Source organism: Ranitomeya variabilis, chromosome 1 (assembly GCF_051348905.1).
Source record: "Ranitomeya variabilis isolate aRanVar5 chromosome 1, aRanVar5.hap1, whole genome shotgun sequence".
NCBI classification, from domain to species: Eukaryota; Metazoa; Chordata; class Amphibia; order Anura; family Dendrobatidae; genus Ranitomeya; species Ranitomeya variabilis.
Window position 1 is genome coordinate 610,987,204 of NC_135232.1, and position 72,089 is coordinate 611,059,292.

The 72,089-nt window shown below is 43.2% G+C and overlaps 1 protein-coding gene across 1 annotated transcript; it reads right to left on the reverse strand.

Annotated features, from left to right (window-relative positions):
* Nucleotides 1-7,379: 7,379 nt before the first annotated feature.
* On the reverse strand, nt 7,380-33,571 carry LOC143810128 (nuclear receptor ROR-gamma-like). Its single transcript, XM_077293046.1, has 10 exons — nt 33,523-33,571; nt 20,027-20,112; nt 19,585-19,726; nt 18,151-18,591; nt 17,934-18,055; nt 17,729-17,861; nt 17,544-17,651; nt 17,357-17,467; nt 13,961-14,070; nt 7,380-7,948 (listed from the first exon to the last, which is right to left on the reverse strand). Exons 1-10 carry the CDS (start codon nt 33,563-33,565, stop codon nt 7,802-7,804), a joined length of 1,443 nt encoding a protein of 480 aa, XP_077149161.1. The 5' UTR covers nt 33,566-33,571; the 3' UTR covers nt 7,380-7,801.
* Between the last annotated feature and the right edge of the window lie 38,518 nt (nt 33,572-72,089).

Below are 72,089 nucleotides of genomic sequence, written 5' to 3' on the forward strand. Positions count from 1 at the left end.
TGCCAGGGTGCATTTCACCATTGACACCTGGACGAGCAAACATGGCCAGGGGAGTTACATCTCACTGACTGGGTACTGGGTGAGTCTGGTGACTGTGAGGGCAGGCAGTCAAGGGGCTGCTCCACAAGTCTTGAAATCCATCAAGGCTTACAAAACCTACAAGAAGCAGTGAGCAAAAACCCTGCTGTAACTAAATAAGTAACTACATTAGTAAAAACCTCTGTTTCTAACACTTCCTCTACTGCTTCTGCCTCCTTCAACTCCTCTAGGGTCTCCACCTGCACCCTTGGCCTCTCCCTAAAGCCCCTTTCACACATCAGTTTTTTGCCATCAGTCACAATCTGTGGGCTCAACAGATCTGTCGCAGATTGTGAAAAACTGATGCTACAGAACCGGTTTTTTGACAGATCCGACTAGCGGATCTGGCTAATTGGATCGGAGCATGCTCAGTTAAAAAAACGGAATCCGTCGCCGGATTCTGTCATTTGATGGATGCTGCAATGTACACAAAAAAAGTTAATTTGTCCGTTGTCTCCGGCCGCTGGACAAACAATTTTCGTCGGATCTGGCAAACGACGGATGAAATGTGCGCTAATACAAGTCTATGAGAAAAAAATGGATCCGGCGGCATCAGTCGCCGGATCTGTTTTTGTTTTTTTTTCAAAATTCTACGGATTGCGACTGATGGCAAAAAACTGATGCATGAAAGGGGCCTTAAAGAGACACGCATTCCAAAAGTGCAGAGAGGATCCCTCTTACCTCCGTACTGCACAGCCATGGCTCACTGCAATTATTCAGTGTTTCAATTAATATGCCTTGAAGATTGAAGTCACACAGCTCAAGAGTTGTGGACAGCTATCCAGGCCGAATCTGAGCAATGGCTGTCTCCACTGAACCTGGAGCTAGGGAAGGCCGTGAACGATAATGGTGCAAACCTGGTGGCCGCCCTACGCCATGGCAACCTCACATACGTGCCTTGCATGGCTCACATCCTCAACCTGGCGATACAGCAATTTCTTCACCCCTATCCCGGCCTGGAGGCGCTGCTGCAGAAAGCAGGGTCGCTGTGTGCTCACTTCCGCTGTTCACACCCTGCAGGTCATTGACTTGCATCGCTACAGAGATCTTTTGGCCTATTGGCTGTTTGATATACGATGTGCTGACACAGTGGAATTCCACTTTCCACATGTTGCAGTGACTGTGGCAGCAGCGACGAGCACTGGTGCATTATGTCCTTTTCCATAGCTTGTTGTACGGACGTGGTACAAATCATGCTTTTGGAGTGGGCACAGATGAAGGACCTCTGCATCCTTCTACACAATTTCGAAATGGCTACTAAGATAGTTAGCGCTGACAATGCGGTCATCAGCATGACTCTTCCAGTCATCTTCATGCTGGAGCACACTTTTAATAGTATGCGGGAGGAGCTGTTGGTCCCAGAGGAATAATTGGAAGCAGGGGAGGATGCGGAAGAGATAATAAAATCTCAAAGTTCTGGTCTGTTGTCTAACAGATACTATGGGAGGGTGGATTAACAGCTACACCAGTCCCTTACCCACCCGTCTTAATTTAAACTTAATTTAAATTCAAAGCTGTAAATGCTGCCCAGACCCTGATATCTCATGCATGGCCCATGGCTGACTTCTGCTGTGCCATTATCAAATTCTACTGTGGATCAATTGATGCCACTTTTCCTGTTGTCTGTCTCCCTAATTTTTGGAAATGTTTAGACTCCAAGTTGTATCTCCTTCATGTGTGTTGCTTGAATTTGGCAGGTCTTTCGGAGCACCAGGCCTTCACCTGTCACTCATCCACCTGTTACCGATCAATGTTTAAGCTAGTAACGCTGGTCCAAGCCCTGTATCATGCATCCATGCTGTGCAATTATACTATTTTGTACTCTGGGTCAATTGATGCCACTTTTCCTGATTTGGGCTGTTTTGGAAGCTTTTTGGCCTCCCTTAAGGTGTTGTCTATTCATTTGGTTTTGTCTCCCACTGAATACAGTGGGGTTCAGGTATGTTCCACGAACATGTTCGGCATCGGGACGTTTGCCGAACCGAACCTTGATCGGTTCACTCATCATGTGTGTGCCCATGCTTCTGAGTCATGCTTGTGTGTGTTTGTTGCTGTTTCTGAGTCGTGTGTGTGTGCTTCTGAATCGTGTGTGTGTCTGAGTCATGCTTGTGTGTGTGTTTGTCTGAGTTGTGTGAGTATGTTTGTCTGTCTGTGTGTGATCCTGGCTTTCACGCATTTCAGTGTGCACTGCTCTGGTGAAAGGCGTAATGAGAGCTTTAATTAATAACTGGAAGTGACGTCCGCTCTCGGCAGTGCTTCTTCTTATTACCATTTTCCAGGAAAATTCCCGTAGGGTATTCACTTTCAATGCAGACGCCAGGACAAGAGAGTTGACATCAGGGTAGTGCAGTCAGTTGATTGAAACCAAAGGAGATTATCTGCCTGTTCTGTGACAGTAGTGAAACGCGATCTTCAGCTGTATCGTTGGGTATAAGAGAAGTTGTACAAGTCATAGCTTTATGCCGCTGCTCAGAAGAGACTTGTTGTTTAGGCAGCCATGTACAATTTTTGAGCCTACAATCATAATATTTTTTTATATAGGCTAGTATCTTTAACGTTAAAAAATAAAATAATTACTGGTCCTCAACTAAAAGTAGTGCAGCAATGACTTGGGCCCCTCCTAGCTGTACACAGTCTATATGGTTCTGCATTACACAGCTGTAGGTGCTCTTAGTGACCACCACCGGTTCAGTTGTTCTCTTATAGAAGTGATTCTTCTTCTCACATGCCACATTTTTTTTATGAATCTCAGTCGAAAGCTGCTTCAAACATCTTTATTGTCATATAGAGCGACTGCAGACCTGAACCCCAAGACTGGACAACCCCCTTAAGAGAAGGAGTTCAAAACAGCAGTGCTTCTTGGGCTGTGACCTAGTGTGAAACACTGGGCTGACCTGGCCATGTTTCACGTTTAGTGATAGCTACCATGACTAAGCCTTTACAGCTGGAAGCATTACCATGTCAGACCCATGCTTTGTGCAGGTCTCTTCACACAAGGAATATCAGACACCAACAGTTTTGCAAGAAACATTGCTGTACTGAATGCGTTTCCTAGTACTTCTGGCTCTTATGATCCTACACTCTCTAAGCTCATCCTTGACTTGGCTGGTTTCTATCCTCACACTGTGGACTTGGTACAATCTTTTTTTACCATGTTTTGAAGAATTGACTTGCATCTTGTTATTCATATATCTCTGTCTCAAGTTGATCTATAATAAACCATAATTTCAATTGTAATATAATGGCGGCCATATCCGGAGCCTTCGGACATAACCACTGATGGAAGAGAGACCATAATGCTTCCACTAAGATTGTATGGACCATATAGACATAAGACTGGAAGTCTTAATGTGCTAAAATAAAGTTTTCCTGTGCAGCGAGGGGAACATTTAGCATTTAATATTTCTGCATATATTCTGATACACCCTTCTAGTCCTGTTGGGTGACCATACGCTCCCATACCTCATGCCATATGTTGAGGAGTGGAATTTCACACACACAGGCAACATCTGGGATGTTCCGATGGTCATATAATAAAACCATACAACACTGCGTGCATCAGTTTAAAGTTAGTTTTCCTCCATCTTCCACTAATCAATTTCCTAAACTGGCTCAAACATTATAATATCTGTTCTTTAACATCTTGATTCCCTTTCCAACTTGCCTAAGTCCTACGTGATGGTTTCAGGTCCAAAAGTGGTTTTTCAGACCATTATTTAATGAGGATAGGGATGTTTGGTTCACCATATTATCCAGGATGTATGTCTATGCCCCCACACTCGAATCTAGTACAGTCAACCTACACAAGAAAATCTGGGAGTGTGTGTCACCTCTTCTCATCACTTTGCCACCACACCATAGACAATCCACACTCCCCACTCTGTAGGATCTCTGTGTTGAAGTTGAAAATGTGTCCTCATTTCCTCCAACATTTGCCTTTGGGGGGAGATTCATGACATCGTCGTACATATTTGATAGTGAGGTGGTTTGTGGTGGAACCTTAAAACAAAGGTTTCTATGATGATCTTTCTTCTCCAGGACCCTTCTCACCAGTGATGGAACAATATATGGTTCCATGAGTTTAGTGCCATCATCCACTGTTTTAGTAGAGGTTTCTAGTCATTTCTTGGCCAATTATTGAAATATTGATTGACTACTTTTACGTAATTTTGGTAGCAGTTGAAAAGAACACCTTCTACAGATGGCGCAAGTGTCCTTGTTGGAGAGAACATGGATACTGCTGCGGACCCTCCTAAAATATGAGAAGTAAATGACTGGAATTGCTGGGTTCTCCAGGTCAAGACCTTTTTTAGCAGTTTTTTGGGATCATAAGCAGGAAACTTATGAAGAAAGGAATTTTTTTTAATTATCTCTATTTTATAGCTTAGGTATTTTCTTAATTCTTTTGATATTCCCAATTTCTTCATCATATTGTAATTTGAAAAGTTTTAAATTTGTGACCACATAAAACTGATCGTCTGTGGTTAATCCACCAACGCACTTGTCAACACTGTAGTTACGTCTGATATTTTGTTGTCCTCCAGTTCAGACTTGTAGAAGAAAAACTTCCCCCATTTGCTGATTTTTTGTGTAATTTTTACTGCTGTTTTTTTTCCAAGATTAAGGAAAGGTACTAAATTAAATGATACATTTATGAGTTTATAGAATTCTATTGAGATCACAAAATCAGCCAAAGATGATAAAGTTGTCGGAAACTGTCATTATCGAGACTTTACAGAGTAGGAAATCTGACTATTCTAGTTTTTAGTGATTTGTCCAAAAAGCTCTGAATGATGACGAAGTGATCACCTACCTGTAGCTCCCTCAGCCGTCCTGCTCCCGTCTCACTGATCAGCTTTATGCATTTACTGGATGTCGATTAGTGCCAGAAAGAGCTTGCCTGAGACATCTGGAAAGCAGGCTTCATACTGAGACAGACACGCTACACCTATAAAGCATTAATATTTAATAAACTCTGTCCTTACTGAATGGGGAAGAAATGCATAGGTAGTGCACCGAGATTCGGTGATGTGTGACCAAACACAGCATGTCCTCAGCCCCTACCGTCTGCTTCATCCCTTCAACCCGGTCTGGTCCCTGACCCAGCAACGTTCAAGTCATCAGTTCGGTTATTAGAAAACAGGATATCACATTCTCCATGACATACAGGTGGCATTCGTTCTCATGTTTTTGGTTCTTCTGCATTGCCCTACAATTTTAATTTGACAGATTAACCTAGTCCGACAATTCTTGATTGTGCTGTGACGTTTATTATCTTCCACTGTATATTTTCAGGTCACCTTTTAAAGCTGCATTGCCACAATCAGATAAAACCTTTTTTTACAGTTTCACCTCGTCCCACTCTTTCTGATGTGCAGTTGTGACTTTACATGTAGTTGGGTTGGCCCACAGGCAGGTAGCCTTGACTGGGTTTCAAAGAATTTATGCCTCTGATCAGTCAGAGAGAAAAACCTCTGCATCATGTTCAGAACAAATTATGAAAATTACTTAACTTACTTAATTTTTTTTGCACAACCCCTGGCAAAAATTATGGAATCACAAGCCTTGGAGGATGTTCATTCAATTGTTTAATTTTGCAGAAAAAAAGCAGATCACAGACATGGCACAAAACTAAAGTCATTTCAAATGGCAACTTTCTGGCTTTAAGAAACACTAAAAGAAATTAAGAACAATAATGTAGTAGTCAGTAATGGTTACTTTTTTTAACCAAGCATAGGGTAAAAATTATGGAGTCACTCAATTATGAGGGAAAAAATTATGGAATCATGAAAAACAAAAAACAAAAAAACACGACAAAACACACTAGTATTTTGTTGCACCTCCTCTGGCTTTTATAACAGCTTGCAGTCTCTGAGGCATGGACTTAATGAGTGTCAAACAGTACTCTTCATCAATCTGGCTCCAACTTTCTCTGATTGCTGTTGCCAGATCAGCTTTGCAGGTTGGAGCCTTGTCATGGACCATTTTCTTCAACTTCCACCAAAGATTTTCAATTGGATTGAGATCCGGACAATTTGCAGGACATGACATTGACCTTATGTGTCTTTTTTCAAGGAATGTTTACACAGTTTTTGCTCTATGGCAGGATGCATTATGATCTTGAAAAATGATTTCATCATCCCCAAACATCCTTTCAATTGATGGGATAAGAAAAGTGTCTAAAATATCAACATAAACTTGTGCATTTATTGAAGATGTAATGACAGCCATCTCCCCAGTGCCTTTACCAGACATGCAGCCCCATATCATTAATGACTGTGGAAATTTGTATGTTCTCTTCAGGCAGTCATCTTTATAAATCTCATTGGAATGGCTAAAAACAAAAGTTCCAGCATCATCACCTTGCCCAATGCAGATTCGCGATTCATCACTGAATATGACTTTCATCCAGTCATCCACAGTCCACGATTGCTTTTCCTTAGCCCATTGTAACCTTGTTTTTTTTCTGTTTAGGTGTTAATGATGGCTTTCGTTTAGCTTTTCTGTATGTAAATCCACTTTCCACCCATTCGTTCCTCATTTGTTTTGTTGTGCATTTCCTGTTTTGGAGACATATTGCTTTAAGTTTCCGGTGTTGTCGCTTTGCTGTCTTCCTTGGTCTACCAGTATGTTTGCCTTTAACAACCTTCCCATGTTGTTTGTATTTGGTCCAGATTTCAGACACAGCTGACTATGAACAACCAACATCTTTTGCAACATTGCGTGATGATTTACCCTCTTTTAAGAGTTTGATAATCCTCTCCTTTGTTTCAATTGACATCTCTCCTGTTGGAGCCATGATTCATGTCAGTCCACTTGGTGCAACAGCTCTCAAAGGTGTGATCACTCCTTTTTAGATGCAGACTAACGAGCAGATCTAATTTGATGCAGGTGTTAGTTTTGGGAATTAAAATTTACAGGGTGATTCCATAATTTTTTCCCTCAGAATTGAGTGACTCCATAATTTTTACCCTATACTTGGTTACAAAACGTAACCATTACTGACTACCACATTTTGTGTTCTAGATTTCTTTTACTGTTTCTTAAAGCCAGAAAGTTGCAATTTGAAAGTACTTTAGTTTTGTGCCATGTTTGTGATCTGCTTTTTTCTACAAAATTAAACAACTGAATGAACATCCTCCAAGGCCTGTGATTACATAATTTTTTCCAGGGGTTGTACGCTATTTTAGAGCACAGTCTTCTACTCAGTTGTCCAAATCATAGATGTTGAAAGAGACACGTGGTGAAGCATAACCTGTCTTTTGTTTATGATCCACCATATAGAAGATGCGGCTGCCATTGATACGGAAAATATTTTATTACAAAAAGATATAATAGGACATACAAATAGCTTATTGATGATCAGCCATGTAAAAGAAGCATAGATGTACAATAACATAAGCAAAAAAAGGAAGAACATTGGTCATCCTAACTCTTCTTTGCAAAGCTTTCGACATAGAGCTCATGGATCCCATGTCTTGAGTTAATGCTTAAAACAAGGTTGTATTATAATGCCCTCCTATTCTAGGATCTGCTCATAAACTTTTCATTACCCAACCCATTGATCCAAATAAAAGAGTTCTCTACTTCGTATGGACATATGGAGTAGAAGACATCGAGGCCCCTTCACGATTTTAGGATTGTTATTGTCCCAGGACTCAGTGTTAATTAGGGGAAAGAGGACACGGAGATAAGAGATATAAACTCATACGTCCAGCTCTGTTCATGAATGTTCAGTCTCGGAGATGAACAGCTCTTTATACAGAGGAGGGAATCTCTCCCATGCAATGGTTGGATACATCTGTCTGAAGATGTTCAGCTTTTCCAAGTGCAGCTGGCAAATGTTAGAGAGTTTCTCCTTTTCGGGAAGCTGAATAAAATAAAAAAATGATATTAGCTGAAAGACATTCGCACATGAAGAAGAAGGCACATGAGAAAAGGATTCCTGCTAGACCTCGAGGTAATACTGGGGTTATATATGTTAGGGTTTGCGGAACGCACCGAATATATTTATTGACGTGATTGGTGCGTTCGCAACCCGGGATCCACCGTGCAGGAAATAGTCTGCCGCTAAGTAAATGGCGGCACTATATGGCGGTATTAACCAGCTCTGTTAGCTTCACAGAGCGGCCGAGAAAGCAAAGCTCTGTGCCCTGTTAACTCTCACAGAGACACAGGCTAACTACCCAGAAGAGAGCAGTCAGTGGTCATGCATGCACACAACACTCCTCGCCGGAGGTGCCAGCATTCTAGGGGCTTATTTCAGCCGGGTCCCTGAATACTTTCATACACAATCTCCTCGCCGGAGGTGCCAGCATTCTAGGGGCTTATTTCAGCCAGGTCCCTGAATACATTCACGCATATGACCACAGTGGCTGGCGCAAAGCATGTAACTTTAGAAGATACTAGCGCATGGCCGTGCGGCCATGCGAGCCTTAAATAGCTGCAGCACATACAGGACCTTAAAGAAGAGGACCAATGAGAGATTGCTACAGAATCTGCGTACCTACAGGACCTTCCTAGAAAGACCAATAGACTTGGCTGCAGTACCTGAACATGTGACCCTTGATCTCCACTGAGAGATCTTACCCTGGGCATGCTCAGTGTTTGCAAAGCAGGACTTAAGGCCCCGTCTCACATAGCGATTTACCAACGATCACGACCAGCGATACGACCTGGCCGTGATCGTTGGTAAGTCGTTGTGTGGTCGCTGGGGAGCTGTCACACAGACCGCTCTCTCCAGCGACCAACGATCAGGGGAACGACTTCGGCATCGTTGAAACTGTCTTCAACGATGCCGAAGTCCCCCTGCAGCACCCGGGTAACCAGGGTAAACATCGGGTTACTAAGTGCAGGGCCTGTCATGGTTCCCAATGGCAAGGGAACGTCAGAGAACATAAAAACAGAACAGCTCTTGGGTGATGGAATCTCGAGCTGACCGTGAGCTAAACCTACCACACAACTAACAGTGGCCGGGTGGCGTGCCTACGTTTTATCCCTAGACGCCTAGCGCCAGCCGGAGGACTAACTAACCCTAATAGAGGAAAAGACAGACCTGGCTTACCTCTAGGGAAATTCCCCCAAAAAGGAGACAGAAGCCCCCCACATATATTGACGGTGAGTTCAGAGGAAAAGATATACGCAGTATGAAGGTAGGTTCAGCAAAGCGAGGTCCGCTTACTAGATAGCAAGAAGATACAATAGGGAACTTCACGGTCAGCTGAAAACCCTATTAAAATACCATCCCGAAATTACTTTAAGACTCATGTGTCAACTCATGACACCGGAGTGGCAATTTCGGCCCACAAGAGCTTCCAGCTACAGAAAAATAACATAACTGTGAACTGGAACAAAAATGCAAAACAAACTTAGGACTAAGAGTCCAACTTAGCTGATAGTAGTCTAGAAGCAGGAACATGCAACAGAAAGGCTCTGGTTACATTGATGGCCGGCACTAGAATAACTGAGCAGCAAGGCTAAATAGGATACACCCATATCCTGATGGAAACAGGTGAACAGAGAAAGTGAAGCACACAAGTCCAGTACCACCAGTGACCACCGGGGGAGCCCAAAAACCAAATTCACAACAGTACCCCCCCCTCAAGGAGGGGGCACCGAACCCTCACAAGAACCACCAGGGCGATCAGGACGAGCCCTATGAAAGGCACGGACCAAATCAGAGGCATGAACATCAGAGGCTGTCACCCAAGAATTATCCTCTTGACCGTAGCCCTTCCACTTGACCAGATACTGAAGTTTCCGTCTGGAAACACGGGAGTCCAAGATCTTCTCCACAAATATTGACGGTGAGTTCAGAGGAAAAGACATACGCAGTATGAAGGTAGGTTCAGCAAAGCGAGGTCCGCTTACTAGATAGCAAGAAGATACAATAGGGAACTTCACGGTCAGCTGAAAACCCTATTAAAATACCATCCCGAAATTACTTTAAGACTCATGTGTCAACTCATGACACCGGAGTGGCAATTTCGGCCCACAAGAGCTTCCAGCTACAGAATAATAACATAACTGTGAACTGGAACAAAAATGCAAAACAAACTTAGGACTAAGAGTCCAACTTAGCTGATAGTAGTCTAGAAGCAGGAACATGCAACAGAAAGGCTCTGGTTACATTGATGGCCGGCACTAGAATAACTGAGCAGCAAGGCTAAATAGGATACACCCATATCCTGATGGAAACAGGTGAACAGAGAAAGTGAAGCACACAAGTCCAGTACCACCAGTGACCACCGGGGGAGCCCAAAAACCAAATTCACAACAAGGGCCGCACTTAGTAACCCGATGTTTACCCTGGTTACCAAAAAAAACAAACAGTACATACTCGCCATCTGATGTCCGTCAGGTCCCTTGCCGTCTGCTTCCTGCTCTGACTGAGCCGCCGTACAGTGAGAGCACAGCACAGCGGTGACATCACTGCTGTGCTGTGCTCTCACTGTACGGCGGCACTCAGTCAGAGTGGGAAGCAGACGGCAAGGGACCTGACGGACATCAGATGGTGAGTATGTACTGTTTGTTTTTTTTTTTACATTTACGCTGGTAACCAGGGTGTAAACATCGGGTTACTAAGCGCGGCCCTGCGCTTAGTAACCCGATGTTTACCCTGGTTACCAGTGAAGACATCGCTGGATCGGTGTCACACACACCGATTCAGCGATGTCAGCGGGACCTCAACGACCAAAAAAAGGTCCAGGCCATTCCGACACGACCAGCGATCTCGCAGCAGGGGCCTGATCGCTGGTACATGTCACACATAGCGAGATCGCTACTGAGGTCGCTGTTGCGTCACAAAACTAGTGACTCAGCAGCGATCTCGCTAGCGATCTCGCTATGTGAGACGGGGCCTTAAGTCCCAGAAAAGCCTGTTCGCCGTAGATCAGTGCAGGGTACAATAGCAGAGCCTGGAGAGGCAGCAAAAACCCTTTGCACTGAACCAGACTCAGTGAGACGCTGGGACCGACATCTCCGCTGAGCAGGCTCCACTGCGGCCGAAGGAGAATGGGAGACCACAGCAGAGACGGATCGAGATTTCCCCTGTGCAGCAGAGGAAACTCGACTCCTAACAATATAGATCAGCAATGAAATGGAGAAGAAGAGACATGTGAGAATGATACAGAGCCGTGATCACATGAAGAAGAAGAGACTTGTGAGGATTATATACAGGGTGGGCCATGTATATGGATACACCAAAATAAAATTGGAATAGTTGATAATATCAACTTCCTGTTTGTGGCACATTAGTATATGGGAGGGGGGAAACTTTTCAAGATGGGTGGTGACCATTGCAACCATTTTGAAGTTGGCCATTTTGGATCCAACTTTATTTTTTCCAATGGGAAAAGGGTCATGAGACACATCAAACTTATTGAGAACTTCACAAGAAAAACAATGGTGTGCTTGGTTTTAACGTAACTTTATTCTTTCGTGAGTTATTTACAAGTTTCTCTTTTTTTACAGCCATTGACATGTCGCAGAGGTTAACATGTGAGTAGTGGATAGAAATTGATGTCTGGTGAACGCAGTACTCGGGTCATTGCCGCTGAATTTGCAGAATGGGCAAAACAAAAATTGGAACAGGAACCTCAGCTTACACAGAACATTATGTTCAGCGATGAGGCAAACTTTTTGGGGTTGGCCATTTATATGGATACACCTAAATAACATGGGAATGGTGTCAGTTTCCTTGCATAGGGTGTCTTGCATTGAAATCTGCTGCAATGACCCGGGAACTGTGTTCACCAGACATCAACACAATTTCTATCCGCTCCTGACGTGTTAACCTCTGCGAGAAACTTGTAAATAACTCATGAAAGATAAAATTACGTTAAAACCAAGCACACAATTGTTTTTCTTGTGAAATTCTCAATAAGTTTGATGTGTCACATGACCCTCTTTGCATTGGAAAAAATAAAGTTGGATCCAAAATGGCCCACTTCAAAATGGCCACCATGGTCACCACCCATCTTGAAAAGTTTCCCTCATTCCCATTTTATTTAGGTGTATCCATATTTATCGCCCACCCTGTAGAACCACGATCACATGGAGAAGAGGAGGCGTGTGAGGATTGAATTGAGCTGCAATCACATGAAGAAAAGACATATGAGGATTACATGGAGCCACAAACACATGAAGGAGAGACGTGTGAGGATTATGTAGAGCGGTTATCACATGAAGAAGAGACTGAGGATTATATAGCATCGTGATCACATGCAAAAGAGATGTGTGAGGATGATATAGAGCCACAATCACATGAAGAAGAGACATGTGAGGATAATATAGGGCTGCCATCACATGAAGGTGAAGGGAAGTGTGAGGATTATAAAGTGCCGCGATCACATGAAGAAGAGTTGTGTGAGGGTAATATAAAGCCTCAATAGCATGAAAAAGAGACATGTGAGGATTATATAGAGCCACGATCACATGAAGAGTCGTGTGGGGTTTATATAGAGCCACCATCATTTGAAGGTGAAGAGACGTGTGAGGATTATATGGAGCCGCGATCACATGAACAGACATGTGATGATGATTATATAGAGCTGCGATTACATAAAGACGAGATGTGAGAATTATATAGGACTGCAGTCACATGAAGAAGAGACTTGTCAGGATTCTATAGGGCCATGATCAAAAGAAGGCGAAGAGACGTGTGAGGATTATATAGGGCCGTGATCACATGAAGGGATGTGTGAGGATTATATAGAGCCGCGATTACATGAAGAGACGTGAGGATAATATAGGGCTGTGATCACATGAAGGTGAAGAGACATGTGAGGATTATATAGAGCCACGATCACATGAAGAACAGACGTGTGAGAATTATAAAGTTGCCATCACATAAAGTGACGTGTGAGGATTATATAGAGCCGCGATTACATGAAGAAGAGACGTGATGATAATATAGGGCTGCGATCACATGAAGGTGAAGAGACGTGAGAGGATTATATGGAGCCGCGATCCCATGAAGAAGAGACGTGTGAGAATTATATAGAGTTGCTATCACATGAAGGGACGTGTGAGGATGATATAGGTCCATGATCACATGAAGGAAACATGTGAGGATTGTGAGACAGTGACCGGCGTTGTTGTGAATGGCAGGTTTGTGTCACAGAGGAGGAGGTCCTCTGCTCTGTAAACATGAAATGTTGCTCTGGGACTTTTAGTTAAACGAGCTTTGTTTAGCTTGTAAGGGACTGGGCTTACAGGACTGGCAGGGGTAGGAGAGCTGGGCGGGTCTTCCTCCCATCAAGGGGTGTGTCTCAGACGATATAGTGAGATTGTGGTGTGATCACATGGTCTCTGTGTTGGAAGGTCCTGTGAGTGGAAACTTCCTGAAGAGCACATGGTCAGGCCATGTACCTGCATGGTCTGTGTTGGAAGGTCCTGCGAGTGGAGACTTCTTGAATAGCACGTGGTGAGACCATGTACCTGCAGAGCCTGTGACGGTTAACTGTGTTGGGGAAGCTATCATCCTTCTAAGGGTCTGGAACTGTCAGGTGGGATGTTGCGGAGCAAGTCATCATACGGGACAGTGATCCTAGTAAGGCGGCTACCCTGGAAACCAGGAATGACAAGGAGTCAGCATGTGGAGTGGAGCTCCTGGAAGGTAACCTCAGACAAGGGGGTTGTAAGAAGGCAGAGAGGTGTATCTGCTATGTAAACAGACTGCTGTCTTATTATGTTTTGTGGATGTAACGGTACGGACTGTACTCTATCCGGTTTATGCTGTATTTGAGTAAACCGGATGGTATGATTAAGTGAGAAACTGTTCCTGTGTGCATTAATACCATTGCCAAGCGAGTGTCCCCCAACACACTCAGGGAGAGCTATCTCACAGGATATTATGAGTGTGAACAGTGAATCGACTAACCTTCATTAAAATGAATTCGCGATGTGTCCTCCGGAGAAGATGTCTGAAAGCAAAGTGTATTTTCCTGTACAGAGTATCCACCTTGTGCTTGTCTTGTAGCCAGGGGTAGCCTAAGAAAAGTCAGATTACACTGTGTTCCAAATTATTATGCACATAGAGTTTAGGAGTGATAAGGTTAGAATTTTTTTGTTTGTCATTTAAACTCATTGATGGTGATGTGTGTCAGGGCTCTTTATATCACTGAAAGCAATTGCAGATACCTGTGCAAATTAATTTGGCAGGTGTGTCCAAATAAAGGCAAGACTACTTAAGAAGGCTGTTTCACATTATTAAGCAGCCTACATTTTTTGCCAAAATGGGAAAGAAAAAGGATGTGTCGGCTCCTGAGAAGCAACAAATTGTGGAGTATTTAGGTCAAGGCATGACTACAATCAACATTGCCAAGACACTTCATCGTGATAATCGCACAATCAAGAAGTATGTAGCTGATTCCCAGCTCACACGTGTGCGTGCTGATAAGGAAAAATTGAGGACTCTTTCCAACAGGCAATTGCGTAAGGTTAAAAGAGTAGCTGCAAAAATGCCTTGTCATAGCAGCAGACAAGTTTTTGAAGCTGCTGGTGCCTCCAACGTCCCCAGAACAACAAGATGCAGGGTCCTTCAGAGGTTTGCAGCTGTGCGTAAGCCATCCTGTCGACCACCTCTATCCACTGCAACAAGCAGAAACGGCTCCAGTGGGCCAAACGATACATGAAGACTGACTTCCAAACTGTTTTGTTCACCGATGAGTGCCGTGCAATGCTCGATGGTCCAGATGGATGGAGTGGAGGATGGCTGGTTGATGGACACCCCATGAAAACACGGCTAAGGCGCCAACAAGGAGGAGGTGGAGTAATGTTTTGGGCTGGAATCATGGGGAGAGAGATTGTCGGCCCCTTTATGATCCCTGAAGGGGTAAAGATGAACTCCATAATCTATGTGGAGTTTCTAAAACAACACTTCCTGCCATGGTTCAAGAGGAAGAACCGTGCTTTCCGCAGCAAGATCATTTTCATGCATGATAATGCACCGTCTCATGCTGCAAAAAACACATCTGCATCTCTGGCTGCTATGGGCATAAAAGAGGACAAACTTATGGTGTGGCCACCATCTTCCCCTGACCTCAACCCCATTGAGAACCTCTGGAGCATCATCAAAAGGAGTGTCTATGATGGCGGGAGGCAGTTCACATCTAAGCAACAGCTCTGGGAGGGAATTCTGTCCACATGCAAAACAATTGAAGCAGAAACCATCCAAAAACTGACAAATGCAATGGACGAGAGAGTTCAGAAGCTTCTTTCGAACAAGGGGTCCTATGTGCAAATGTAACATCACCTAGAATAAAGTTTTCACTTGAAAACTGTTTGATTTCATTTTGTAATAAGCTGATAATGCTTATAACTTCACAATTGACCATTTTTTTGTTCAAAATAAAAAAAAAAGGTTGAAAACTCTGCTGTGCATAATAATTAGGAACATGCATTTTGAGTGTTTATTTTTTTTTTAAAAGATACTGTTTTCATAGGCAGTTTTTTCCAAAATATTGCTATTATACTAGAATAGTAGATGACTGGAAAATAACAATGACTGCAATTCAGATAGGTAATTTAGAGAAAATATGAAGAAATATTATTTGCATAATAATTTGGAACACAGTGTATTATGATTGTGTATGGCCCTGACCAGAAATACTGTATGTACCGGTAAGTAAAAATGGGACCTAGAAAAAACTAAAATTAGTAAATGAAGCCATTAAAGGGAACCTGTCACCTGAATTTGGCAGAACCAGTTTTGGGTCATATGGGCGGGTGTTTGATTGACCCAAAACTGGTCCCGCTAAATTCAGGTGACAGGTTCCCTTTAAGTCAATTTCTAAATTCTGATCATTTTTAAAATGGACAGCTGGCGTAAGATGGGCCTGATTCTTTAAGATTGAGAACATGACACGTTGTATAATTTTGCAATTTTATGACTTTTATTACATTTTACAATTAGAAATAACATTTGTGATTTTTAGGAATGATGTAGCATTATGAAAAGAGGCTTTTTTTTCTTTCTTATTGGATATTAAAAATGTCTATCCTACAAGACAAGTTTGCAGAAATATTTCCTACCATCTATTTGACTACTTTGCACTGCTTCAACCACAACATTTTTTCCTTTTCTGTGCTCCCCTCAGCACCACTTCTGTGCTTTTGTGGTCAGACTGTTTTTATGTCTCATAACAATTTTTTTATTGCCTAACTCACAAACCTCTAGTTTGCATTTTATATTAAAATTATATGCAATTAATTGAAAATGGACATCAAATCTAAAAAAAAATTACAGGAAAATAAGCAGCTATACACACACAATACCTGGTGACTGGCACCTTATACAAGCCATATCCGTGTGCATTTATAATACTAAGCTACCCCTAACCTCCATGGATGATCGGTGTGTGAGTCGTTGTTTATCAGTATCTTTCTGCATCCACCTTTTACCATTGGATCCTGCAGTCCATTAATATTGATAAGTATGATACTTTTTTAATGTCTCTTTAACTTCTCTTTATTCATAATGCTACTAGTCAGTCCCCTTTCCCCTCTCGTAGCAAATGTTGTTTTTAGCAAGGTTATTAGTCAGTCTACTTCCTAACCTGGCAGCAGTATATATCCAGTAAGTTCTCTATTCAGCCTTTTTCCCTTCTGGCAGCCCTATACGTAGTCTTATTAAGTTCCACTGTCAATCTCCTTCCTCTTCTGGCAGCTTTAAGTATAGTTTCCATTAAAATCTACTGTCTTCTTCCCCCTTCTAACAGCCAGAAATATAGTATCTATTAAGTTCTAATATCAGCCTTCCCTTTCTGGCAGCTCTAAATCTAAATATAGTATCCATTATGTTCCTTGGACAGCCTCTTCCCACTATGTATCATTCCCATAAGTTCTACTGTCAGTCTGTTTCCCCTTCTGCTAACTCTAAATATAGTTCCAAATAAGCTATACTGTAAGTCCTCTTCTCCTTCAGGCAGCTTTAAATATAGTTCCCATTAAATTTTACTGTCAGTCTCCTTCCCCTTATGGCAGCTATAAATATAGTACCCATTAAGTTCTACTATCAATCTCCTTCCCATTCTGACAGCTCTAAATAAAGTTTCCATTAAGTTCAACTGTCAGTTTCATTCCCTTTCTGCCAGCTTGAAATATAGTTTCCATTGAGCTCTACTGTCAGTCTCCTTCCCCGTCTGGCAGCCATAAATATAGTACCCAGTGAGTTGTACATGCATATACAATCCATCTATTACGCAGCGCAGTTTATGATCATTTTGCTATAATATGTTACAAGGTACGCAGTGGTATTAGTAACCAGATAACTTACTAGGATTGAGCAGGGTTATGGCGTTGAAGAAGGCCATTTCATGTTCAGAGAGGTTGAGCGCACAGAGTGACTGGCAGAGATCAAACATAGAAGTGATGAGGTCGGTGCACCCTGAAAGAGTAAAGACTACGGTTAGTGTTTTGCCTTCTATCTGATCTGATTGTGAGGATTGTAGACATTGTCTCACCTAGAGAGTGGAAGAGTTCTAGCTGGGCATACTTTCCCTCAAAAAAGACCGTATTATTGAAGCAGTTAAAGGCCCTGCTCATTCTTATCAGCAGCAGCTCCATTGCACCTATAGATACGACAGGGCATTCAGTTGGGTTGTGTGAGAAGCTAATGATCTTACTCCTACATGTTAACCTCTCTTACCTGCTTTCAGGAGTACAATCTGGTCATTCGGATTCAGGTCCATGAAGCCGTTGAGTCGCTTGGCGAATTCCACAATATATTGAATGGCGTCTGTAATGTGACAGACACAACGTTCCCACATCTGGTCCATGGGCTGCAGAGAGAGACAAGAGGTGGTACATGCACACAGTCATTATTTACTCCATGCGATGAAGGATCTACTCACCTTTTGCTGGAAGTTCTGCATCTCTTCAGGTGAAAATGTTTCCCATCTCAATATCTGTAGGTTCTCCTGACGAAACTGGCAGGTTTCTTGGTGTGCAAAGATCACGTTCTGCATCAGCAATTCTGAAGTTATCAAATGAGAAGTTGATGTTAACGAAGATGGTACTTATCTAAAGTAAATCGAGACTTGCCTTTTTATTGAGAGTGGACTTACTCACCAAGCTCAGTGGCTGATATCATGCATTCCGGAGGAAATAAACTGCTGAAATTTAGGCTGCAGTATGATTCCAGATTGTGGAATAAATTCGGTCTTCCATTCTCCAAATGAGGCTGCAGATCTCGAAGATGGTTCTTCCTACTTGTGACTTCTGTTTGTGTCTTTTCTGGTGTGTAAAGTAGGAGAGGTTCCCTCTGCACCTGCATCCTAGGCAGAGAACAGTTACGTGTGGCACAAGAGGAGTCCCATCTCCTGTGACCTATCCATGCAGAGGGCTGGATGGGGTGAGGCAGCTCAGGAGTTGTAGTGGATGGTTGTTCGGAGTGGGTGTCAGAAATTTGTAGGCCTCCAACGATCTCTGTTCGTTGCTCCTTTAGAAGTTTCTGCACCTCCGCTTGTAATATAGCCCTCTGCTTCTTAGACATGCGTCCAAACTTGACAGCTGAAACCATAAATTAAGAATGACTGCAATAGTTGTAATGCTTACAGTAAAAAAATGCAATTATTAGTCATTATTGCCAGATTTTCAGAAGCCAGTGTTTTCCTAGATGATCTAAACCTTTAATTATTATCAAAGTGGTGGTTTTCCTAGTCAAGGACCACTGGTTGCAACGTAAAGCTGTCTAGATCCAGCTATAATGCCCTTGAGCTCCTCTGATGTTGCAGAGGTAATGCTGCCTCTGCCAGTGACATCGGAGTATGCACTATTCAGACCTACTGTGCGGCCACTCTGCTGGTCTGAACTATCAATCTTTAAGAACCCAATAAGCCAGAAAGCTCCTGAAGAAAGAAGATAGACAACCACTTAAAATTTAATAGCCTTATTGAAGATTACCAACTGATGTATGGAGTCTTACAAGCAATACCCTATATGGAATAAGTAAGATAAGTAAACTAGTTTTTCTCTAGAAAATATACGGTAGCTACTCTGTCAGTGTTTGACCCACATACAAGTCTGGAAACCTGACCCAAGATATATAAGGCTGTGATCACAAGTAGAGGTCATGCAGTTTATACCATGGTGCCGACCACCCAGACCACTGTTTTATCTATCTGCCAGTTGTCACCCACCAAGTTACTCTTGGACACATCTTGTGGTCATGCACCTTTAGCCGCATGTGGTCTTGGTTTGGTGCTTCACAATATTTGTGAGCCACCCACATGATATTTACAGAGGCACCAAAACGTAGCTCATAAAACTCCTTTAAGTTTTGACATTAGGGTTTCTAAAATCATTTCCATTCATCGTAATAGAGTATTTTCTGATGAACACAACAAATCACCAGGCTTTCTACAATAAAACGTATGAACATGCCAGAGAAAGAAGCCATTTTTACTTTAAAATGTACCACCACTGTCTACATTTAGTCAGAGGATAGAGCGCTAAGTGTTGTGTACTTTGCCAAGGAAGCGAGAAGTCATTATGGTTTCTTACCATCACGAGACATGCCCAGGGATAGACATTTTTGCAGTCGGCAGTGCTGGCATCGGTTCCTACTAGAACGGTCAATTAGACAGCTTTGTTGCTGGCTGCATGAGTAAATTGGCTTCCCTTGCTGACTCCGGCGGAAAAAACCCTGCCAAATAAAAGAAGCAATAAAGATCTGTCGGAACACACTCTAATCGGTCCTTTCAATACATTGCAATCAGATTAAACACTATTGAACCAATTGTACAGAGCAGCAGTTTCGTAGATTTTACTTTTCATCCTTCCAGATGACACCCAATATTGTCGAAACCCGCGTTAAGGTGCCTGTACGCTCCGTATCAGTATTTAGGATCATTGAGATTTCTGCTTCTCTCTGTGCCTTTCTATTTCTTTTATTAGCAAACGTAATTCTGTGTACTGAGAGGATGATGTTCCCCAGATATCTCACCTTGCATCCTTCACATGTGATTACACCATAGTGGATCCCAGAAGACTTATCTCCACAAATTTTACATGGAATGACTTCAATTTGAGCTACAAAAAAATAACAAAAAACAGAAAAGAGATATTTACATCAGCGCTGATAAAAAAAAACAAATCCCAGAGTCTCAAAAGCTTTCATTCATGTCTGCTCCATTATCTCTGCTGAGTATACAATTTTTAACCTATGGAAATTACCTTTATTTTACCTGGGGTGGAAAGTGTTAAGATTGAAAGTGTTAAGTTAAAAAAAAAAACTATGATGAGAAATACAACAGCGAAGCATCAGCCAACCAAACCCCTTTCCACTTACTGCAAAACCTCAGACATCCGGATATGTCTTAATCATCTTGTCAAGGACTGCAGCAATATTTGCATTGACTGGTTTTCTACTAATTGCCTTAATATATAATAATAATCATCATAATAAATGACGTCTACATCGCAATTATTTCTCAGGTGAAAGGGAATCTGTCAGCAGAATTTTGCTATGTTTTTACTTCTTTGGAACTGATAGATCCCAGACATAGGGATCTTTTAAGAGGGCAAAATAGAGGGCTTCTATAATAGAGCCAGATGGAGGATTCTTATAAGAGGGCTAGACAGAGGGCTCCGGTAAGAGGGAAAGAAGGGGGCTCCTGTATGAGGGCCAGTGGTGAAGGGTTCCTGTAAGAAGGGAGTGCGCCTGTGAGAGCACCAAACGGGGAGGGTTCCTGTAAGAGCGCCAGTTGGAGAGCTCCTGTAAAAGGGCCATATGAGGAAGGCTCCTGTAAGGGGGCCAGACAGGAAGGGTTTTGTAAGGGGGCCAGATGGGGAGGGCTCCTGTGAGAAGGCCAGACTGGGAGGGCTCCTATAAGGGGACCAGACCAAAAGGGCCCCTAAGACGGCCAGCCTAATGTGTGCTATGAGAGGGCCAGACGGGGAGGGCTCCTGTGAGAGGGCCAGATGGGGAGGGCTCCTGTGAGAAGGCCAGATGGGGAGGGCTCCTGTGAGAGGTATAGACAGGGAGGTCTCCTATGAGAGGGCCAGACGGGGGGCTCCTGTGAGAGGACCAGATGGGGAGGGCTCCTAAGAGGGCTTGACTATGGTCTGCTATGAGAGGGCCAGACTGGGAGGGCTCCAGTAAGAGGCCAGATGAGGAGGGCTCCTGTAAGAAGGCCAGACCGGGAGGGCTCCAGGGAGGGCCCCTAAGAGGGCCAGCCTAATGTCTGCTATAAGAGGGCCAGACTGGGAGAGCTTCTGTGAGAGAGCCAGACAGGGAGGGCTCCTGTGAGAGGGCCAGATGGGGAGGGCTCCTGTGAGAAGGTCAGATGGGGAGGGCTCCTGTGAGAGGTATCCTATGAGAGGGCCAGATGGAGGGGCTCCTGTGAGACGACTAGACTGGGAGGACTCCTGTGAGGGCCAGACAGGGAGGGCTCCTATGAGAGTGCAAGATGGTGAGGGCTCCTATGAGAGGGTCAGACGGGGAGGGCTCCTGTGAGAGGAACAGACAGGGAGGACCCCTAAGACAGCCAGACTAAGGTCTGCTATGAGAGGGCCAGACTGGGAGGGCTCTTGTAAGAAGGACAGACCGGGAGGGCTCCTGTGAGGGCCAGATAGGGAGGACCCCTAAGAGGGCCAGACAGATCTCTGCTATGATAGGGCCAGACTGGGAGGGCTCCTGTGAGAGGACAAGACAAGGAAGGCTCCTGTGAGAAGGCTAGATGGGAAGAGCCCCTAAGAGGTCCAGATGGAGGTCTGCTATGAGAGGGCCAGACGCGGAGGGTTCCTTTGAGAGAGCTAGATGGGAAGGGTCCATTAGAAGGCCAGATGGAGGTTCTGCTATGATAGGTCCAGACGGTGAGGGCTCTTGTAAGAGGGCCAGACGGGGAGGGCTCCTTTGAGAGATTGTGGAGACATAGCATTGTATCTTAATTAACCAGACTGTAAAATGTGTAGGCCCAGAATCATACACTGTTGTCTGAAGTATTGACTCTTCTTGTAGGACAAATATTTACATGTAATATTATCTCCTACAGTTTATTATCTGTTATTTTTGCAAAACAGTAGTGTATGGCCACTGAACAATTATTTTTGCTGATATGTTGATTACATACAATGTCCATGCTGTACGGGTTGTTGCCATTCCCAAACAGATCAGGAAAATCTTTGCAAATAGATTACATAATCAAACAATGCGACTTGGTCGTCACCATTCTTCCCCTTATCTGCGATGCTGGACTGAAGGACACTTGTTAAACATAAAAGAGGTGATATGCCTCTGAGAGACAGAGAGAGACAGCTAGAGATTCTGTCAAGACATCCATACATCCAAAGGATCAGAAACAGGACAGCAGCCAATACAACATGGCTCCATCACGAGGGACACGGAGCTATGATTCTACAGGAAACAACCTAGGGGACCTCGGCCCCGGTTGGGAGAATACAGATCTGCTCCATTGACCATTGCTGAACCATGGATACATTTAGAGAAGCCAGGTTGTGACCCTCGGCTCAACTGGCCTTGTACCTCAAAGGACTGTCATCTTCCTAAGCTTGTCCTTACCTCTATGTGTGTGTGCCACAGGTGGGGTAGTCGACCCTGGAAGATAAAGCTAGGTCGTGACCTTCTGGTAAACTGGCCTTGTATCTTAATGGACTGTCATCTTTCTACGCTTGTCGTTACCTCCTCTGTGTGCATGCCCCGACCTCTGAAGTAACAGCTGCCATTATCCCGGCGAGTCAGCGGAAGGGTGAGACTCTGTAGTGTGCACCATCTTTGGGTTTTGTGCTGGGACTGTTCTACGTGTTATCTGCCTGTTTTGTGGTTCAATAAAGCATTGCCACACTGTTTTACCCTCACCCTGTGTTGTCTGAGTAGCGTTATGCCCATGTTAAAAGGAGAGCAGGTGTTCGACGGGACAATTCCTGGTCCATGCCGTTTTGACTAGCAGACCTGGGGTGCCCGCTGACCCCCCGTGTCTCCACAGAGGTCAACATAGTTGGCTCCAATAATAGAGACATGACCGTGCTTCTATACCAGCGCTAGACACACAGCAGATTGAGCATTAATGAGACATATGGATGAATGCATTGCGTAATGAAGGAGTTGTTCACTTCTTTCTCTTTCCAGCACTATATATATATGACCCCATACCATAGTGCATGTCTCAGCTGCTATTTTTAGAGGCTTCGGTTGTGGTGCTCATACAGCCTCACCTCGTGATCGTTCCCGGCTGTGTCCTGTGGTCTGATTGTAGTGTGAGCCTGTACGTTGGCCCCAGGTGCCACTGAGCCGTAGAAACTCTAGTGGGACGTTGGAGAACAGAGCAGTTTATTTCCAGCACTTGGCAGCTGGATATGTTCTCTATATTTGAATCTGCAGCCATTTGTCTTCTGATTCAGCAGATTTTCTCACCTTCCCTGATATTAATAACCTGTCGTTCACATATTGCAGCTTTTGGAGCTTCTGTCAAAATTACAAATGGCAGAAAACACTGCAACGCAAGTTTCCCAGCGTTCATCCACAATTCTGGAATAATGGAAGGAAATATGACTGCAGAATCTCAGGGGGACACATTGTTTAGAAGACTTTTGGCTTCTATTTTTATTGGATCAATTAATTGAAATAGTTACTCAGGTGCAAATAGCCTTTAACATGAACAGCTTAAAAGGAATCTGTCAGCAGGTTATTTCTACCTAGCATAATGTAGAGACCAAGACCCTGATTCCTGTGATGCATCTCTTACTAGGCTACTGATTACAGTTTTAAGAAAAATCACTGTTTTATCTGCTACAGATTTACCATTTATTTGCACGTAGAACTCTATATTACCCCACCCACTCCACTGATTGGCTGTTTTCTGTGTACACTGTGCATAGACAGAAAGCAGCCAATCAGTGGTGTGGGATGTTGTTCTACACAGCTCAACATGCCAATAACAAATAAACTTGCAGCACATAAAACTGTGATTTTTATTAAAACTGTAGCTAGCAGCCTAATAAGTGACACATCGCTGGATTCAGAGTCTCTGCCTCTACATCATGCTGGGTATTAAAAACCTGCTAAAACATTCCCTTTAAACAAACTATGGCAGAATGACTTAGTGCCTATATGGGACCTGTTCTGTGCGTTTCTCACGCTTCGCTTATTGCGCTCAGGCTCAGAGCAGTATTTCCAATCAGTACATAGAGCTGAGGTCCTTGGACAGGATATTTCACAACTCAACCACCCCCGATAACAGTTGTGTAAGTCTAGGTTTTTCCTGTGGGTGGTGAAGCACCAAAGTGACAGAGAATAGATTTCGTTCTGAGTCAGTACCTGCAGTCGGTTATTACTCAGGAGCCGTTCACAGTCTGAAATGACGGTAACTCTCCCTTTTATCTGCTCAATCCTGACGGGAACACCAACCCCACAAAAAGGTCATACTGGCCCCTGGCTAGCACTGCCAGGCAGTTATACCTCCAAGTAGCTGTCTTTTGCCTCCACCACCAATGACATGTAAGGTTTCCGTCACGCAACGCAGTCCATTTCAGGCGCTTATAGGACAATTGCTAAGCTAGCGGAAGGCAGCGTGTTGGCAACGTTTTATTGTGAGATGTCACCTATACAGTCATATAGGGGACCAAGCCTCGAGAAAAATCATCCCTGTAGTGTAGCCTTTAGTTGCATATTATTTTGGTTGCAATGGTGTTGCCAAAGGCTCAGTCCACCATTGGGGCAATTTAGATTTTTATGTAAAAAGAAAAATTGAGTTGACATTTATCATCAATATGGAGCATTTTACTAAACAAATGTTTCATTTTTCATACTTTTTTGCTTCATTTTTTATTCTGGTTGACTTCGCAGTATGTTAAAAAAAATTACAATTTTTTCATGTAATAGAAGAAAGGCCATAGAAGGAGTATAAAGAAAATCTCCCGAAAGTGTGTCAGCGCTGCACACAACCACATCAGCCATCTTATGTGGAAGTCTCCCACAGCAGGTGCTAAAATGTAACTGCATCGATCTCGCGGTCTGATAAATCCCCACATTATTCATCAAAGGGACAGGTGACATGATGCGAGGAAGCTCCAGAACCGGCATGGCTGCAGCTCGAAGAGCTGACAATCTAATAAGGCGCTGCCTCTGCAGATACGGGGCTTTCCCTAATCAGATATCGAAAGACAAGTCTTTACATTATATAGAGAAATCAATTAAAGAATTTTCACTCCAGGGCACAAAGTGCGGTCCCATAACCTAAATACAACAAGGCCGTTAAATTGAGTATCTATCTCTGATGAACAGGACCGTACACCAGATAAGGGATAATAGAACCGTAAACCAGATAACGGTATTATACACAACATAAGGGCTAACAGGACTGTTCCTCAGACAACAGGACCATACACCAGATCGGTTATAACAGAAATGAACCCTTAAAAAATTCCATCAGACCAGATTATATTAAATAAAATATATTTTTTATTAAAAATAAATTGCAATCACAAAAAAAATCACCAAAACGTATGGAAATTTTTATTATTACTAAAATTGTATAATCTACAACAGATATTTATTTATTAAGAATATAAAACATACAACTATAGATAATATGTATCTCCTCCAATCGAGGTTTACTTAGGGATAGATAAAAAAATATATATATAAAAATCCCGTATGTGCAAGACAGGGCAAGTCCAAACTGATCAGTATAATAAACATAAAAATATATATAATGCAGCAAATAATAATTTAATAATATAATATGTGATAAAAATCAGTCAAATAAATTTGTGAATAATATGTGTGTATATCCATATATACACACACACACCTATTGTGTGCAGCAAAATAAATCAATTCATAATAAAGTGCAATAGTGCAATAAAAAATAAATTGCATACAAAACAACCAGTGTGTCCACAAAAGTTGTGAGCCAAAAACAAAAAACAAATAATTATATATTACCCAGTAAAAGCGCTGCCAAATGTGCCAAAATATATTATGAATACTGACCAGTTAGGAGTACCACTGCCCTGCACACACCACTCCAACGCCGTTTCGCTCACTGCTTCATCAGGGAGTCAACCATCAGGGAGAATAACCGGCATGGCTGCAGCTCTAAGAGCTGACAATCTAATAAGGCACTGCCTCTGCAGATACAGGGCTTTCCCTAATCAGATATCGAAAGACAAGTCTTTACATTATATAGAGAAACCAATTAAAGAATTTTCACTCCAGGGCACACCAGCTAACAGTACCACACATCAGATAGCGGATGACAGAACCATACGCCAGATAACAGGACAATACAACAGATCAGTGATAACAGAGCCATACACCAAATAACAGCACCACACATCAGATCGGGGATAACAGAACCGTACACCAGATAACAGGACCACACAACAGATCAGGGATAACAGAACCGTACCCCAGATAACAGGACCACACAACAGATCGGGGATAACAGAACCGTACACCAAATAACAGTACCACACAACAGATCGGGGATAACAGAACCGTACACCAGATAACAGTACAATACATCAGATCGGGGATAACAGAACCGTACACCAGATAACAGGACCACACAACAGATCGGGGATAACAGAACCATACACCAGATAACAGTACCACACAACAGATTGGGGATAACAGAACCGTACACCAGATAACAGTACCACACAACAGATCGGGGATAACAGAACCGTACACCAGATAACAGTACAATACATCAGATCGGGGATAACAGAACCGTACACCAGATAACAGGACCACACAACAGATCGGGGATGACAGAACCATACACGAAATAACAGCACCACATATCAGATCGGGGATAACAGAACCATACACCAGATAACAGTACCACACAACAGATCGGGGATAACAGAACCGTACACCAGATAACAGTACCACACAACAGATCGGGGATACCAGAACCGTACACCAGATAACAGTACAATACATCAGATCGGGGATAACAGAACCGTACACCAGACAACAGGACCACACAACAGATCGTGGATAACAGAACCGTACACCAGATAACAGTACCACACATCAGATCGGGGATGACACAACCGTACACAAGATAACAGTACCACACGTCAGATCGGGGATAACAGAACCGTACACCAGATAACAGTACCACACATCAGATCGGGGATAACAGAACCGTACACCAGATAACAGGACCACACAACAGATCGGGGATGACAGAACCATACACGAAATAACAGCACCACATATCAGATCGGGGATAACAGAACCATACACCAGATAACAGTACCACACAACAGATCGGGGATGACAGAACCATACATGAAATAACAGCACCACATATCAGATCGGGGATAACAGAACCATACACCAGATAACAGTACCACCCACCAGATAGGGAATCACACAACTGTACGCCAGATAACATTATCATACATCAGATTGGGGATATCAGAACCATGCATCAAATAATAGTACCATACAGCAGATTATTACAGATTACAGATTACAGAACTGTATACCAGTTCGGGGATAAAAGAATCGCACACCAGGTAACAGTACTGCACACCAGATAGGTAATAAGAGGACGATACATATGATGGGTGACTGTCCCTGAGATAACAGGACCGTACACCAGATGGGGATAACTGAATCATACATCAGATAGCAGTACCATATACCAGATCGAGGAAAACAGAACTGTACACCAGATAGCAGAACTGTACACCAGTTTGGAGATAACAGTACCATACACCAGATAAGGAATAACAGGACCGTACACCAGATGGGCATAACAGGACTATTCCTCAGATAACAGGACCATACATCATATCAGGAATAACAGAACCGTAAACCAGGTAACTTTACCATACACCAGATCTGGGATAACAGAATGGTACACCAGTTCTGGGATAATAGAATTGTACACCAGGTTACAATATTGCACACCAGATAGGGAATAACAGGACTGTACATCAGATAGGGGACAGCAGGACTGTCAGTTAACCTCAGATAACAGTACCATATACCAGATCAGAGATAAGAAAAATGTACACCAGTTCAAGGATAACAGAATCGTACACAAGAAAACAGTACCATAAACCTGATAGGGCATAACAGAACCATACGCCATATAACAGTACCACACATCAGATCAGGGATAACAGATCCACACACCAGATAACAGAACGGTGCACCAGTTTGGAGATAACAGTACCGTATACCAGGTAACAGTACCGTTCACCAGATGGGGCTAGCAAGACTGTCCCTCAGATAATAGGACCATACACCAGATAGGGGATAACAGAATGGTACACCAGTTCGGGGATAACAGAATCATACACCAGGTAACAGTATCGCACACCAGAGAGGGAATAACAGGACTGTTCCTCAGATAACAGGACTATACACCAGATAGGGGATAACAGAACCGCACACGAGGTAACAGTACCATAGACTAGATGAGAAATAACAGATCTGTACACCAGTTCTGGGATAACAGAATTGTGCACCAGGTAACAGTACTGCGCACCAGATAAGGAATAACAGGACTGTATACCAGATGGGGTAAAACGGGACTGTTCTTCAGATAACAGGACCATACACCAGATGAGGGATAACGGAACCATACATTAGATAACAGTACCACATAACAGATCAAGGATAACAGAACAGTACATCAGATAACAGAACCATACACCAGTTTGGCGATAACAGTACCGTACACCAGGTAGGGAATAACTGGACTGTACACCAGATGGAGATAACAGGACTGTTCCTTGGATAACAGAACCAACATGTTTCGGCCTGTTACAAGGCCTTAATCATCATGTTACAGGCTGAAAGATGTTGCTTCTAGATGTCCACTGGCTGATCTGACTGCATGTAATTGTGCTCTTTTATATCTTTCAACTATTCTTCAATAAAAAGGAAGTTTTATACATGTAAGACCTCTGAAGGTGCAGCGGATTCTTCATTGCTGGGTCATATACATTTTTTTGGATTTTGTTGCTGTGGCTGAGCCGTGACCCTGGCTGACGGGCGGACTACTGGATTGAGACGAGGCCGGTGAGCTGACAAAAAAAGATTTTTTCTTTATACATCAGATAATGGTACCATATAACAGATCGGGGATAACAGAACCATACACCAGATAACAGAACCGTACACCAGCTCTGGTACACCAGGTAACGGTACCATACACAAGAATGGTACACCAGATAACAGTAGACAACACCAGATATTGGATAACAGGACCATACATCAGATAAGGAATAAAAGTACCATATGCAAGATATGGGATAACAAGACTGTTCCTCAGATAACAGTACCATACACCCAATAGGAAATAACAGGACTGTACACCAAATGTGGAATAAAAGGACCACACCCAAGAAAAGGGATAAAAAACTGTACACCAGATAACAGGACCGTACACCAGATAGGGGACAACAGATCCATGCAGCTTATAGGGGTGTAGTATGACCATACACCAGATAACAGTACAATACACCAGATAGGGGATAACAGAACCATAGACTAGATAACTCAATTGTACACTACATGGGGGATAACAATACTGTACTACAGATAAAAGTAGCATACACTAGATGGAGATAGCAGTACTATACACCAGATAGGGGATAAAAGAACCGTAGATCAGATAACAGTACCATACACCAGATCGGGGATAACAGAATCATACACCAACTGACAGTACCATACACCAGATATGGGATAAAAGAACCATACACCAGATAAGGCTGGAGTCACACTAGCAATTTTAGATGCACAAAGACACATAGATTAGATGGATATATAGATGTCAGTGACACAGATATCTATCGATCTATCTATCTATCTATCTAATCGTCTAAGGGGTACTTCCATCTGCTTGTCTGTCTGTCTTTCTGTCTGTTTGTCTGTAACGGAAATCCCACGTCGCTGATTGGTCGTGGCTGGCAGGCCACGACCAATCAGCGACAGGCTTAGTCCGGCCACGAATTGGCCCCTCCCTACTCTCCTCCAGTCAGTGTCCCCTCCCTACTCCCCTCCAGTCAGTGCCAGAGTGTCGCCCCATCCCGGACCAACTTTTTACTATTGATGCTGCCTATGCAGCATCAATAGTAAAAAGATATAATGTTAAAAATAATAAAAATTTGTGCTATTCTCACCTTCAGACGTCCACCGATGCGCGCGATGCTGCCGCCAGCTTCCATTCCCAGTGATGCATTGCAAAATTATCCAGATGACTTAGCGGTCTCTCGAGACCGCTAACTCATCTTGGTAATTTCGCAATGCATCACTGGGAATGGAAGTTGGCGGCAGTATCGCGCGCATCGGGGCAGCTTCGCTGGACCAAAAGTTTGGATACACCTTCTCATTTAAAGATTTTTCTGTGTTTTCATGACTGAAAATTGTACATTCACATTGAAGGCATCAAAACTATGAATTAACACATGTAGAATTATATACTTGACAAAAAAATGTGAAACAACTGAAATTATGTCTTATATTCTAGGTCCTTCAAGGTAGCCACCTTTTGCTTTGATGACTGCTTTGTACACTCTTGGCATTCTCTTGATGAGCTTCAAGAGGTAGTCACCGGAAATGGTTTTTACTTCACAGGTGTGCCCTGTCAGGTTTAATAAGTGGGATTTCTTGCCTTATAAATGGGGTTGGGACCATCAGTTGTGTTGTGCAGAAGTCTGGTGGATACACAGCTGATAGTCCTACTGAATAGACTGTTAGAACTTGTATTATGGCAAGAAAAAAGCAGCTAAGTAAAGAAAAACGAGTGGCCATCATTACTTTAAGAAATCAAGGTCAGTCAATCCGAACAATTGGGAAAACTTTGAAAGTGTTCCCAAGTGCAGTTGCAAAAACCATCAAGCGCTACAAAGAAACTGGCTCACATGAGGACCGCCCCAGGAAAGGAAGACCAAGAGTCACCTCTGCTTCTGAGGATAAGTTTATCCAAGTCACCAGCCTCAGAAATTGCAGGTTAACAGCAGCTCAGATTAGAGACCAGGTCAATGCCACACAGAGTTCTAGCAGCAGACATATCTCTACAACAACTGTTAAGAGGAGACTTTGTGCAGGAGGCCTTCATGATAAAATAGCTGCTAGGAAACCACTGCTAAGGACAGGCAACAAGCAGAAGAGACTTGTTTGGGCTAAAAAACACAAGGAATGGACATTAGACCAGTGGAAATCAGTGCTTTGGTCTGATGAGTCCAAATTTGAGATCTTTGGTTCCAACCGCCGTGTCTTTGTGTGACGCAGAAAAGGTGAACGGATGGACTCTACATGCCTGGTTCCCACCATGAAGCATGGAGGAGGAGGTGTGATGGTGTGGGGGTACTTTGCTGGTGTCACTGTTGGGGATTTATTCAAAACTGAAGGCATACTGAACCAGCATGGCTACCACAGCATCTTGCAGCGGCATGCTATTCCATCCGGTTTGCGTTTAGTTGAACCATCATTTATTTTTCAACAGGACAATGACCCCAAACACACCTCCAGGCTGTGTAAGGGCTATTTGACCAAGAAGGAGAGTGATGGGGTGCTACACCAGATGACCTGGCCTCCACAGTCACCAGACCTGAACCCAATCGAGATGTTTGGGGTGAGCTGGACCGCAGAGTGAAGGCAAAAGGGAATGGTCAAGAGAATGCCAAGAGTGTGCAAAGCAGTCATCAAAGCAAAAGGTGGCTACTTTGAAGAACCTAGAATATAAGACATAATTTCAGTTGTGTCACACTTTTTTTGCTAAGTATATAATTCCACATGTGTTAATTCATAGTTTTGATGCCTTCAGTGTGAATGTAAAAATTTTCATAGTCATGAAAATACAGAAAAAGCTTTACATAACAAGGTGTGTCCAAACTTTTGGTCTGTACTGTACGTAATATATATATAGAACATGTATAAATTTATAATAAAGCACTGATGAATTGAGGCCAATATTCTGTGGTATATACAAATATAACTCTTTAGATCCTGGTTAAATATAAATTTATTTAACCTAAATTCCCAAAAAGTTGGGCAGCTGTGTAAAATATGCAGAAAACAAGAATGAAATTATCTGGAAATCTCTTATGTCATATTGTAGTCATAACAGATCATAGGACAAAGATCAGACGTTGAATGTTGGACATTTAGAAATTGATGGCAGCCACACATTACCAAAGAATTGGGTCAGGGTTAATAAGAGGCTGGAAATGTGAGTGGTACTAATGAAAAACAGCTGGAGGGTCAATTTTTAGCTAAGCTGCATGACTGTATAAAAAGAGCATGTGAGAGAGGCAGAGACTCTCAGAAGCAAAGGTGGTCAGAGGTGACCAATCTGTGAAACACTGCTTCTAAAAATTGTGCGAAAAATTATCTTCAAAGTAAAAATGCAAAGACTGTGAATATCTCACCATCTATAGTATATAATATCATCAGAGATTCTGGAGATACGCATGCGCACAAGGCCGGTGGTCAGTATTGGATGCTCATGATCTCCGGACTCTTCATTAAATACAGACATTCTTGTTTGAACTACATTTTTATCTCCTTCTGGGAATATCTGCTGTGTTACGGCAGAAGACACAGAAGCAAAAAATTCCTAATATACAACATAATGCACTTATACTTCTGTTTTACAACTTTCTACATCAAAAAAATAATTTTCGAGCTGGATTTTTAAAAAAGATGGAAACTTCCCCCAAATAGAGTCCCAAACAATGAACTGTGTATACACCAGGCAGACCAGGAATCTGGATGGAGGTCTCACTTAAAAATCAACACAAATCTCTGAGTCATGTAGACTCAGAAATTACATCGACCTCCATCTCGGGTCGTCTGATATAGATGGCTCATATAGGTTTCTTGTCTTTTGCCCCTCCTTATCCCCCTGTGTTGCCATTCACTTCTGCTACGGAAGTTTTTTTTCTTACATTGCTGGGATTTAGAAAACCTCAGTTCTGTGACTGAAGAGTCTAGGAAATATATCATGTCCACCTGACTGAGCGTCCTAGATTATTGTGTGGATGGGGAAAGGTTTCTATCACCCCAGAAATTAAAGTCGTGTAAAGAATGAAACATATATTAACTTTATCAATGCAGCTTAAATATTATGCGCAGATTTGGTTCTCTTTGGCCACGGCCCAGACCCTCTCAGATCAGCCATTGTCTAGTAGTGGCGAGATGCTTTATACAGTCATGTGATTGCATGTAGACATCTGTGTGAGAAGTATATGGAGGTACATTTAAATATCTTTATCTATTTATTATCATTCTAGAATAACAGATTTTGCCCCCAACTAAGATAGAAGGGACCCTCGCACCATTCTCTCTGCACCCGTGGTCCTGATTTTGTTATTTCAAAGTTATTCTACGTTCCCCATTTATTTAGTGTAGTAGAAATTGATAAAAAAATAAATGAAACTTGTACAGATTCAGAAAGGAAAGAGACGGAGAGGGAGTGATGTTCTCTCTGATCTGGGTCATACCTCTTATGTTTGACATCGTCCTCTTCTCTTCTGCCCACAACATCCAGTCTTCAGTGTGGTCCTCAGATCACAGGTGATATTCTTAGCTTTCAGAAGCCAGTAATGCTGAGGGGGCTGGGCAGCCCCAAAAAACAGCAGCCAATGACTGATAACAATCAAAACCTCTGCTATTTATGGTTTCATACCTGGGAGAGGCACATGGGCCCCCTACAGGTGGCACAAGGTAAGGGAGGCACCACACATGCTGTTTGGCAATGTCTAATGCTCTATGGTTGACACGCTTATGAAGGATCTTCTAACCTCCAAAGTATGACAAATTAAACCAGTTCCCCAATGAGATGCACCTGCAAGGCCATGGCTAGAAGCATCTGTAATATACACTTGTAGACAAGAAAATTCCTCTAACCAGGCACCTGATGTTTTAAAAAATTTGTTAAAGCAGAAGAGAAAACCAATGAGCAAACTCAGCTGATCCACCGGTTCAGGTCTGAGGTGTCTTGAGCTTAAGGGATTAAACCTGTGCTCTTTGAACTGGGGAAAGGTTTCAGGAGTGACCCCCATTATACGTAACTCCGAAAGAGACAGTTTTGTTAGGCTGAAAAGTTGTGGTTGAACATAATTGTATTTGGAGAGAAAAATGGTTTGGTGAGTGGACAATGAGCTGGTCCATGTAGTCGTCAACCATTTGTAAAGTTGTGCTGTGCAGGAGGACTTCTATATGGAAGGTTTTTAGCTGTGTGTTATGACCTCCATGGTCATTGTGATAAATGTGTGTATTGAATGGCTACCAAGCTGTCGGAGTGTGTGATGGAGAGACCTTACCCTTTAATGGGAGGTCTGAATGTTGCAGTTCACGCTTGCTTACTAATTTTGAAAATTCTATACGAATGAATAGAGAAAGCCACCCATGCTTGGTCAGCTCTCCCTTCCACGGTGGATCCCAATTCTTGAGACAGTTGTAGGTCCTAGTTGTGGCAGGCACTTCTATCAGACATATATGGCCTATATTTTGGAACTACCATTACGGGCTGAGATGGGAACATCCTTTACACCAGGTGGCGGTAATTAGTTATCCCAGAGGGCCACAAGAAAGACCATGATTATTATAGAGGACCGAACCAATCGAATAAACTTAATTCTGCCCATTTTTACTGTTTTTATGTTCACTTAATATTGAGCAGAATTAAGTATGGTGACTTGCTGATGCTGTTTATACATATTACGATAGGGCTTATTGTAACATGTTCTCTGTAGCAGCAAATCAAAACCATATAATTTATTACTTTTTATAAAGTTTATATAAAGCAGCAATTTTTTCTGCTCCTGTTATTCAGCCCTTGTATTTTGATCAATAGCTCACAACACTGTATGATATCCCCATACAGCTCTCACACAGTATGAGGTTCCCACAAAGATCCACATAGAGAATGATGTTCACATAGAGCCCCAACATAGAATGTCCCAACACAGTATTATGTCCCCTCACACAGTCTGTCACCAAAGAGCCCCCCACGCAGTATGATGTCCTCACAACAGTCCCTTTACAGTATAGTATTGTATCCTTACATAACCCTCATCGCAAAATGATGTACCCACCTAGTCCCCTTAGGGCACAGCATAATGTCCCCACACATGCCCCCTAAGACACAACATGGTATCCCCATTCCCCACAATTGCTCCAGTCTGCGCTGTGTACTAAGACACAGCTGATATTGTGACATCAGGCTCAATGATGGAGGAGGGAGCTCATGGCTCCCTGTTCATCGTTGTACTCATCGGTATCTGCATTTTGAAGATGCAGATAATAGTAAAGTTAGAAGATGGGAAGGGGGACTGCGTGGTGCAGGGAGCTATTACCTAAAGCCCTTTGGCTTTCCTGGTCCTCGGGCTGCACCAGAACTGCCAAAGAGATGTATGTGACCCATTGGCTGCATTTGCTAAGGTTTACACCCTTCTAGTTGTTTGAAATGGGCAAATCCCTTTTCTGTTAAATTTGGGCTCGTAATTCTAATTTTATCATCTTTGCTAGGTATGATGGTCCCCATCTCCATGCATATCACAAACTTAATGGCAGTCACAATCGTTCCTCCGACGTAGGACAGAGCGAGAGAGCGACGCACCTGTCACATTTCTTTATACAGATGTTACTGATACATAAAACGGGTCTTCACTCCCCAGCACATTGCCCGCCTCGTGCCCGTGATTCCCTGTGACAGCTGGCGGGATGTTTGACAAACTACATGTCACTTCACACCTTGTAACGTGTTAACCACAGTGCACTAAAACGTAGACCCTGGCCTAACCGCATCTGTTCTTTGAAAAAGCTTACAAAGCAAATAGAGTGCAATAGTGAATATTGTCCAATTGAAATATACAGGAAAGTGCAATAATAAGAAGCATCACAGGGAGCTATAGACAATAACAAGAAGTATAGAGCGGGCAAGAGACAGAGAGGTGATATACACTGCTCAGGAGTCATCAAAATAATAATAAGAGAAATGGGACTGTAACTTCCTACTATATCATATACAATGCTGTGGTCAAAGTATGCACAAGAATATAACTACTATAATACTTCCCTCTATGTACAAGAATATAACTACCATAATACTTCTTCCTATGTACAAGAATAACTACTATAATACTGCTCCTATGTACAAGAATATAACTACTATAATACTGCCCCTATGTACAAGAATATAACTGCTATAATACTGCCCCCTATGTACAAGAATATAACTACTATAATACTGCCCCTATGTACAAGAATATGACTAATATAATACTGCTCCTATGTACAAGAATATAACTACTATAATACTGCCCCCTATGTACAAGAATATAACTACTATACTGCTCCTATGTACAAGAATATGACTAATATACCGTAATCCTGCCCCTATGTACAAGAATATAACTACTATAATACTGCTCCTATGTACAAGAATATAACTACTATAATACTGCCCCCTATGTACAAGAATATAAATACTATAATACTGCTCCCTATGTACAAGAACATAACTACTATAATACTGCTCCCTATGTACAAGAATATATCTACTTTTATACTACTCCTATGTACAAGAATATAACTACTATAATACTGCCTCTATGTACAAGAATATAACTACTATAATACTGCTCGCTATGTACAAGAATATAACTACTATAATACTTCCCTCTATGTACAAGAATATAACTACCATAATACTTCTTCCTATGTGCAAGAATAACTACTATAATACTGCTCCCTATGTACAAGAATATAACTACTATAATACTGCTCCTATGTACAAGAATATAACTACTTTTATACTGCTCCTATGTACAAGAATATAACTACTATAATACTGCCCCTATGTACAAGAATATAACTGCTATAATACTGCTCCCTATGTACAAGAATATAACTACTATAATACTGCTCCCTATGTACAAGAATATAACTAATACTGCCCCTATGTACAAGAATATAACTATTATAATGCTGCTCCTGTGTACAAGAATATAACTACTATACACGGTGTGCAGAATTATTAGGCAAGTTGTATTTTGACCACATGATACTTTTTATACATGTTGTCTTACTCCAAGCTGTTCAGGCTTGAGAGCCAACTACCAATTAAGTAAATCAGGTGTTGTGCATCTGTGTAATGAGGAGGGGTGTTGTCTAATGACATAAAAACCCTATATAAGGTGTGCTTAATTATTAGGCAACTTCCTTTACTTTGGCAAAATGGGTCAGAAGAGAGATTTGACGGGCTCTGAAAAGTCCAAAATTGTGGGATGTCTTGCAGAGGGATGCAGCAGTCTTGAAATTGCCAAGCTTTTGAAGCGTGATCACCGAACAATCCAATATAGGTTATTACACTTGGGGCTATTTCGTTTGGAAAAACGAAGACTAAGGGGTGATCTTATGTTAATGTATAAATATATGAGGGGACAGTACAAAGACCTTTCTGATGATCTTTTTAATCATAGATCTGAGACAGGGACAAGGGGGCATCCTCTACGTCTGGAGGAAAGAAGGTTTAAGCATAATAACAGACGCGGATTCTTTACTGTAAGAGCAGTGAGACTATGGAACTCTCTGCCGTATGATGTTGTAATGAGTGATTCATTACTTAAATTTAAGAGGGGACTGGATGCCTTTCTTGAAAAGTATAATGTTACAGGGTATATGTTACGGAACCCCCAGCACCCAGAATATGTTGTGCAGTTATATGTATGTATAATAGGTTCCATGTGAGATGCATGTCCCTAATGCATCAGCCCACAGGCTGCGCCCCTGGGCAGAGGGGACAAGATATCCCCCTTCTGACCTCCCCCACCTTTGTAATTCCCACAGTAAATATCGGCAGGCTCCGGCCACCTGCGACTATTGTAATGTATGTCTGGCCTGCCGCTTTTCAATTGGCCCGCCCTCTGTATCTGTGTGATATATTCTGTGTCCTGTGAATAAAGTGTTGTCACACTGGAAATACGTGGAGAAGCAGTGATCTTTTATATGCGCCCATGTAAATAAGCAATTCCAGCCAGCGTCCTTCATTCAGACTCCAGCCAAAGCAGAGTGGACCTCCTGAAACACGATGTGGTACTGAAAGAGGTACTCCAGCATGGTAGTCCCCGTTACAGTATATATACTAGATTCCTTGTTAGGGTTTTGATCCAGGGAACTAGTCTGATTGCCGTATGTGGAGTCGCGAATTAATTTGTTTCCCCAATGTGGAGCTTACTCTTTGCCACATGGGTTTTTTTTGCCTTCCTCTGGATCAACAAGAAAGTCTTCCTTCAACCTTAAAAACTATGTTACTATGTTACTATGTAATCAAGCGTTTCATGGCAAATAGCCAACAGGGTCGCAAGAAGCGTGTTGGGCAAAAAAGGCGCAAAATAACTGCCCAGGAATTGAGGAAAATCAAGCGTGAAGCTGCCAAGATGCCATTTGCCACCAGTTTTGCCATATTTCAGAGCTGCAACATTACTGGAGTAACAAAAAGCACAAGGTGTGCGATACTCAGGGACATGGCCAAGGTAAGGAAGGCTGAAAAACGACCACCATTGAACAAGAAACATAAGATAAAACATCAAGACTGGGCCAAGAAATATCTTAAGACTGACTTTTCAAAGGTTTTATGGACTGAAGAAATGAGAGTGACTCTTGATGGGCCAGATGGATGGTCCAGAGGCTGGATCAGTAAAGAGCAGAGACTCTGACTCAGACGCCAGCAAGGTGGAGGCGGGGTACTGGTATGGGCTGGTATCATCAAAGATGAACTTGTGGGACCTTTTCAGGTTGAGGATGGAGTGAATCTCAACTCCCAGACCTACTGCCAGTTTCTGGAAGACAACGTCTTCAAGCAGTGTTACAGGAAGAAGTTGGTATCGTTCAAGAAAAACATGATTTTCATGCAGGACAATGCTCCATCACATGCCTCCAACTACTCCACAGCGTGGCTGGCCTGTAAAGGTCTCAAAGAAGAAAAATAATGACATGGCCCCCTTGTTCACCTGATCTGAACCCCATAGTGAACCTGTGGTCCTTCATAAAATGTGAGATCAACAGGGAGGGAAAACAGTCCACCTCTTGGAACAGTGTCTGGGAGGCTGGGGTGGCTGCTGCAGGCAATGTTGATCGTAAACAGATCAAGCAACTGACATAATCCATGGATGGAAGGCTGTTGAGTGTCATCATAAAGGTGGCTAAATTGGTCACTTAATTTTTTGGGGTTTTGTTTTTTATGTCAGAAATGTTTATTTCTAAATTTTGTGCAGTGATCTTGGTTTACCTGGTGAAAATAAACAAGTGAGATGGGAATATGTTTGGTTTTTATTAAGTTGCCTAATAATTCTGCACAGTAATAGTTACCTGCACAAACAGATATCCTCCTAAGATAGCCAAATCTAAAAAAAAACCACTCCAACTTCCAAAAATATTAAGCTTTGATATTCATGAGTCTTTTGGGTTGATTGAGAACATAGTTGTTGATCAATAATAAAAATAATCCTCTAAAATACAACTTGCCTAATAATTCTGCACACAGTGTAATACTTCCCTCTATGTACAAGAATATAACTCCCTCTATGTACAAGAATATAACTACTATAATATTGTTCTCTATGTACAAGAATATAACTACTGTAATACTGCTGCTCCTATGAACAAGAATATAACTACTATACTTCCCTCTGTGTACAATAATATAACTACCGTACTATAATACTGTCCTCTATGTACAAGAATATAACTACTATAATACTTCATCCTATCTACAAGAATATATCTACTACAATGCTGTAATACTTTCCCCTATGTACAAGAATATAACTACTATGAGACTACGATCACACTCTCAGTATTTGGTCAGTATTTCACATTAGTATTTGTAAGCCAAAACCAGGAGTGGAACAATCAGAGGAGAAGTATAATAGAAACACGTCACCACTTCTGTATTTATCACCCACTCCTGGTTTTGGCTAACAAATAATGATGTGAAATACTGACCAAATACTGAGAGTGTGATCGTAGCTTAATACTTCTTCTATATACAAGAAAATAACTACTATAATACTGCCCCCTATGTACAAGAATATAACTACTATAATACTGCCCCAATGTACAAGAATACAACTACTATAATACTGCTCCTATGTACAAGAATATAACTACTATAATATGACTATGTGCAAGAGTATAATTACTATAATACTGCTCCTATGTACAAGAATATAACTACTATAATATTGCCCCTATGTATAAGAATATAGCTACTATATTACTGCCCCTATGTACAAGAATATAACTACTATAATACTGCTCCTATGTACAAGAATATAACTATTATAATATGACTATGTGCAAGAGTATAATTACTATAATACTGCTCCTATGTACAAGAATATAACTACTATAACACTGCTCCTATGTACAAAAATATAGCTACTATAATACTGCCCCTCTACTCAAGAGTATAACTACTATATTTTCTGCCCCTATGTATAATAATGTAACTTCTGTAATACAGCTCCCTGTGTGCAAGAACATAACAACTATAATACTGCCCCTATGTACAAGAATATAACTACTATAATACTGCCCTTATGTACAATAATACACTGCTCAAAAAAAAGGGAACACTTAAACAACAGAATATAACTCCAAGTAAATCAAACTTCTGTGAAATCAAGCTATCTACTTTAGGAAGCAACACTGTTTGACAATCAAATTCACATGCTGTTGTGCAAATGGAATAGACAACACATGGAAATTATTGGCAATTATCAAGGCACACTCAAAAAAAGGAGCGTTTCTGCATCTGGAGACCACAGACCACATCTCAGTACCAATGCTTTCTGGCTGATGTTTTGGTCACTTTTGAATGTTGGCTGTGCTTTCACACTCATGGTAGCATGAGACGGACTCTACAACCCACACAAGTGGCTCAGGTAGTGCAGCTCATCCAGGATGGCACATCAATGCCAGCTGTGGCAAAAAGGTTTGCTGTGTCTGTCACTGTAGTGTCCAGAGGCTGGAGGCGCTACCAGGAGACAGGCCAGTACACCAGGAGAAGTGGAGGGGGCTGTAGGAGGGCAACAACCAAGAAGCAGGACCACTACCTCAACCTTTGTGCAAGGAAGAACAGGAGGAGCACTGCAAGAGCAGAGGAATTGAAGCTATGGACTGACCTGCCCGTTCCGCAGACCTGAATCCGATTTAACACATCTGGGACATCATGTCTCACACCATCCACCAATGTCACGTTGTACCACAGACTGTCCAGGAGTTGGCGGATGCTTTAGTCCAGGTCTGGGAGAAGATCCCTCAGGAGACCATCCGCTGCCTAATCAGGAGCATGCCCAGGCGTTGTAGGGAGATCATACAGGCACCTGGAGGCCACACACACTACTGAGCATCATTTCCTTGTCTTGAGGCATTTCCACTGAAGTTGGATCAGCCTGTAACGTCATTTTCCGCTTTGATTTTGAGCATCTTTCCTACTCCAGATCTCCGTGGGATATTAGTTGGGATTTACGTTGATCATTTTTAGGTTTTATTGTTCTCAACACATTCCACTATGTAATGAATAAAGATTTACAACTAGTATATTTCATTCAGTGATATCTAGGATGTGGGATTTTAGTGTTCCCTTTATTTTTTTGAGCAGTGTATAACTACCATAATACCGCTCCCTATATACAAGAATATAACTAATATAATACTGCTCCTAGGTACAAATATATATACTGCTCCCTTTTTACAAGAGTATAACTACTATAATACTGATAATACTGCCCCTATGTACAAGAATGTTACTACTGTTACTACTATAATGCTCCCCCTATGTACATGCACATAGCTACTGTAACACTGCCCCCTACGTACAAGAATATAACTTCTATAATACTGCCCCTTATGTACATGAAAATAACTACTCTAATACTGCTGCTAGTTAAAGGAATATAACTGCTAGAACAGCAGAAAAACCTACTGCAGGTTCAAATAGACTATTTCTATAAGGTAAAGGCTGCTAATCCTGGGGATCACACTGTATATAACCAGAGACGGAAATGTGTGCACTAATCTCCTTGGAAACAAATCATACAATTATAATTAAACTCTCAGATAAGTGGGGGAGATGTAGTGGTTATGGATACTGATAAATATGTCTGATACAGCCACCTATGAATTTTTGAGGGGGTACCCCACAGCACAATATCGAGCTTCCCTTAAAACCATTGTGACTCAAGCACTGACCAATTATATTATCTCAGAGAGTGAATTCGACTTTATGCTCCCTAGATACCCAACACTGGCCACCTTTTATTCATTACCTAAGGGTACTGTCACACAATTTTGATCGCTACGACGGCACGATCCGTGACGTCGCAGCGTCGTATGATTATCGCTCCAGCGTCGTAGACTGCAGTCACACTTTGCAATCACGGCGCTGGAGCGATGCCGAAGTCCCCGGGTAACCAGGGTAAACATCGGGTTACTAAGCGCAGGGCCGCGCTTAGTAACCCGATGTTTACCCTGGTTACCAGCGTAAACGTAAAAAAAACAAACAGTACATACTTACATTCCGGTGTCTGTCCCCGGCGTTCTGCTTCTCTGCACTGTGTAAGCGCCATAGCCGGAAAGCAGAGCGGTGACGTCACCGCGTCACTGCTGTGCTCGCTTTCTGGCCGGCAGGCGCTCACAGTGCAGAGAAGCTGAGACGCCGGAGGACAGACACCGGAATGTGAGTATGTACTGTTTGGTTTTTTTACGTTTACGCTGGTAACCAGGGTAAACATCGGGTTACTAAGCGTGGCCCTGCGCTTAGTTACCCGATGTTTACCCTGGTTACAAGCGAACACATCGCTGGATCGGTGTCACACACAACGATCCAGCGATGTCAGCGGGTGATCAAGCGACGAAAGAAAGTTCCAAACGATCTGCTACGACGTACGATTCTCAGCAGGGTCCCTGATCGCTGCTGCGTGTCAGACACTGCGATATCGTAACGATATCGCTAGAACGTCACGAATCGTACCGTCGTAGCGATCAAAATTGCACTGTGTGACAGTACCCTAAGGTGCATAAGGCTTTTAATCCCCTGAGGGTAAGTTCACACAGGGCATTTTAACTGCTTTTTTTTCTGCAGCAAAACCTGATCATCTTGGCAGGAAAGACGCTGCGCCAAAAACGCAGGTTTAGGTGCGTTATTTTGGTGCATTTTTGGTGCATTTTTTTCATGTGTTTTTTTTCTCTTTGTGCATGTGTAGCGCCCCCACTGCCGCAGGGCCGAGGGGTACCCGGTACCGGGCCTCTGAGTATCTGCTCTGGGGTTGTCACGGTGGCTAGGCCCGGTCCGTGACCCTGCTGAGGGGGCGCACAGTAATAGATGTGGATAGTGGTGGTGGTGCGGTGCAGTAAATAACGAGGACACCAGGTTGCAGTCTCTTTACCTCTTTACTGAAGGTCTCTGGGTCCTCAGTCCGGAATACGGTTTACCAGGCTGCGCAAGTCCGGCCGGTCCGATGGCACCTCCAGAGTTCCCTTTGCAGGTGGAAATCTGTGCCTTCCTGCTAGCGCTATGTGTTGTGGTCCTCCCCTGCTGTGCTTACGGGATAGTCCCCACAACTGTTGTGTCTGTTTCTCGTGTTCCCTCACAACAACTCGATTAGATGATGTTCTGCTAATCCTCCGTCCCTCCCGGTGTTATGGTTGGGACGCACCCGTATGACGGGAAGGCTCGGAGCTCTTCCGGGACCCTAGAGTCGCCCCTCTCCACAGGTTGCCCCCTATGTCTGCATAGGTGATTTAGGTGAGACAGCCCGCCTGTGACTGACTGTCCTGCCGTTGGTTTGAAGTATTGCTTGGAGCTAGATATATAAATACTTCCTCGGCGTTCCGACCGCCGGTTGTGCGCCTCAGTAGGATGTTGCCTCGGTCTTACAGCACGACTCCTACTGGTATTCTCCTTCTTGCTTTGATCTCGTTTCTCACTCAGCACAATATATCTCGCTTCTGATCCTTTCTTAGGGCACCGCCGCTATGCTGAGCAGGCACAGTCCCGTGACGTTCTTTCTTATTGCCAGGCCTCTGTCAGGGTCCCAAACCTGACAGGGACCCTACCGAATCTTCCCCCACAACACCCTCTGCCACCAGGTGTTGCCTGGTTCCAACCCAGTCAGCTTTCTGTCTAACTTCCTGCCTGACCCCCAGTTTACCCACACGGTGAGGAGTGGCCTAATAAATAGCACCCTTAGCTCCCCCTGGAGGTCCGACTGTGAAATGTATTGGTGTATGTGATACCTGGTCCGATGAACTCCTTCAGTGCCATCAGACGTACCATAGCCCCCCTTAGCGGCGGAGCCACAGTACTGCAACGACCAGGACTCTGGGGCACTGCACATGCCAATAAAGTTGAGTGCACATAGAGAAAAAAAACAACTTCCTGTAGATAGATAGAATGAATAGAATAGAATAGATAGATAGAATAGAATAGATACATTACCGGCGGTACCCTCTTCCCCGGCATTTTCCCACGGTGTAGAGGTTACCTCAGGTCAGGCTGTGAAAGAGCACAGGCTCGGTGACGTCACCGCTAGTTACTGAGCCTGCACCCACTGCGTATCTTTCATTCCCCAGTCGCTTACAGCCGGGAGCGGTCGCATTAGCAGCACTCCCGGTTGTAAGATTTATCACCCCCCAGATTCTGTGTGGGGCACTCGTTATTTGTTATATTGGACTACGATGGATCAGGGAGTATACTGTTGGTTTATTATTTTATTTTTATTACAGAAGATCGAGGGCTTCGCTTGGAATGGCAGAATAATAGAATGGTAAAACTGTGTGCTGTTTTATTTCATTAAAATACTTTTTTCTGCATGTGTGTGTGTGTTTATTTAACCCTTTAATTACTTTAGGATTAGTAATGGAGAGGTGTCTTATTGACGCCTCTCTATTACTAAGCCGGCTTAATGTCACCTTTCAATAGGAAGGTGACATTAAACCCTCAGCAAAGAGCCTTTTCTGGGCAGCTGTGGGCTATTTTTAGGCTTAGGGGCCAATATCCATGGGCCCTTAGCAGCCTGAGAATACCAGCCCCCAGCTGTGAGCTTTAGCAAGGCTGGCTGTCAAAATGTGGGGGACCCCACACCTTTTTTTAAAATTATTTAAATAATTAATAAAAACAAAAAGCGTGAGGACCCCTCCCCTCTACTCTTGATACCTAGCCTTGCTGAAGCTGACAGCTGGGGGTTGCAGCCCCCAGCTGTGAGTTTTGTCTGGCTGGTTAACAAAAAAAGAGGGGGGAACCCATGCCGTTTAAAAAAAAAAATTATTTATAGTGCAGGAGCGGCAGATGAAAACTCCCATCCTCTGCTCCTGCTCTCATTGTAATTAGCAGCTGTAGGTGTCAGAGGATGGGAGAAGTAGTCCCATCATCTGACACCAGTGATCAGAGGTGAAGTCTACACCTCTGGTCACAGCTGAGCACTCCCTCTGTCTTCTGACCGAGTGTGAGGTCACATCCGACTGTCCTTGACTTTTCTGTAAGAAAAGTCAACCTGCGTATTTGCAGCGTTTTTTCACCATCCATTCAAGTCAATCGGTGGAAAAAGCTGAAAAAACGCTGAAAGAAGTGACATGCCCTATGTGTAAAAACCGCAGCAAAGCACCAAATACTGATCACACAAAAACCCAATGTGTGTGCATGAGATGTCAGGGGAGACTGGTCCGGCGCATGCGCAAAACGCCATGAAGAGAGGCGGAGTGAAGGGAAAGGCATGAGTGGAAATCTCCATGACGGACAGAGCTGCACCGCCCACCGTCGGAGGGAACACCAAATCCGGCACATGCGCAAGAGAAGAAAAAAGGCAGCTAATGACGTGTGATGCCGTTGTCGGCAAATTGGAACGGAAAAGGAACAGGAGGAAAGAAAGAAGGAAAAATTCCCATGCAGCGCCTACAAAGAAACATAAAAGGGCAAAAGGAAAGTAAAAAACGAGGACCAAAATTAAGGTCTTAAGTAGGTTACGTTAAAAGTATAGAGATGACAGAACATATAATATAAGAAGAAAGGAGCATGTGGAAATAAAAAGACATGGTAAATTACAAGGTATAGGTATGTGTGTATCGCCAAACACAGGGACAAGGTGACAGGATAATTAAGGATGGGTGCTAAAGGAGAGAATGGAATGAATGTGAAGGGCCCCCCCCGAATGAGGGCGAAAGAAAAAATAGAAAAAAAAATATATAAGAAAAGTGGGGGAAACATTATAGCAATTATATTCTTGTACATAGGGAGCAGTATTATAGTAGTTATATTCTTGTATATAGGGGCAGTATTATAGTAGTTATATTCTTGTACATAAGGGCAGTATTATAGTAGTTATATTATTTTACATAGGGAGCAGTATTATAGTAGTTATATTCTTGTACATAGGAGCAGTATTATAGTAGTTATATTCTTGTACATAGAGGGCAGTATTATAATAGTTATATTCTTGTACATAGGGGCAGTATTATAGTAGTTATATTCTTGTACATAGGGGCAGTATTATAGTAGTTATATTCTTGTACATAGAGAGCAGTATTATAGTAGTTATATTCTTGTACATGGGGGCAGTATTATAGTAGTTATATTCCTGTACATAGGGGTCAGTATTATAGTAGTTATATTCTTGTATATAGGGGCAGTATTATAGTAGTTATATACTTGTACATAGGGGCAGTATTATAGTAGTTATATTCCTGTACATAGGGAGTAGTATTATAGTAGTTATATTCTTGTACATAGAGGCAGTATTATAGTAGTTATATTCTTGTACATGGGGGCAGTATTATAGTAGTTGTATTCCTGTACATAGGGGTCAGTATTATAGTAGTTATATTCTTGCACATAGGAGCAGTATTATAGTAGTTATATTCTTGTACATAGAGGCAGTATTATAGTAGTTATATTCTTGTACATGGGGGCAGTATTATAGTAGTTGTATTCCTGTACATAGGGGTCAGTATTATAGTAGTTATATTCTTGTATATAGGGGCAGTATTATAGTAGCTATATCCTTGTACATAGGGGCAGTATTATAGTAGTTATATTCCTGTACATAGGGAGTAGTATTATAGTAGTTATATTCTTGTACATAGGTGGCAGTATTATAGTAGTTATATTCTTGTACATAGGGGCAGTATTATAGTAGTTATATTCTTGTACATAGGTGGCAGTATTATAGTAGTTATATTCTTGTCCATAGGGTCAGTATTATAGTAGTTATATTCCTGTACATAGGGAGTAGTATTATAGTAGTTATATTCTTGTACATAGAGAGCAGTATTATAGTAGATATATTCTTGTATATAGGTGGCAGTATTATAGTAGTTATATTCCTGTACATAGGAGCAGTATTATAGTAGTTATATTCTTGTACATAGGGACAGTATTATAGTAGTTATATTCCTGTACATAGGAGCAGTATTATAGTAGTTATATTCTTGTACATAGGGACAGTATTATAGTAGTTATATTCTTGTACAAAGGGACAGTATTATAGTAGTTATATTCTTGTACATAGGAGCAGTATTATAGTAGTTATATTCTTGTACATAGGGGCAGTATTCTAGTAGATATATTCTTGTACATATAGAGCAGTATTATAGTAGTTCTATAACATGACATGTTATCCAGGTCGATGTGTTGCTTCATGTTTCCATACGGGGTTTACTTTGCTGCTTGTTACAGTAATTGCATACAAGTATGTAGGGGAAGTCCCGTGTATCTGACTGTGGGTAAACCAAAGGCTCCCGGCCGCCACTATGATTGTGCCAGAATATGTGGTGCATATTTAGAGTTGCTTGATAATTATGATCTCAAACTTAAAATCAGACCATTATTTTACCTTTGTTGTTGAACTCGGTGCCACATGCATTACCTAACACACTGTTTTTTTCTTCTTGTGTTGGTCAGTGAGTTATATCTGATGCGGACACTTGTAGATAGAAGACAGAATGTTCTGGTTTAATTCCAGTTAGGCTACGTTCACATTAGCGTTGTGCGGCGCAGCGTCGGGCGCAGCCGCGGTGACGCATGCGTCATGCGCCCCTATATTTAACATGGGGGGCGCATGGAGATGCGTTGTCTTGCGTTTTGTGACGCATGCGTCATTTTGGCGCAACTGTCAGGGCACAGAGGACGCTGCATGATGCAGTTTTTTCTGCGCCAAAAATCATGCAAAAAATGAACGCATGCGTCAGCGACGCTGCGCCGCACAATGCAAATGTGAACGTAGCCTGAGATATTGACTTTATGCTTATTAATGGATGAGCTGCAGGAGCCTGTCTGATACACACTGCTGGAAACTGGAAACTGCCGCATTTGGTGAGCACAGGTTAACACCCCTAGAGGCTGCACTCAGTACAAAGAGTGGCATCTAAGTGGTTAGAAATGGCAAATCTGCTCCCTCTGTTCCATATTTTAATTAGTGGGTGACTAATTGTTGGGGAGATATTTTTTTCAGTCTAGTCATCCCTCTAATCATGTTATTACACCTCTGTAGGCGTGAGGATCATGATTTTCTCTTTGTAAGTTTCTGCCTCCCTGGCAATGAGCAGTGCTTGAAGATGAAATTGATGACATTACAAGAGAGTAATAACGTGATTAGTGTGATGAGCCTGATCACTGTTGTCAGGAGCAGATACCGGCTATGCAGGACCGGCGTCAGCACCCGGCGTACCCGGGCAAGTGCCAGGGCCCAGAGCAGGCGGGGGTCCACTCGCTGTCAGGGACACCGGCGCACTATGGGGGCCCAGTGTCTGTGCCTGTGCTGACACCTGATAGTGGGCCCCCCGCCTGTTCTGGGCCCCAGCACTTGCGATACTTACCTCTCCCATCTCCATCGCTGCAGCGTCTTCCGCGTCTCCTGACTTTGACATTCAGGTCACAGGGCATGATGACATCACATTGGTGCCCTCTTTACCTGAGCAGTCACAGTGCAGAGAGCAATAAGACAGCAACGCTGAGGAGTTCAGAGCAGAGCAGTGGCCAGCGATGAGAGGTGAGTATTTCATTTTTTCTTTTTTTGATGTTTGGAGCACCATGTATGGGTCCATCATATATGGGTCAAAGTATATTGTGGCACAGCTGTGGTGGTGCTCAAAAGAAGGTTCCCACACCAGAAACTAAATATTATAAATTTTAGCACTCAACTTGTCAACTGAAAGGATTTTATTGGCAGTCACATATATGGAACATTATATAGGGGGCACATTATGCACTGGAGCATCATATATTGGGCCCTCATATATGGAATATTATATGTGGGTCTGATTATACACTGGAGCATCATATATGGGGCCCATTATACACTGGAGCATCATATATGGGGCCCATTACACACTCAAGCATCAAATATGGAGCCCATCATACACTGGAGCATCAAATATGGGGCTGATTATATATGGAGCATTATATGGGCTGATCATACAATTGAGCATCATATATGGGGCTGATTATATATGGGGCATTATATGAAGCTCACCATGGAGCATCATATTAGGCCCATTATATATGGAGCATTGTATGGGGACTAGTCTGTATGGAGCATTTTATAGGGCCCTGTCAGGACTCTGAACATTTTTTACCTTTTGTGCAGTACTGCCCTTTTCCAAGATGGCGTCTTTGGTCTCATGTGCACTGTGTCTCCTGCTATAAAACTCCACCCCAGCCTTCAGTCTGTGCTAGAGTATTCTGCCTTGCATCCAGCTCCTGACCCCTGATTACTCCCTGACTATATACCTGCTCCTGTGAACCTGTGTGGTGATCCTGCTACTCTCCTCTGAGTTCCTGCTGCATACACCAGTGTTCAGTAATCCTCCTTCATCTGCTGCTCGTGTTACTTCCATCTGCATTTGCTGGACATGTAAGCTGTTTCTGCTCTGCAAAACCTGAGACTATTAACCAGACCTCCCTGGTTGAGCTAAGATATGATTTGAACTGCCTTATAGCATATCTATATCTGTCTGGACTAAGTCAAGGATCTATTCGTGTCATGTTTCCTCAAGTATAACTGTGCTTCATAGACTTTCTGCTTGTTTGCATCCACCTATGAAGTTTCCTATTGACTGCTAGCTGCGTTTATTATTTGCACCAAGTGTTGTGGACTTGAGTTTCTCTCAGCACCTGCTTGAATCACCGTGTGATAATATAAATTTTACCACTTATAAAACTGTGTCCTGTTGTCTTGTTCCACGCAAAGAGTCTCCTGAATTATCCCCTATAATTATTACAGGATAATCTAGCCATAAAAAAAAGGAGACTGCTGGAACAATGACTGCAGAGAGCAGATTAGAGCAGGTGTTTTCCATAATTCGATCACTGCAGAAAGATGTGGAAGGTCTGCAAAAGAAGTTTGGAAGCTTTGAACACAATCAACAAGTGTTTGGACAAACTTTGCAGGACTTAAGCAATTTCATGGCAGCCCAGGAAAACAAACTTGCTGGCATAGAGTCCCAGTATGGACGGGCTTTTCAGGACATAAGCACGCAAATAGCTGCACAAGTGACTCTACCCTCTGGGCATCCGCCACCAGCTAGCCCACCTAAGTTGCCCCCATTCAGATTTAATGGTGATCGCGATAAATTTTGTGGCTTTGTGAATCAATGTATGCTATATTTTGATGTGCATGCTGACCGTTTTCCTACTGATAGATCCAAAGTATTGTGTGTAATAATGCTGCTGACCTCACGAGCGCTCGCCTGGGCGAATCCGATGATTGAGATTCGTGACCCACGGTTAAATGACTTGCATGATTTCTTGGCCGCTATGGCATTAATGTTTGATGACCCTAATCGCCGTGCAACCGCTGAATCTGCTTTGTTGTCTTTACGCCAGGCTAAACCTTCTGTTATTGAGTATGCCACTGAATTCAGGAGATTGGTGGTAGATACCAATTGGGACAGTTATGCACAATTGCCTATTTTTAAAAGGGGTCTGTCTAGTATTATAAAAGATAAACTAGCTCGCTCAGAGTCACCACAAGAGCTAGAGACATTTATACAGCATTGTGTGAGGATAGACATTCACCTTACTGAGCGTAGGCAGGAGAAATTTGCTGCTTATAACCGTGTTTCTAATTTTTCCCTTCCTTCCAAAGAGCCTGCAGGTAAAACATCTCGGGAAGTGGAGGAGGTGCCCATGCAAATTGATTCCGTTCAGAGACGCGAGATCAATGAGCGCCGGGAGCATCGCTTTCATGAAAGTCTATGCTTCTACTGCAGCCAGTCTGACCACTTCTTGATCAATTGTCCTAAGTGTCCTAGACGGCCTAACAAGGTGCTAGCAGCAATAGGGGAGTATGACAACTGTGATGATGAATCTGACATCTCTGAATGTAGCCTGCCTTTAAACGCTGTATTCCATTCACTTTCTATGACTTCACCCCCCAAGGAGCTGAAGGAAAAGAACTCTCACTGTTCTCTCCCTATTAAGATCCTGTGTTCAGGAAAGTGGATTTCCAGTTCAGCTATAAATTGACTCTGGTGCAGGTGGCAATTTCATGGATATCGCATTTGCCAAGGAACATGGTCTTAAAATTCAGCAAAGAGCCTCTCCAATTACCATGGAAACAGTGGATGGGTCACCTTTAATCTCTGGGCCTGTGGATCAGGAGACCGTACCCCTTGAAATTTTGTTGGAGCCTAATCATCAGGAGCAACTTTCTTTCTTGCTAATTTCTTCTCCTCATTTACCTGTGATTTTAGGCATTCCTTGGTTGCGTTCTCAGAACCCAATTATCAACTGGGAGACCAAGGAGATTATCTTTCCAACAAGGAGCAACTCAGCGTTAACAGAAGCTGTCCCTGAGTCCACGGCTACGGAACCACATGTACAGGTATCTTCTTTACCTCCAGCATATAAAGAGTTCTCTGACCTCTGTGACAAGAAGAATGCAGATCAACTTCCTCCACACAGGCATTATGACTGTTTCATTGAGTTGCTTCCTAGGGCAGATATTCCTTTTGGTCACGTATACCCTTTGGCGGCACCTGAGCCTCAAGCCTTAAAGGAGTATATTGATGAAAATCTGGCCAAAGGCTTCATACGTCCTTCTTCCTCACCAGCAGGGGCACCCATTTTTTTGTAAAGAAGAAGGATGGGACCCTGAGACCCTGTGTTGACTATCGGGAACTCAATAAGGTAACCGTACGAAACCGTTACCCTTTGCCTCTGATTCCCGAATGACTGGAAACAGTCCACCACACTAAGGTGTTCTTTAAGCTGGATCTTCGTGGGGCTTATAATTTGGTGCGTATTCGTCCAGGGGATGAGTGGAAGACAGCATTCAGATGCCGGTATGGACACTTTGAATCTCTTGTGATGCCCTTCGGGCTTTGTAACGCCCCTGCAGCATTTCAACACCTTGTTAATGACATCTTCAGAGATTTGTTGGACCAGTTTGTGGTGATCTATTTGGACGATATACTAATCTTTTCTGACTCTCTACAGGAACATGAAGAACATGTCAAAACTGTTTTAAGACGTCTGAAAGAGAACCAACTGTATATCAAGCTGGAGAAATGCGAGTTCCATCGTTCTAAGATACAGTTCTTGGGTTATATCATCTCTCCCCAGGGGCTGAACATGGAATCTGGTAAGATTCAGGCTATCCTTGACTGGCCGGCACCCAAGAACGTTAAGGAGGTCCAACGTTTTATTGGTTTTGCAAATTTCTACAGACGCTTCATTCGAAATTTTTCTGATATTGTCCGTCCCATTACTTCCTTGACAAAGAAGGAAAAGCCCTTTAAGTGGTCATCACAGGCTCAAGAAGCTTTTGATCAGCTGAAGATCTGTTTCATATCAGCACCGCTGTTGATACACCCAGATCCAACACATCCTTTCATTGTGGAGGTGGACGCTTCTGATAATGCTTTAGGGGATATTCTCTCCCAAAGAACTGGAGAGAAGGGTCTGCTACATCCTTGTGCTTTCTTTTCCCGTAGACTAACCTCAGCAGAGAAGAATTATGCTTTTTTTGTCTCCTACTTTTCTATACCAGAGAAGAATTACGACGTGGGAGACAAGGAATTGCTGGCTATTATTGCGGCTTTCAAAGAATGGAGGCATCATCTGCAAGGAGCTGCACAACAGATCATAGTGCTAACTGACCATCGCAATCTAGAGTTCCTTAGATCCGCTAGATGTCTTTCTCCTCATCAGGCTCGTTGGAACTTATTCTTAAATCAATTTAACTTTGTTATCTTGTACCGTCCAGGTTCTTGTAATGGGAAGGCTGATGCTTTATCCCGAATCCACGCTGCGGATTCCGTACCTGGAGCCCCATCCAAGACCATTCTATCTGATGCCAATTTCATCGGAGTTATCCACGATCAGGACTTGTGGAAGGAGTGCAGGGAGGCCTATGAAGGTGATGTATTTCTGGCCAACCCACCTGTGGATATTAATCTTGTCTTTAAGGGTGGCATGTGGTTCAGAGATCGACGTATCTACGTCCCGGAGGTCGTCCGTCTGCAGATCCTCAAGTTGGTACATGACTCCAAGTTGGCTGGTCACAGGGGGGTACAGAAGACATAAGAGTTCCTGAGCCGATTCTTCTGGTGGCCAACTTTCCTGAAGGATACCAAGGACTATGTTCTCTCTTGCGAGGTATGTGCCCGTTACAAGACTCCTCATGTGGCACCTACGGGTCTTCTACAACCATTACCTGTTCCATCCCGCCCTTGGGGGTCTATATCAATGGACTTTATTGTGGAGCTACCTACATCGGGGGGCATGAATACAATCATGGTGGTAGTTGATCGCCTGACTAAAGCTGCTCATTTTGTTCCGTGCACCGGCCTCCCCTCTGCTAAAGATACAGTGAACTTGGTTATACAGAATGTCTTTTGGTTGCATGGGGTGCCGGATGAGATCATCTCTGACCGTGGAGTACAGTTCACTTCAAAATTCTGGAAGGGGTTTTGCTCTGCACTCAATATTAATGTCTGTCTCTCTTCTGCTTACCATCCCCAGATAAATGGTCAGACTGAGCGTACCAACCAGACGCTGGAACAATATCTAAGATGCTATGTCAGCCATCTCCAGGATGATTGGTTGGAGTTGTTGCCGTTAGCCGAATTTTCATATAATAATTCTCAGAGCGCCTCCACTAAATTTACACCTTTCTTTGCCAATCTGGGTTATCATCCGTGTATTTTACCTAGGTCTCCAATTAATTCTCCGGTTCCAGCAGTGGAGGAAAGGCTGACTGCGATGAGACAAAATCTGGAGGTTCTGAAGGAATCCCTGACCATGGCCCAAGAACGTTATAAGAGATTGGCTGATAGATTCCGTAAACCTACACCCATGTTCAAGGTAGGAGATTCCGTGTGGTTAGCAACTAAGAATCTGAAGTTAAATGTTCCTTCACAAAAACTTGGATAGAAATTCATTGGCCCTTTCAAGATCAACGGTATTGTGAGCTCTGTGGCCTGCCGGCTGAAGCTACGTAGGACAATGAAGGTACACCCAGTTTTTCATGTATGTTTACTAAAGCCTGTATCTTCTAATACCTTCCAGGGACGTGTTGTGCCACCTCCGCAGCCTGTGGTGATTGATGGGCAAGAACAATTCGTGGTGGAGGAAATTATTGATTCCAGGATTCGCAGGAATCGGCTCCAATATCTGATAAGATGGCAGGGATATCCCCCTGAGGAAGACTCTTGGGAACCTGTGGAAAACATCAATGCCCAACAGAAGATTTCTCGTTTTCATCAGAGATTCCTTGAGAAACCAGGTCCAGGATCGTCCTGAGGCCGCTTCTAAGGAGGGAGTAATGTCAGGACTCTGAACATTTTTTACCTTTTGTGCATTACTGCCCTTTTCCAACATGGCGTCTTTGGTCTCATGTGCACTTGTCTTCCTGCTATAAAACTCCACCCCAGCCTTCAGTCTGTGCTAGATTATTCTGCTTTGCATCCAGCTCCTGATTACTCCCTGGCCTTGCACCTGCACCTGCTCCTGTGAACCTGTGTTGGAGATCCTGCCACTCTGCTCTGAATTCCTGCTGCATACACCAGTGTTCAGTAATCCTCCTTCATCTGCTGCTCGTGTTACTTCCATCTGCATTTGCTGGACATGTAAGCTGTTTCTGCTCTGCAAAACCTGAGACTATTAACCAGGCCTCCCTGGTTGAGCTAAGATATGATTTGAACTGCCTATAAGCATATCTATCTGTGTCTGGACTAAGTCAAGGATCTATTCGTGTCAAGTTTCCTCAAGTATAACTGTGCTTCATAGACTTTCTGCTTGTTTGCATCCACCTTTGAAGTTTCCTATTGACTGCTAGCTGCATTTATTATTTGCACCAAGTGTTGTGGACTTGAGTTTCTCTCTGCACCTGCTTGAATCACTGTGTGATAATATAAACTTTACCACTTATAAAACTGTGTCCTGTTGTCTTGTTCCACGCAAAGAGTCTCCTGAATTATCCCCTATTATTATTACAGGCCCATTCGGTATGGAGCAATATATGGGGCCCATCATTTACTGTATGGAGCATTATATGGGACTCACTACACTGTATGGAGCAATATCTGGGGCTCATTATACTCTATGGGGCCCATTCTATACAGTATGGAACATTATATGGGACCCATTATGAATGGAACAATATATGGGGCTCATTATTCTTTATGGAGCATTATGTTGCCCATTATACGGTATGGAGTAATATATGGGGCTCATTATTCTGTATGGAGCCATATATGGGTCTCATTATTTTGTATGGAGCACTATGTGGTGCCCATAATACTGTATGGAGCAATATATGGGGCTAATTATTCTGTATGGAGCACTATGTGGTGCCCATAATACTGTATGGAGCTATATATGGGATCATTATTCTGTATGGAGCACTATGTGGTGCCCATAATACTGTATGGAGCAATATATGGGGCTCATTATTCTGTATGGAGCTCTATGTGGTGCCCAAAATACTGTATAGAGGACTATACTGTCTGGTTTCTGAGCTATTGTAGAATTTACAATAGATATCACTCATGTAATGTAAGAAGTAAGTGAAATCTTTGGCATTGTACTATATCTATATTTCTCTGCTGTATCTGTGCATCAGAAATCGTGGTATGTGTTAAATGGGCCCACTGAGACTCTTTTGCCCGGGGCCCACGAGAACCTAGAGCCGACCCTGTGGCTATGTAATGTAGCTGGCACCTGCCATGCATGATGCAGTTTCTGCTTCTCAGTCTGCCCCCACACCCTGGCATGCTCCATTACGTAATAGTACGTCACAGAAAATTATTTTGCTAGCTGCAACAGCAGTAGAGAGTTTTTGGAAAATATCCACAAGTGTTTTGCAATGCAATGTAGGCCTGATTATTTCCGACATGTCAGAGCCCTCCGAGGAGTGTGGACCTCCCCCACCTTCCCTTGTGGTAGGAAGGGAGAGTGATTGAGGCCAAAGATGTGCCTGGCAGTTATTGTGGTCAGATGTGATATGCTGTACCCAGCTCGGACAGGTTAGCTAAGACACACCGTACTCATTACTCAAGATTGCACACCTCCTGTCTGTCTTCCCAGCTTCTGATCTACAGATGAAGCTTCCTCTGACTCAACCGCATGACCTCAGCTTTATGTCTAACCTGTATTGCATAAGCATCCCTTCAGCAGAAGCCCTGTCCACTTATCCTGCTCCATAATCTCTCAGTAACTGAACTGATAAGTAACCACCTGAGGTTCTTCTAGAAAGGAAGGTAACCCTATAATGACTGCACACCACCAATTGTTGGGCTGCATTCAGTGGCATAACTAGAGTCTAATGGGCCCCGGTACAAAATTTAGACCTGGGCCCACCCCGGCATTTTGGTTAGATGTTTGGGCAAAAAAGTGGGGCAAAAAAGTATTTAGTCAGTCAGCAATAGTGCAAGTTCCACCACTTAAAAAGATGAGGGGCGTCTGTAATTTACATCATAGGTAGACCTCAACTATGGGAGACAAACTGAGACAAAAAAATCCAGAAAATCACATTGTCTGTTTTTTTATCATTTTATTTGCATATTATGGTGGAAAATAAGTATTTGGTCAGAAACAAACAATCAAGATTTCTGGCTCTCACAGACCTGTAACTTCTTCTTTAAGAGTCTCCTCTTTCCTCCACTCATTACCTGTAGTAATGGCACCTGTTTAAACTTGTTATCAGTATAAAAAGACACCTGTGCACACCCTCAAACAGTCTGACTCCAAACTCCACTATGGTGAAGACCAAAGAGCTGTCAAAGGACACCAGAAACAAAATTGTAGCCCTGCACCAGGCTGGGAAGACTGAATCTGCAATAGCCAACCAGCTTGGAGTGAAGAAATCAACAGTGGGAGCAATAATTAGAAAATGGAAGACATTCAAGACCACTGATAATCTCCCTCGATCTGGGGCTCCACGCAAAATCCCACCCCGTGGGGTCAGAATGATCACAAGAACGGTGAGCAAAAATCCCAGAACCACGCGGGGGGACCTAGTGAATGAACTGCAGAGAGCTGGGACCAATGTAACAAGGCCTACCATAAGTAACACACTACGCCACCATGGACTCAGATCCTGCAGTGCCAGACGTGTCCCACTGCTTAAGCCAGTACATGTCCGGGCCCGTCTGAAGTTTGCTAGAGAGCATTTGGATGCTCCAGAGGAGTTTTGGGAGAATGTCCTATGGTCTGATGAAACCAAACTGGAACTGTTTGGTAGAAACACAACTTGTCGTGTTTGGAGGAAAAAGAATACTGAGTTGCATCCATCAAACACCATACCTACTGTAAAGCATGGTGGTGGAAACATCATGCTTTGGGGCTGTTTCTCTGCAAAGGGGCCAGGACGACTGATCCGGGTACATGAAAGAATGAATGGGGCCATGTATTGTGAGATTTTGAGTGCAAACCTCCTTCCATCAGCAAGGGCATTGAAGATGAAACGTGGCTGGGTCTTTCAACATGACAATGATCCAAAGCACACCGCCAGGGCAACGAAGGAGTGCCTTCGTAAGAAGCATTTCAAGGTCCTGGAGTGGCCTAGCCAGTCTCCAGAGCTCAACCCTATAGAAAACCTTTGGAGAGAGTTGAAAGTCCGTGTTGCCAAGCGAAAAGCCAAAAACATCACTGCTCTAGAGGAGATCTGCATGGAGGAATGGGCCAACATACCAACAACAGTGTGTGCCAACGTTGTGAAGACTTACAGAAAACGTTTGACCTCTGTCATTGCCAACAAAGGATATATTACAAAGTATTGAGATGAAATTTTGTTTCTGACCAAATACTTATTTTCCACCATAATATGCAAATAAAATGATAAAAAAACAGACAATGTGATTTTCTGGATTTTTTTGTCTCAGTTTGTCTCCCATAGTTGAGGTCTACCTATGATGTAAATTACAGACGCCTCTCATCTTTTTAAGTGGTGGAACTTGCACTATTGCTGACTGACTAAATACTTTTTTGCCCCACTGTATGTGTTCGCCCCTCATGTAGTAGTCTCCCTTGTCCTGGTTTCTTCTTGTAATAATCTCCCCCATCCTGAGTTCCATGCTATAACATTTTTTACCATCCTGGGTCCCTAACTGGTATAATGTCTCCCATTTTGGTATAATGTCCCCACCCTGGTGTTATGACTCCATTCTGGTGTAATGTCCTCTTTCTGGTATAATGTCCCCAGCTTGGTATAATGCCCCCTGTATCATGTACCTCATCCTGTTTTAATGACCCCACCCTGGTATAATATCCCCATTCTGGTATATTCACCCATTCTTTTGTAATGTCACCCATTCTCGTATAATGTCTCCCATCCTGGTATAATGTCTCCCATCCTGGCATAACGTTCCTCATCTTGGTGTAATGTCCCGCTTCCTGGTATAATGACCCATACTGATGTAATGTCACTCATCCTGTTATACTGTCCCATTTCCTGTTGTAATGGCCCCATCCTAGTATAATGTCACTCATCTTGGTATGATGTCTTCCATCTTGGTAGGATGTACCCTTTCTGGAATAATGCCCTCCATCCTGGTATAATGCCCCCATCCTAGTGTAAGGTCCCCATTGTGGCATATTGTCCCCAATTCTTGTATGATGCACCCCATGCTGGTATAATGTCCGGCATGTTGATATAATGTCCCCCGTGTTGGCATAAGGTCTCTCATTCTCGTATAATGTCCCCATTTTTGTATAATGTCCCCTCTTCCTCATATAAATGTCTCTTATCCTGGTATAATGAGGCCATTCTGGTATAATGTTCTCCATCATGGTATAAATCCCCCATCCTGCTATAATGCCCCCATTCAGGTATAATGCCCCCATGCTCGTATACTTGTCCCTCATCCTGATATATAGTCCCCATCTTGGTATACATGTCCCCAATCCTGGTATCTCAGAGCTCATATTTCTTTGAACAAAAGCAGCTCGGATAAATCTGGCAATATGTAAACTCCAAAATTATGGGGTAAACCACTGGAAAAAGTTGCAACACTTTATGCAAAGCGAGGAGCATAACCTGATGACAGATTCCCTTTCAGACCGTAGTTTCTTAGACTACTGTTAGTCTAGTTGCCTTTGAGGGTGTACGGACAGCTTTACTTTAGATGTAGATGGTTAATATATATCACAGTAACTGGGAACAAAATGATGATTATGTGGTGACGTTCTCCAGCAACACAGCAATGATGATGAAGATCTCATATATAAAGTGTAATCACAAGAGCTGACAATCACAGCTGTGTTGGGAAACATTATCTGTGTGATCAAGCAATTAATTAAAGGTTCACTTGGATGCGCTTGTGTCCCTCCTGTTAATTGAGATTCTGGTAACTGATCTGGAATATCAACCTGTGTACAACACCGGATAGCCCCGGTATCGTGTCTACAGCCAGAGACGGATCTACTACACGGAAGAACTTTTTTATTCAAATCCTCCGCACCCCACTGTCATCAATTGAACCCGGGAAGAAAACTGCTCTGAAACTGGAACCAAGTCTGGACAGACCCAATTTATGTTGGATCATCAGACTATTGATATGATAGGAGAAAGAAATGTGGCACTGTTGTATATCAGCAAGCCTTATCCTTGGTCCCAACAGAAGATCTGCCACGTGGGCAACGTAGTTTGACAATGGCCTATAGACGTCTCCCCAATTGGCTGATCATGTGTACAGGGGAGAAGGTAAGAAGAAGCAGAAGAGCGATCATATGAAGCTTATCAAGTGATGCTGTAATTGTAAACCATGTACTACTACATTGCCAATATGTAATGATATTGTATGTATCTACAGGGATGCACAATGTGTTATGAGCATGGTATTATTATTATTTATTTATATAGCACCATTAATTCCATGGTGCTGTACATGAGAAAAGGGGTTATGTACAGAGTTATAGATATCGTTTACAGTAAACAAATTTACAATGACCGACTGGTACAGAGGGGAGAGGACCCTGTCCTTGTGGACTTACATTTTACGGGATAATGGGGAAGAGACAGGAGGTCAGGGGTGCGGCAGCTCTGGTGGTGGTGAGGCGGCAGCTCTGGTGGTGGTGAGGTGGCAGCTCTGGTGGTGGTGACGCGGCAGCTCTGGTGGTGGTGATGTGGCAGCTCGGGTGGTGGTGACGCGGCAGCTCTGGTGGTGGTGATGTGGCAGCTCGGGTGGTAGTGACGCGGCAGCTCGGGTGGTGGTGATGTGGCAGCTCGGGTGGTGGTGACGCGGCAGCTCGGGTGGTGGTGATGCGGCAGCTCGGGTGGTGGTGACGCGGCAGCTCTGGTGGTGGTGATGTGGCAGCTCGGGTGGTGGTGACGCGGCAGCTCGGGTGGTGGTGATGTGGCAGCTCGGGTGGTGGTGACGCGGCAGCTCTGGTGGTGGTGATGTGGCAGCTTGGGTGGTGGTGATGCGGCAGCTCTGGTGGTGGTGATGTGGCAGCTCGGGTGGTTGGTGAGGTGGCAGCTCGGGTGGTTGTGAGGAGGCAGAATGGTTATTGCAGGCTGTAGGCTTTCCTGAAGAAATGGGTTTTCAGGTTCCCTCTGAAGGATCCAAGGGTGGTGGATAATTGGACGTGTTGAGGTGTGGAATTCCAGAGGATGTGGGATATTCGGGAAAAATCTTGTATTGTGCAGTGGATATATACAGGTGCTTCTCACAAAATTAGAATATCATCAAAAAGTTAATTTATTTCAGTTCTTCAATACAAAAAGTGAAACTCATATATAGAGTCATAACAAACAGAGTGATCTATTTCACATGTTTATTTCAGTTAATGTTGATGATTATGGCTTACAGCCAATAAAAACCCAAAAGTCATTATCTCAGTAAATTAGAATAATTATCAAAAAACAACTGCAAAGGCTTCCTAAGTGTCTAAAAAGGTCCCTTAGTCTGTTTCAGTAGGCTCCACAATCATGGGGAAGACTGCTGACTTGACAGATGTCCAGAAGGCAGTCATTGACACACTCCACAAGGAGAGTAAGCCACAAAAGGTCATTGCTAAAGAAGCTGGCTGTTCACAGAGTGCTGTACCCAAGGATATTAATGGAAGGTTGAGTAGAAGGAAAAAGTGTGGTAGAAAAAGTTGCACAAGCAACGGGAATAACCGCAGCCTTGAAAGGATTGTTAAGAAAAGGCCATTAAAAAATTTGTGGGAGATTCACAAGGAGAGGACTGCTGTTGGAGTCATTGCTTCAAGAGCCACCACACACAGACGTATCCAGGACATGGGCTACAAGTGTCGCATTCCTTGTGTCAAGCCACTCATGACCAATAGACAACGCCAGATTATACACAGTATACCCAAGATTATCCACAAAAATCACACCATTAACTACATATAGAAAATAGAATGAAATAAACCAATAGTTAGGGTACGCCGTGAAAAACAACAGTGGAACCCACTGTAGCAAAGAAACAAATACCAAACCACCATGGAACAAGAAATCACCAGATAGTCTATAAGCATAGGAATAATTAAAAATAGGCCTTTATTTGTAAAAATGGCAACAATTACATGAATTTGTTAAAAAAATAAAAATACCGCAAGGTCAGGATTACATAAGATGATACTCATACTTAGTAAAATAGCCCCCAATTAACCCCTTAAGCCCCGAGGGTGGTTTGCACGTTAATGACCGGGCCAATTTTTACAATTCTGACCACTGTCCCTTTATGAGGTTATAACTCTGGAACGCTTCAACGGATCTTGGCGATTCTGACAATGTTTTCTCGTGAGATATTGTACTTCATGATAGTGGTAAAATTTATTCGATATAACTTGTGTTTATTTGGGAAAAAAACAGAAATTTGAAAATTTCACAATTTTCCAAATTTGAATTTTTATGCCCTTAAATCACAGAGATACGTCAAGCAAAATACTTAATAAGTAACATTTCCCACATGTCTACTTTACATCAGCACAATTTTGGAACCAAAATTTTTTTTTGTTAGGGAGTTATAAGGGTTAAAAGTTGACCAGCAATTTCTCATTTTTACAACACCATTTTTTTTTAGGGACCACATCTCATTTGAAGTCATTTTAAGGGGTCTATATGATAGAAAATACCCAAGTGTGACACCATTCTTAAAACTGCACCCCTCAAGGTGCTCAAAACTACATTCAAGAAGTTTATTAACCCTTCAGGTGTTTCACAGGAATTTTTGGAATGTTTAAATAAAAATGAACATTTAACTTTTTTCACACAAAATTTACTTCAGCTCCAATTTGTTTTATTTTACCAAGGGTAACAGGAGAAAATGGACCCCAAAAGATGTTGTACAATTTGTCCTGAGTACGCCGATACCCCATATGTGGGGGTAAACCACTTTTTGGGCACATGACAGAGCTCGGAAGCGAAGGAGCGCCATTTGACTTTTCAATGCAAAATTGACTGGAATTGAGATGGGACGCCATGTTGCGTTTGGAGAGCCCCTAATGTGCCTAAACATTGAAACCCCCCACAAGTGACACCATTTTGGAAAGTAGACCCCTTAAGGAACTTATCTAGATGTGTGGTGAGCACTTTGACCCAACAAGTGCTTCACAGAAGTTTATAATGCAAAGCCGTAAAAATACAAAATCATATTTTTTCACAAAAATGATCTTTTCGCCCCCAATTTTTTATTTTCCCAAGGGTAAGAGAAGAAATTAGACCACAAAAGTTGTTGTGCAATTTGTCCTGAGCACAACGATACCCCATATGTGGGGGTAAACCACTGTTTGGGCGCATAGCAGAGCTCGGAAGGGAAGGAGCGCCATTTGACTTTTCAATGCAAAATTGACTGGAATTGAGATGGGACACCATGTCGCGTTTGGAGAGCCCCTGATGTGCCTAAACATTAAAACCCCCCACAAGTGACACCATTTTGGAAAGTAGACCCCCTAAGGAACTTATCTTGATGTGTATTGAGAGCTTTTAACCGCCAAGTGTTTCACTACAGTTTATAACGCAGAGCCGTGAAAATAAAAATTCTTTTTTTTTTTCAGAAAAATGATATTTTAGCCCCCAGTTTTGTATTTTAACAAGGGTAACAGGATAAATTGGACTCCAAAAGTTGTTGTCCAATTTGTCCTGAGTACGCTGATACCCCATATGTGGGGGGGAACCACTGTTTGGGCGCATGGCAGAGCTCGGAAGGGAAGGAGCGCCATTTGGAATGCAGACTTAGATGGATTGGTCTGCAGGCGTCACGTTGCATTTGCAGAGCCCCTGATGTACCCAAACAGTACAACCCCCAAACAAGTGACCACATATTGGAAACTAGACCTCCCAAGGAACATATCTAGATGTGTTTTGAGAGCTTTGAACCCCCAAGTGTTTCACTAAAGTTTATAACGCAGAGCCGTGAAAATAAAAATTCTTTTTTTTTTTCAGAAAAATGATTTTTTAGCCCCCAGTTTTGTATTTTCACAAGGGTAACAGGATAAATTGGACCCCAAAAGTTGTTGTCCAATTTGTCCTGAGTACGCTGATACCCCATATGTGGGGGGGAACCACTGTTTGGGCGCATGGCAGAGCTCGGAAGGGAAGGAGCGCCATTTGGAATGCAGACTTAGATGGATTGGTCTGAAGGCGTCACATTGCATTTGCAGAGCCTCTGATGTACCCAAACAGTACAACGCCCCAACAAGTGACCCCATATTGGAAACTAGACCTCCCAATGAACTTATCTAGATGTGTTGTGAGAACTTTGAACCCCCCAAGTGTTTCACTACAGTTTACAACGCAGTGCCGTGAAAATAAAAAATCCTTTTTTTCCCACAAAAATGATTTTTAGCCCCCCAAATTTTTATTTTCCCAGAGATAACAAGAGAACTTGGACCCCAAAAGTTGTTGTCCAATTTGTCCCGAGTACGCTGATGCCCCATATGTTGGGGTAAACCCCTGTTTGGGTGCACGGGAGAGCTCGGAAGGGAAGGAGCACTGTTTTACTTTTTCAACGCAGAATTGTCTGGAATTGAGATCGGACGCCATGTCGCGTTTGGAGAGCCCCTGATGTGCCTGAACAGTGGAAACTCCCTAATTCTACCTGAAACTAATCCAAACACACCCCTAACCCTAATCCCAACTGTTACCCTAACCACACCCCTAACCCTGACACACCCCTAATTCTAATCCCAACCGTAAATGTAATCCAAACCCTAACCCTAACTTTAGCCCCAACCCTAACCCTAACTTTATCCCCAACCCTATCTTTAGCCCCAACCCTATCCCTAACTTTAGCCCCAACCCTAACTTTAGCTCCAACCCTAGCCCCAACCCTAACCCTAGCCCTAACCCTAGCCCTAACCTTAGCCCTAGCCCTAACCCTAACCCTAGCCCTAACCCTAGCCCTAGCCCTAACCCTAACCCTAGCCCAAACCCTAGCCCTAATGGGAAAATGGAAATAAATACATTTTTTTAATTTTATTATTTTTTCCCTAACTTAGGGGGTGATGAAGGGGGGTTTGATTTACTTTTATAGCGTTTTTTATATCGGATTTTTATGATTGTCAGCTGTCACACACTAAAAGACGCTTTTTCTAGCAAAAAAGTTTTTGCGTCTCCACATTTTGAGACCTATAATTTTTCCGTATTTTGGTCCACAGAGTCATATAAGGTCTTGTTTTTCGCGGGATGAGTTGACGTTTTTATTGGTAACATTTTCGGACATGTGACGGTTTTTGATCACTTTTTATTCCGATTTTTGTGAGGCAGAATGACCAAAAACCAGCTATTCATGAATTTCTTTTGGGGGAGGCGTTTATACCGTTCCACGATTGGTAAAATTGATAAAGCAGTTTTATTCGTTGGGTCAGTATGATTACAGCGATATCTCATTTATATAATTTTTTTATGTTTTGGTGCTTTTATACGATAAAAGCTATTTTATAGAAAAAATAATTATTTTGGCATCGCTTTATTCTGAGGACTTTTTTTTTTTTTTTTTTTTTTACACACGTGGAATTTTTTTTTTAAACTTTTTTACTTTGTCCCAGGGAGGGACATCACAGATCGCCGATCTGATAGTTTGCACAGCACTCTATCAGATCGGCGATCTCACTCACATCGCCGCAGGCTTACCAACGCCTGCACGGCACCCGGAAGTACTCCCTGCAGGATCCGGATGCAGCCCCGCGGCCATTTTGGATCCGGGGCCTGCAGGGAGGAGACGCTCGGTACAAGGTGAGTACATTCCCTTGTACCGATCGTCTCAGGGAAGCCCGCAGGGAGCCCCCTCCCTGCGCGATGCTTCCCTGTACCGCCGGTACACCATGATCATGTTTGATCGCGGTGTGCCAGGGGTTAATGTGCCGGGGGCGGTCCGTGACCGCTCCTGGCACATAGTGCCGGATGTCAGCTGCGATAGGCAGCTGACACCCGGCCGCGATCGGCCGCGCTCCCCCCGTGAGCTCGGCCGATCGCTATGACGTACTATCCCGTCACTGGGAATTAAGTCCCAGGTCACCTTGACGGGATAGTACATCATATGGGATTAAGGGGTTAATGAAGAATATTTATCCTCTTTAGTTGTGCATATCATGTAGTGCTAAAAGGATATTTAACATAAAATGTGCAATAATTCCATAAAATTTGTGTGTAAATATATATATATATATATATATATATATATATAAATAAAAATATAAAAAATATATATAAGTGTAAAAATTAAAATAAAAAAGGCTCAATAGCACTGTGCAAAAGGTGCAAAAAAGTGCATAATGTATAAATAGATATTAAACACAATTGTTTAATGTGCCCAAGTGCACAGGCCTATATAATGGCCGAACAGCATGTAACCATGCACCAAAGGCAAGATAGCACAACAATATAACTTATATATACCTGGGGGGTAAGCTGAGTCCTAGACCTGCGTGCGCCCGACACGCGTTTCGGATGTATCTCCTTCCTCCTGACGAAGGAGATCTGGGGGAAGACACCACGCCCTTTTGACCAGACCAGCCTGATTGACAGGCGAAAACAGCTACTTTGGTAACGTATTTTGGCAGCATAGGTGGGGAATCGGGGTCCACAAAATACACTGTTGTAATGCACAGCTCAGGCCCTATTTAACAGTATTTTTATCTCATACTGAAAAAACGAGGTGACAGGTGCCCTTTAACCCCATGGAGAAACTATGGGGTATTGTCAAGAGGAAGATGAGAGACCCCAAACCCAACAATGAAGATGAGCTGAAGGCTACTATCAAAGCCACCTGGACTTCCATAACACCTCAGCAGTGCCACAGGCTGATCCCCTCCATGGTACGCCGCATTGATGCAGTAATTGTTGCAAAAGGAGCCCGACCAAGTATTGAGTGCATTTACTGAACACACATTTCAGTAGGCCAACATTTCAAATTTTAAAATCATTTTTCATGCTGGTGTTATAAAGTGTTCTAATTTACTGAAATAAAGACTTTTGGGTTTTCATTGGCTGTAAGCTATAATCATCAACATTACCAGAAATAAACACTTGAAAGAGATCACTCTGTTTGTAGTGACGCTATGTAATATATGAGTTTTACTTTTAGTATTGAAGAACTGAAATAAATTACATTTTTGATGATATTCTAATTTTGTGAGAAGCACCTGTATATCTTTTTCTGGGGAGACCCCAGAAAAAGTGGTGGAGAATGAAAGGGCTAAAATCCTGTTGGACTTCAAGATCCAGACGGATACATTGTTGGACTGGGCCTCTGGAGAACTGTGTCGCTAATAGCGGCACACCACGCAGCTACTATGGGGGCCCCTGGTGCCAGCAGAGCAGCAGTGGGTGACAGGAAGCCTAAGCCTGTTCTTGCTGCTAAAGTGAAATGAATATTCACGCTTCCCCACGCCCCCATGGGTGTGGAGAGGAGTGACTTAATTTCACTTTAATAGCTGGCAGTGTTTGCCGCAGGCTGCAGCTAACACTGCCTGCTATCAGGGCCCGCAGACCAGGGCCCCCACTCCCTCAGGGACCCCAAGCCCACGTGGCCGCTATGGGGCCGTAAGCCAGGGGGTCCCAGCATCAGCGCCGCCCCCCAGTGCACATTAATGGAAGCTAGAGCGTCAGATGACGCTCCCTCTCCCATCATTCCCCTCTGCCTGTGACACACAGCGGGTTTGCGATGACGTCACTTCATCGTGTACCTGCTGTGTACCAGGCTGACTGCAGCATAGCTCCTGACATTGGAGCAGAGCCGCCGCTGGAATCAGTGTGGGAGCGAGGAGGAGAGGTGAGTATTGTGTTATATATATATATATATATCAGTGAGTCCTGGGGCAGCATTATTTCCTATGGGGGAACTACATTATACCCCATGAGGGGGGCAGCATTATTCCCTATGAAGGGAACTGCATTATTCCCTATGGGGAGCTACATTATCTCCTATGAGGGTGTCAGCATTATTCCCTATGGGGGAAGCTACATTATACCCTATGAGGGGGCAGCATTATCCTCTATGGGGGAGCTACATTATACCCTATGAGGGGGCAGCATTATTCCCTATGGGGAGCTGCATTATACCCTATGGGGGAGCTGCATTATACCCTATACCCTAAACTGGGTCTACCAAGCTGGGGTACCTCTTTCAGTACCACCCCGTGTTTCAGGAGGTCCACTTTGCATTGGCTGGAGTCTGAATGAAGGACGCTGGCTGGAATTCCTTGATTACATGAGAGCATATAAAAGCTGACTGCTTCTCCACGTATTTCCAGTCTCACAACACTTTATTCACAGAACACAGAATATATGTAACAACAGATACAGAGGGCAGGTCCATTCAAAAGCAGCAGGCCAGACATACATTACAATAGCTGCAGGGGGCCGGAGCCTGCTGATATTTACTGTGGGAATTACAAAGGTGGGGGAGGTCAGAAGGGGGATATCTTGTCTCCTCTGCCCAGGGGCGCAGCCTGTGGGCTGATGCATTATGGACATATATCTCACATGGAACCTATTATATATACAAATAACTGCATAACATATTCTGGGTTCTGTAACACGGCTCCCCCTTTCAGCGACGCGATCGGCATACACAGTCTGATCCTTAACGGATCGGTTTGGGGATGACCGAAGTTTATGGGGTTGGTACAAGTTCCGTTTGTCGACTTAGTCCATCGGCGTTACCGTTTTGTTTGCCGGGTCTGTAGTGGATGGTGAAGTCCAGAGGTTGTAGGGCTAAACTCCACCGCAGTATCCTGGCGTTGTCTCCGGAGACCTGATTAAGCCAGACTAGGGGATTATGGTCCATTAGGAGGGAAAACTGTCGTCCATACAAATATGGTTGTAACTTTTTGAGTGCCCATACTACTGCCAGGCACTCCTTCTCGAAGCCCGGCTGAAGGTAGCTGTTCCCGCCTTTGGCCACTGGGTATGCTGGGTCCAGTTGGGACATTGTCTTTGCAGGTGGCCCAGCTGATGGCAGGTGTGGCATCGCACCCCAGGGGAACTGTGGTAGGCCAGGTTTCTAGCTGGTCCCCCTACAATCTTCGGTGGTTTGGGGCCATCCAGGTCCATGGGCGGACCCTTAGTGACCATCTTTGATCCAGACAACTGAGGCCTCCTGGCGTCATGATGTTCATCAGCCAGACGAGCGGCTTCCTCAAGAGTCATTGGCCGCCTGTCCTGAAGCCATTCCTGTGTCTCGGGGGTTAGTCCATTAAAGAATCGTTCTAACAAGAAGAGCTGGAGGACGTCCTCCTTAGTGGTTGCTTGGCTCCCTTGTACCCACTGTAGCAGTGACCGCCGTAATTTACAGGCCCATTCAGCGTGGGTATCGGTTACTCGTTTTATAAGTCCGAGGAACTTTTGGCGGTATGCCTCTGGTGTCAGCGCATACCGGGCCAAGATCACTTCTTTGATCCGCTCATAGTCCATACAGTCCTCATCAGGTACCGTGCGATAGGCGTCCGCTGCCTGGCCGGTCAGCTTGCTGGCCAGAATCTGAACCTGTTCCTCCGGCTTCACTTTATGAAGGGCACACTGCCGCTCAAAGTCCTGCAGAAAGCCATCAATGTCTTCCTCTGCCTCCCCCAACTGTCGGAAGGCATTATACTAGATCTTTTTGTGGCTTACTGTTGAAGGTACCTGGTAGGAGGCCAGAGCTCCCCCTGCTCACTGACTCTCCTCTCTCCGCTCTGCCATCTCCATCTTGGCCAGCTCCACTTTGGTCCGCTCTGCCATCTCCATCTTGGTTAGCTCTATCCTGGTCCGCTCGGCCATCTTTTCCTTCAGATCAGTACGCACATAAGCCATGACCTCTCGTATGATCTCTACTGCAGGGTTTGGGCCATAGAACGCCAGTCTGTTCTTTACCTCCCTCTGGAATTCAGTCTCCTCCACGTTCACATTGGGGGGCGCTGCACCGTTGTGTTCCATGATGACTGCTATCAAATCCGCTTTTGTTTTGTTGCTGGCGATTAACCCTCGGGCTTCCACCAGATCTTTTAATGTAGTCCTCTTTAACTTCTGGTAGTTGTTTTCCATTCATTCCTTTCCTCCTGTAGAAGGGGTATCAGATCCCGCTGTCTGCCACCAGTGTAAAGGGGTCTACCAAGCTGGGGTACCTCTTTCAGTACCACCCTGTGTTTCAGGAGGTCCACTTTGCATTGGCTGGAGTCTGAATGAAGGACGCTGGCTGGAATTCCTTGATTACATGAGAGCATATAAAAGCTGACTGCTTCTCCACGAATTTCCAGTCTCACAACACTTTATTCACAGAACACAGAATATATGTAACAACAGATACAGAGGGCAGGTCCATTCAAAAGCGGCAGGCCAGACATACATTACAATAGCCGCAGAGGGCCGGAGCCTGCTGATATTTACTGTGGGAATTACAAAGGTGGGGGAGGGTCAGAAGGGGGATATCTTGTCTCCTCTGCCCAGGGGCGCAGCCTGTGGGCTGATGCATTAGGGACATACTGTATATCTCACATGGAACCTATTATATATACAAATAACTGCATAACATATTCTGGGTGCTGGGGGGTTCTGTAACAGGGGGATACCCCAACCCCTGGTACATAATTAAGACTTGTACTACTTTATATTATACCCTGATATTAGCGCACTTTACTGCACAATTGGTGGTCTTGTATTTATTTCTATTTAGCTACATAGAGGGCCCTAAGAATGATTTTCTCTGGTGGGCCCAAGGTGCTCCAGTCCGATTCTGGACGGATAAGCAGGTGTTGGCTAACCAACCAGCCATTGTGAGAGTAGACAAGGATCAGAAGACAGCAATGATAACACAGTAGATGTGGCAGTAGCAAGTGACAGAAATATCAGAAAGAAGGAATATGAGAAGCTGGAGAAATACCAGGCCCTCAAAGAAGAACTGGAGAAGATGTGGAAGGTGAAGGCAAAAGTGAATCCAGTGGTGCTGGGAACAACTAAGATCCTGCGCAGAACCGTCAAACTCCCAGGCCTCTGTGAATGAGAAAAGACAAAAGACCACCCCCATTAGGGGGTGAAAAGGAAGTATATATATATATATATATATATATATATTGGCACGTAAAAGTTTGGGCACTGCTGGTCAAAACTACTGTTATTGTGAACAGTTGAGTAGTTAACAATTAAATGATCTATAATATGCCTATATTTTTCTTTGTATTTTAAGCAAAATAGACATATATAGATTTTTATCTTTTACATTTTAAAAATTACAAAAAGGAAAATAGGCCAATGCAAAAGTTTAGGCACCCTTCATGGTTAGTACCTAGTAGCACCCCCTTTTGTAAGTATCACATCTTTTTGTAGCCAGCCAAGAGTCTTTCAATTCTTGTTTGAGGGATTTTCATCCATGCTTCCTTTGTAAATTCTTCCAGTTCTGTGAGATTCCTTGCAGTCTTGCATGCACTGCTATTTTGAGGTCTAGCCATAGATTTTCAATGATGTTCAGATCAGGGGACTGTGAGGGTCATTTTAAAACCTTTGAAGTAGTTTATTGTGGATTTTGACTTGTGTTTAGGATCATTATCCATTTGTAGAAGCCATCATCTTTTCAATTTATAAAATATAAATAAGCAACTAAGGGCGCAGCACACAGTCTCGAGTCTCTTCAGCAAATAAAGGGACAATACCACCCTATTTGTCCAGTATAAAACGATTTGTAAAAGAGAAATTTATATTTGCGCTAATAAACTGAGAACACTTTAAAAAACAAAAATAAAAAATCCAACCTAATATGGGAATAAAACTATGCAATATAAAAGGAAGAGAAAACTTTGATACTCAGATAAAACCAAAAAACAAAATATCAAATTACCTCTCTGGCAGCTTGATATTTCCCAGAGGGGCGTCTGTTACCGGCTGGAATGGCACCACAACTTCTTGGGTATCATTTTTCTTTTTTTCCCTTGCTCTGGACTCTGGTTATGATGCCATACTGTGGTGGACACTGAACCACGTTCAAACAAGAGGACCTACACACCATAAGAACTGCTCTCAGTTGGGACCATCGTTCGTATGCCGCTATCCTTTTTCAGAGAGGTAATTTGATATTTTCTTTTTTTGGTTTTATCTGAGTATCAAGGTTTTCTCTTCCTTTTATATTGCATAGTTTTATTCCC

Bases quoted from the DNA above. Each gene is read 5' to 3' on its own strand.
- LOC143810128 (XM_077293046.1), bottom strand. From the start codon at position 33,565: ATGTTGTGGGCAGAAGAGAAGAGGACGATGTCAAACATAAGAG. The intron at 18,056-18,150 runs GTGAGTAAGTCC...TGATAACTTCAG, and splicing joins GATATCAGCCACTGAGCTTG to AATTGCTGATGCAGAACGTG. The intron at 17,468-17,543 runs GTGAGACAATGT...TTACTCTTTCAG, and splicing joins AGAACTCTTCCACTCTCTAG to GGTGCACCGACCTCATCACT.